The 58,675-nt window shown below is 39.9% G+C and overlaps 6 protein-coding genes across 6 annotated transcripts; 3 read left to right on the top strand and 3 right to left on the bottom strand.

Moving 5' to 3' along the window:
* Window positions 1-9,357: 9,357 nt before the first annotated feature.
* On the top strand, window positions 9,358-10,354 carry LOC125480532 (3-isopropylmalate dehydratase small subunit 1-like). The gene has a single exon (XM_048591463.1). It carries the CDS (start codon window positions 9,462-9,464, stop codon window positions 10,218-10,220), a length of 759 nt encoding a protein of 252 aa, XP_048447420.1. The 5' UTR covers window positions 9,358-9,461; the 3' UTR covers window positions 10,221-10,354.
* Window positions 10,355-12,280: 1,926 nt separating this feature from the next.
* On the bottom strand, window positions 12,281-14,454 carry LOC125480615 (60S ribosomal protein L15-1). The gene is made up of 4 exons (XM_048591624.1): window positions 14,300-14,454; window positions 13,615-13,781; window positions 12,801-12,998; window positions 12,281-12,686 (listed from the first exon to the last, which is right to left on the bottom strand). The coding sequence occupies exons 1-4, from the start codon at window positions 14,301-14,303 to the stop codon at window positions 12,441-12,443; spliced, it is 615 nt and encodes a 204-aa protein (XP_048447581.1). The 5' UTR covers window positions 14,304-14,454; the 3' UTR covers window positions 12,281-12,440.
* A 1,547-nt stretch (window positions 14,455-16,001) lies between these two features.
* Window positions 16,002-22,617, bottom strand: LOC125480552 (E3 ubiquitin ligase PARAQUAT TOLERANCE 3-like). Its single transcript, XM_048591506.1, has 15 exons — window positions 21,778-22,617; window positions 21,211-21,307; window positions 20,890-20,968; window positions 20,618-20,784; window positions 20,454-20,527; window positions 20,265-20,336; window positions 20,006-20,162; window positions 19,763-19,911; window positions 19,389-19,556; window positions 19,007-19,306; window positions 18,781-18,822; window positions 18,407-18,653; window positions 18,015-18,158; window positions 17,829-17,907; window positions 16,002-17,013 (listed from the first exon to the last, which is right to left on the bottom strand). Exons 1-15 carry the CDS (start codon window positions 21,941-21,943, stop codon window positions 16,264-16,266), a joined length of 2,691 nt encoding a protein of 896 aa, XP_048447463.1. The 5' UTR covers window positions 21,944-22,617; the 3' UTR covers window positions 16,002-16,263.
* A 1,027-nt stretch (window positions 22,618-23,644) lies between these two features.
* On the top strand, window positions 23,645-24,423 carry LOC103927337 (cyclin-dependent kinase F-3-like). The gene has a single exon (XM_009336255.3). It carries the CDS (start codon window positions 23,646-23,648, stop codon window positions 24,180-24,182), a length of 537 nt encoding a protein of 178 aa, XP_009334530.2. The 5' UTR covers window position 23,645; the 3' UTR covers window positions 24,183-24,423.
* A 3,514-nt stretch (window positions 24,424-27,937) lies between these two features.
* LOC103934112 (palmitoyl-protein thioesterase 1-like) lies at window positions 27,938-33,477 on the top strand. Its single transcript, XM_048591485.1, has 13 exons — window positions 27,938-28,324; window positions 29,526-29,610; window positions 29,959-30,010; window positions 30,099-30,119; window positions 30,204-30,257; window positions 30,934-30,984; window positions 31,398-31,460; window positions 32,099-32,164; window positions 32,283-32,321; window positions 32,472-32,594; window positions 32,700-32,792; window positions 32,901-33,090; window positions 33,136-33,477. Exons 1-13 carry the CDS (start codon window positions 28,243-28,245, stop codon window positions 33,273-33,275), a joined length of 1,059 nt encoding a protein of 352 aa, XP_048447442.1. The 5' UTR covers window positions 27,938-28,242; the 3' UTR covers window positions 33,276-33,477.
* Window positions 33,478-33,823: 346 nt separating this feature from the next.
* LOC103930872 (phosphatidylglycerophosphate phosphatase PTPMT1-like) lies at window positions 33,824-37,222 on the bottom strand. Its single transcript, XM_048591484.1, has 6 exons — window positions 36,528-37,222; window positions 35,992-36,114; window positions 35,525-35,618; window positions 34,885-34,967; window positions 34,687-34,776; window positions 33,824-34,429 (listed from the first exon to the last, which is right to left on the bottom strand). Exons 1-6 carry the CDS (start codon window positions 36,747-36,749, stop codon window positions 34,058-34,060), a joined length of 984 nt encoding a protein of 327 aa, XP_048447441.1. The 5' UTR covers window positions 36,750-37,222; the 3' UTR covers window positions 33,824-34,057.
* Between the last annotated feature and the right edge of the window lie 21,453 nt (window positions 37,223-58,675).

Here is a 58,675-nt window from a genome sequence, read left to right as displayed (position 1 = left end):
CTGAGAAAGGGAAATCTGCTTGCACCAGACAATTGTGAGAAATCCACCAAGTCTGAGGTTGGAGAGTTTCCTGAAGTTTGTGCGCTACTGAAGGCTGACCTACTTAAAGATGTCGATGCATGCACCAAGTTTGTTGACAATGTTGGGAAAGTTATCGTCCATTCAGACTCTTTTTCGAAGCGTCCTGCCTACTCGAGGAAGTCCTTCGTGATTACTACAATGCATAAGACTTTGATCCTGGTAGCTGAGTCTATGCTCGTTGATCAGTATGTTGTCAAGTGTGCTAAAGAGGCTGAAATGGCGTTGGTGGCTCAGCTTCGCTTGGTTGTTGAAAAGATTGAGAAACTCGAATCTAAACTCGCCATTTTAAAGGGGTCTGATGTCTCTGGCCTTACTTCTTTGCAGATGGAGATCGCTCATCATGAGGTCACCCATTTGAATGTTAGGTTTAGTGCGACTTAAGCAATGTTGGAAGCTGCAATTAATCTGCTTGATTTCTTGTTTGAGGTTGCCTTTGGTGGAGCAACTGAAAGTCAGGCAGTCCAAGTAGGGGCAGCTGAGGATGAGCTGATAGAAGCTTTAGCTGCTGGGAATGGCAAAGCTATTGAAGGCGCGGGAGTCGAGGAACCAATGGTTGCGTAAGCTACTATAGCTGTGAATCTTGGCTTTAGGTAGCTTCGTGAGCTTTAGCTTTCCCGGGGTATGTTGCGAGATATTTAACTTATAGAGCCATCAGCCAAACTAGTACTTCTCATAGGAAGCAGAGGAGGTAAGTATAGCTGCTATAGTCGTGACACTCGACTTTAGTGGCTTCTTAAGCTTCGACCCTGCCAAGGCGTGTTGCAAGATTTTTGACTTATAGAGCCATCGGCAAGAGTCTATAAAGTCGTCGGCCAGACTCGTGCCTCTCGTAGGAAGCAAAGGAGGTCTGCATAGCTACTATAGTCGTGACACTCGACTTTAGTGGCTTATTGAGCTTCGACCCTCCCAGGGTGTGTTACGAGATTTTTGACTTATAGAGCTACCCACCGGACTTGTTATTCTCGTAGGAAACAGATGAGGTCAGCGCTGCTGCTATAGTTGTGACACTCGACTTTAGTGGCTTCTTAAGCTTTGGCCTTCCCGAAGCATGTCACAAGATTTTTGACTTATAGAGCCGTCGACTTAACTCGTGCTTCTCGTAAGAAGCAGAGAATGTCCGCGTAGCTGCTATAGTCGTGACACTCGACTTTGTCCTAGCAAAACTTAAACCATAGACCGTCAACCAGAAATGTTGCTTGTAAATAAGCATACGAGTTCCCGTAGTTATAGCAGGCGTAAGTTTCAGCTTATGGGCTGCCTTGGGCCTTTAGCTGTCAGGTTGTCGGCCAGGTGTCTTACTTACAAAAGAAGATAACCCGCTTAACCACTTCAGGTGTCATCCCTGGCTCTCGAATGCGCTTTTTAGCTGAGGTGTAGGTGAAGTTATTGCTCAGAGGCCATATCTTTCAAAGTCGCAGCTTTGATCCCGCAGGTCGCTTAATTAGTATTGCAACACTTTAAAATCAAGCCACTTCATGAAGCTTTGCACGTCGAGGACAAACCATCTTGTCACGCGAACTCTTTTATGGGCAGGGGTCCTGCACTTATTATCTCTTCTGGTTAGAGACCCGGGATCCTGCGGAATTGAATCCTTTAGTTGGCTAAGTCTATTCCAGTAGAATGACTATTTTGGCCAATTATGGGAGTTGTCCAACTCAGGTAGTCGCTGACACTAGGGGAAACTGAGCACTCGTACCACCCATCCACGTCTGGATATTCTGAATACGCCATGTCTAAACGTGCAGATGGCGTCTTCTGTTTGTCACAAGGTGGTTATGCTATGTCTGCAGGGCAGTGGGCAACTTACACCATATCTACAGTGCAGCAGGCGTCTCACACCATGTCTGCCGGGCAGTGGGTGTCTTCTACTTATCGTAGGAGTTGGTCAATTTGTTTATGCATTTAGCCCAGGCTGGTGAATAATTCCTTCAATCTTCATTGAGAATAGAGGTTTTTATTATCTTTGCTCGTAGGCAGTAATGTCATAACAACTAATAATTCTCTGCATACGAGGTCTTGTGCGTCAAGCTGCTTAAGTCTTCAAACTTTTTCGCCTTAAACAGGGTTCAAGGAGCAGTGGGAGGTCACACATAGTACTTTCTTAGGTTGTAAGCATTCCACAGCTTGTCGATTTCTTTGTCGCTCATAGTGGTGAGGGTGTAGCTGCCCCTTCTGCCTACTTAGCTGATTTTGTATAGACCTTCCCAGATGAGAGCCATCTTTTTAGAGCCTTCCTGTCGAGCAGCGATGAAGGCTTTTCTGATGACTAAGTCTCATGGTTGGAACTGACGAATTTTTGCCATTTTGTTATAGCTGGAGCAAAAGATGCTGCTGATAGGCCGCAATGCGAGTAATAACCTTCTCACGCTCTTCCTTTGCCAAGTCTAAATTGGTGGCCATCTCCTTTTCGTTCTGCTCGAGGTTCAATAGTACAATGTTGATGCTTAGCACTACGACGTTAGGAAGAATGATCACCTTAGAACCGTATACTAGGGAGAATGGAGTTTCACCAGTTGCTCGTCTTTTGGTGGTGCGATATGCTCATAGAACACCAGGAAGCTCGTCCGACCACTTACCCTTCTTGTCTAAGAGGATCTTCTTAAGGCAGTAAAAAATGGTCTTGTTAGACGCCTTGGACTGCCCGTTGCCCCTGTGGATATCAGGGCGTGGACATGTGCTGCTTGATGCCATATTTTTTGAAGAACTTCGCCAAGTCTTTGCCGACAAACTGTGGACCATTGTTGATGATGATTGAGTGTGGGATGCCGAAGTGGCAAATGATGTTCTTTTATATGAAGCGCTTTATATCCATCTAGATAGTTGTGGTCATGGGTTCGGCATCGACCTATTTTGTGAAGTAGTCGGTCCCTACGATCATTATGCATCTGCCCTCAGTAATAAGCAGCATTGGTTCTACCAGGTCAATCGCCGACTACATAAATGGCCATAGGCTCGTCTGCAGGTGGATTTCGTTGCAGGTAATGCGGGCACGGGCTTGAAGCGCTGGCAGCTGTCGCACATTTGTACATACTCTTTAGTATCTTGATGCATGGTCGGCCAATAATAGCCAGCGTTGAGAGCTTTTTGCAACAAGAAACGACCTCCATAATGGTTTTCATAGACGCTTTCGTGGATTGAGCTAAGAATCTTCAGGTCGTTAGGAGGCGATAGGCAGCAAAGATGTAGTCCTGAAAAATATCTTCGAACGAGCATGTCATTCCACATGTAGTAACGTGCTGCCTTTATTTGGAGCTTTCTAGACTTCAGTCAATCTGCAGAGAGTGTTCCATTGACTATGTAGTCAATGATAATATCTTACCAACTCGGGCTTGTGCTGATCTGCGCCACCTCGACTGCTGGTTCCTCATCTATGCTTGGTTTTTCCAAGTACTCAACTGGGATGGAGCACCTGAGCTAATGGTCTAATGCAAAGCTTAGGCTTGCTAGTGCGTCTGCGTGAGCATTTTCTACTCATGGAACCTGAGTGAGTGTGTACACTTGGAATGTCACTAGCTGCTCTCGTACCTTCTGAGGTATCGGGCTATCTTTGGATGATTTACTGCATACTTCCTTGAGGTTTAGTTGGTGATCAGCTAGGAATCAGAATAAATCGCGAGCTTCTTCACTGCTAGGTCTTTTGCCAATTGAAGACCTGTTAGTAGGGCTTCATACTCCGCTTCATTATTTGATGCTTTAAAGCTCAGAGTGATCGCCTGCTCGAGCATCGACCCATTTGGGGTAGTGAGAACCAAGCCTGCTTCCAATCCTTGATGGTTGGATGATCCATCGACTTACAAACGCCAAAACTCTCCATCAGGTAGGGCAGGTACGGCTATAACTTGCTTGGCTGCCTCCGTGGTGCTTTAGCTGTGTTGCTACATCCTTTAGGCTTGGGATGAATTCTGCTATGAAGTCCGCCAATTCATGTTCTTTTATTGCCGTGCGGGGTTAGTATGCTAAGCCGTATTGACCAAGTTCCAACGCTCACTTCATCACTCATTGAGAAGCGTCTAGACTGTGCAAAATTGATCGCAGTAAGTACTGGGTCATGACGATGACCGGATGCCCTTGAAAGTAAGGTCTGAGCTTCCAAGCTACAACAACTAGTGCCAAAATTAGTTTTTCAATCTTCGAATATCTGGCTTTCGCATCGATGAGAGCTTTGGATATATAGAATACAAGCAGTTGGGCCCCCAACTCTTCTCGTATGAGGCTAGAGCTTACTGCTACTTCTGATACCGCCAGATAGATGTATAGGTTTTCCACTACTTTTGGTTTGGATAGTAGTGGAGGTGATGTCAAGTACTGCTTCAGGTCCTGAAATTGTTTATCGCATTCATTGTCTCACTTGTCCTTCTGCGTTTTTTTTTATTGCCTTGAAAAAGGGTTTGCATCGGTCGGTAGATCACAAAAGGAAACAATTGAGTGCAGCTGCTCGTCCGGCAGACTTTGGATCTCTTTCAGAATTATGGGTGATTTCATGTCCAGGATCGCTTTGATCTGCCTTGGATGAGCCTCGATTCCTTGTTGGGTTAAAGGGTACCCTAAGAATTAGCTTGAGGAGACGCCAAATGTGCACTTGGCTGGGTTGAGCTTCATGTTGTATTCTCGGATAATGCAACAATTTCTACCAAGTTGCGAGTGTGGTCTGACTGCTGCTTGCCTTTCACCATAATGTCGTCGACGTAGACTTCCATGGTGACCCTAATCTGCTTCTTAAACATCGTGTTTACAAGTCATTGGTAAGTTGCTTCTGCGTTCTTGAGGCCAAAGAGCATGACCTTTGTAGCAATATGTGCCTCACTCGATCACGAATGTGGGCTTTTCTTTGTTAGACTTGTGCATGGCAATCTGATTATAGCCTGAATACGTGTCCAAGAAGCTGAGCAGCTGGTTCCCAGATGTTGAGTCAACGAGTAAGTCAATTCAGGGAACCAGGTAGTTATCTTTAGGGCATGCCTTGTTGAGATCGGTGTAATCCATGCATACTCTCCATTTGCCCTTCTCTTTTTTCATCACTAGCATAACGTTGGCCAGCCACGCTGAGTGTGCCACTTCCTCAATGAATTCGGCCTCTAGTAACTTGTTGATTTCCGCCTCAATGATCGCTACTCACTCGAGTGCGAAATGTCACCTTTTCTGGATCACAGGTTTGGCAGCAGGATCGATGTGCAGCTTGTGACAAGCTATTATTGGATTAATGACGGGCATGTCAAAGGGTGACCATGTGAAAACGTCACGATTTTCCCTAAGGAAAACTGTAACCTCTTCCTTTTCTGCTAAGCTCAGAAGTGAGCCGATTCTAGCTGTCTTTTCCAGCTAGTGAGGGTCTCCTTGAGAACTTGTATAGTGCATCGCCTGGACATGGCCTGGTCGCCTTTGATCTCTCCGACTGCTCCTCCCGGGATGCAGAATCAAATTTTCTAATACTCAATTGATGTCACAGCTCCAATCTTCACTAGCCAGAGACGACCTAATATCCCGTTGTGAGAAGATAAGTTGTTGACGATCATGAAGGTCTGCGATGAGATAATCAGTAGGTTGGTTACGTCGAGTTTGATAGTGCCAATGGTAGTTGAGGTGAGTCCGTTGAATCCGGTCAATACCTCTGTTTTGTGTTTGATTGTGCTTTCCAAGCCCATCTTTTGGATGACTGAAATTGTAAGAGGTTTACTGAGCTGTCATTGTCCATCATGACTTTGTCAACGATGGCGTGGGCCAATTGTATAGAAATCACCAGGGCGTCGTCGTAGGGAAAATTTACTCCTTCAGCATGCTGTTCGGTGAAGCCAACGATTGGTCCAGGTACAATATCTACAGCTTGAACCTGATTAACCGATCTCATCTGCTGGATCTTCCTCTTCTTGGAGTTATTGGTGGCCCCCAAATGCTCGGATTCAGCAGAATTATGTCGATTTAGATTGTCTTGGTTGGGGTTTCGGCATCGGCATCTGCTTCTCGCCTTGGTCGGGCAACTAATCTGTCGACAAACTGGTCGCACTTGCCGTCCTTCACTAGCTGCTCAAGGTACCTTTTCCATGTGGTACAATCATTGGTTGTGTGCCCAGGACCTCTGTGGAATGCGCAGTATTTAGTCTGGTTCATCTTGAAGATGTCGCCCCTTAAAGGTGACGGCGGCTTAAACTATGGCTTGTCTTTGAGGTTCTGAAGGATTTGGCTGATTGGGACTAAGAACTTGGTGTGCGTCTTGGGCGTTGTGCCTCCCTTTGTTGGGGATCGGTCCTTGCATTTGTGTCCTGGCTTGCTTTTGTTGTTGAGCAGTTTATCGCTCACCTTCTTCTGAGTCAGTTCCGCATCTTTGCACGGTTTCTCAAATAGCTTCTAGGAGTGCTTTTCCTTATCCCAGAGGGAGTGCTTTTCTGCCAAAGCATAAGAGTTTGCCAGGGACATGTTCTTGCCCATAATCAACTCTCCAAAAAGCAGGTGATGTGCTGGAAGACCCTTTCAGAAAACTGAACATGAGATGCTGTCATCGCATCCGACAATCTTTTCTATCTCCTCCTTGAATCTTTTGACGTAAGTGCGGAGTAACTCCACCGGGTCCTTATGTTAAAGAGGTGGTCAGACTTCTTTTTGATCAAGCGATAGGACAAATATTCCTTAGTGAAAACCAAGGAAAGTTCGCTGAAGTTTCGGATTGAGCGTGGCGGGAGGGTTTGGAACCAATCTTATGGCTCGCCTTGGAGCATCATGGCAAAGATCTTGCAGATGTGAGTGTCATTGTTGGCGTAGAGTATCATGGCACTTCGGTAGTGCATCAAGTGCCTATCCGAACCTTCATCTCTCTTGAATAAGGTGAAATATGACGGGCTGAACTTCCGTGGTGGCTCCAACTGCTTAATCTCATCTGTAAAGGGTGACCTGCTCTCGATCTCATCTGTAAAGGGTGACCTGCTCAAATTGGCCACATCTCTACGAAGGGCATCGTCGGTAGTGTCAATGCGCTGGAATCCATGCAGATGCTCTACTACGAGTCTTTGTACTTCCTCCTAGATTTGTGCATGGTGTAGCAGTAGAGCCTCCAGTACCCCCGGTGTTGATATGCCGATCCACATTGCTCTTCACCATGTCTTGCTCGTCTAGGTTACGGTTGCAATGCACGTGGTTCATGATATGCTACTCACCGTCGCGCTTAGCGAGGGCTGCCAGTGGAACTCAAGCTGGACTGTTCTCGTGCTCTCTTCTGGGCGTCATGCGGCTGCCTACTCCATTGCCTCGTAGGAGGATCTCCTTGTGGGCCTAGTTTCATGTGGACGCTTCGCCTGGAATGTCTTGTGTGCTCGTTGGAGTGTGGACCCAACCTCGAATGCACACTGACTCGTGAGCCAAGTCAGGAATGAATGTTTATCTGTGCATTTAGGCAGGATAAGACGTTTCCCCTAAGGCCCAAACAAGAGTGCACACTACCCAAACGCACGATTCGTGGTTGGCTGAACGGCTCTTTGCGGGGACGCCGCTGGAATGAGCCAAGTTCTTCCGCCCTTATCCTACTTTGGGGCACTTCATCTGGGGCGCACTGCATCTCGATGCACTCGAGGAGTTGGTTCACCAAGGTAGTTTGCTACACGAGCACGTTCGTCCAATTGGCGACCTGCTAGGGCAGGTGACGCTTGCCATTTGGATTGGAAAAGCATGGAAAATGGGCGTTTCCAAGTGTGGTGGAAGTATAGTGGACTGTAGATACAAAGCTTGAGCCCAAAGCGGGCATTCTTGCAGAAAAGTGAGGTGTAAGTAACCCTGAATTGATTGTGGGACCTGTGGTAGGAATTTGGATCGCTGGAGGTGGCCTCAAAATGGATTAGGCCACGGGCTAGGTCGTCGGAGCGGGTCGCAGGGCTCATTAGACCGGTGCCTGCTCGTCTTTGGTCTGCATGGCCATAAGCCCTCTTGGTTGTTGGGCTGCCACATCATGGCCTGGGCCCGTTGAGCTGCCTGGCTGGCAGCAGCTACCGCATTCTGGGCTCGGTTTGGGCCTGCCATGGAACAAGACCTACTACTACAGTGGGCTGGGCTTCCTGCCCAGGGCTTGCTGTGGTAGCTGCTAAGTTTTAGGCCTTCTGCCCATGGGCTTGGAAGTGGACCTGGGTCTCCTACCTAGGGTTTGGTAGGGTGCAGCATTGCAAGGGTGGAGGTGGTGCCATGGCCTAGTAGGTCACAGTAATGGTGATAATGGCGCGGCTTTGCGGCGGTGGGGTTCCCCCTTCCACCTCATTAAGCCTTGAGGACCTCCGACGTGGGGCTATGTCCTCGTCTCCACTTTCCAGTCCAAATCCTTGAACGTACGGGGTTCTATTCGTCATAGTTTTTGAATTTCCTACCATTGTATCCTTTCTCCGTCGATTGATCAAGAAACTTTTCTAGGAAAAATTAATTGATACGACGTGTGAGAAATTCAACGTAACAAAAAATTCAAGAAACAAATGCGAGAGGCTTCTTCGAGTGTTTTGAATCAGCTCTCAATGAAAGCACCAATTTGTCGATGCAAATTTCCGTCATCTTCAGTCTTGACAAAAATGTACTTGCAAAACAATCAACACCTTTGATTAGAGACCTAAACCTCACGTGCCCACGAGTTTTTTTTTTGGGGGGTGGGGTAGGTCAACTAATCTTCGATGCCTAAGTTAGTTTCTTTAAGAGAGTAAAGTGTTTAGAACTTTTTTAGGGTTGCAAAAACCCTGAAAATTTGGTAGAATATGGGGTATTTATAGGGCTAGAGGCCGGCCATATAGTGTTTAATGGAGATATATTCTCTAAATATTCCCAAGATATATAATAAGAAATAATATCTTCAGACAATAGGGTAATTATCCCTAATTGATTTAATTTAGGATTACTTGATTAGAGTTAATCTTTAATAAGGAATGTATTAACGATAGGATTTGGGTAATTAATTCTTATATTTAATTCCTTGCCAAGGGCAGATGAGTTGTGGGACTGTATTCAGCTATTAAGGCCTCCAATGGTGTGAGCTGAGTGTGGAAGTATCTAAAAAGTTTGCCCATTTATTGAGGACAATCTTGTTTTTCATGAATAAAAGTTCATATGTCGTCTTTAGAACATTTGGAATTATTTTAGACTCTACAAAATATTCAAAAAAATTACTCTAAATTTAATCTTCTTAGTATTATTTCATAAATAAATAAATAAATAAAAACACTCAATCCAGCAAGACATGCCAAGAAAGATAAAAAAAAAAATAGTGAGCAATTCAACTCCCAATTTGCCCCTTCCCCACACCGAACGACAACAACTTGAGTATCGTTCAGCCACCCTTCACTACTTAAAAGTTGAAACACACAAAAAAGCACTTCATTTCCTCGTCTTCTTCATCTGTTTTTGAGCAAACTCCCAACCCGACAATGGCCGGCGCCACCACTCTGTCTCTCTCTCCAAACCCAAGCTTCACCACCTCCTCCTCCCACAAACCCTCTCTCTCTACCCCCAACTTTCTCAAATTCCCAACCCTATCCCCCACCCCCATCAAACCCCTCACCCACGCTCCCCAATCCCAACTCCCAATCTCACGTGCCACCTTCACCACGCGCGCAGCCGCCTCCACAACCCCATCTACCACATTCCACGGCCTCTGCTACGTCGTCGGCGACAACATCGACACCGACCAGATCATCCCCGCTGAGTACCTAACCCTGGTCCCCTCCAACCCCTCCGAGTACGAGAAGCTCGGGTCTTACGCGCTCTGCGGCCTCCCCGCCTCCTACTCCACGCGCTTCGTGGATCCGGGAGAGACAAAGTCCAAGTACTCGATCATAATCGGGGGCGCCAACTTTGGGTGTGGGTCGTCGCGGGAGCACGCGCCGGTGGCGCTGGGAGCGGCGGGAGTAGCGGCGGTGGTGGCGGAGTCGTACGCGCGGATCTTCTTCAGGAACTCGGTGGCGACGGGGGAGGTTTACCCGCTGGAATCGGAGGGTAGGGTTTGCGAGGAGTGCAAGACGGGGGATGTGGTGAGCATTGAGTTGAGCGAGAGCCGTCTGATCAATCACACGACGGGGAAGGAGTACACGTTGAAGCCGATCGGGGACGCGGGCCCCGTGATTAGGGCTGGTGGGATCTTTGCTTACGCTAGGGAGGCTGGGATGATTCCTACTTTGACTTCTTAGGTTTTGTGTGTTTGACTTTGATAATTTGGGGTTTTTAATTAATTTGGGTTTTGTTTTTTTGTGTATGGTGATTAAGCTTAATGTTGGTGTATTATGAATTTATGATCTTGAAATAAAAGGAGTTTGTTTTGTTAGCACAAAACCGACATTAAGAATTAGGCCGTTTGATAACTATTTGATTTTTCGGTTTTTAAAAGAAAATGATTGTCAAACAGACTTAAACAAGCAAGGCTCCTCAAGTTTACTGGTACACAGATGGTACTGATTTCTTTCTGGATCTGGCTTCTCTGCCCTTCCACTTTCATACACTCTCATCCCCGGACCTGGCTTCTTTGCCCTTCCATTTTCATACACTCTCATCCCCTCCTATTTAGGCGGTCACGATTAAGTTACGTTAATATTTTATATTGATTTTGACAAAAAATAATAATAATATAAAATATTGATGTGACTTAACTATGACCATACAAATAAGAGGAGATGAGAGTGTATGAGAGCAGCGAAGCCAGGTCCTTTCTTTCCAGTACGCAGACAAATTAACTGCACAAAACATGTTCTGAAGTGGTATCAATGGTTTGTTAATCTCAAGTTCTTAGGTTCAAGTGTTCCAAACGTGTTGTAGCAAAATTGGCTGGACGGGACCTAGAGTGGATGTACATTTTCTATACACCCGAATTTGAATCTCTTTCCTGTAATTTAGATTAGTTTGAAATAAACTGTCATTGCTCCGTATTAAAAGAGAAAAGAAGATGAAAACAGCATTCTTTTTCTAAATGTAACAATTAATCAAGGAATGATTGGGAAATAGTAACTCTAATACTAAAATAAAACAAGTAAATAACGAGACATCATTACGACATGCACATAGGTCAAGCTTCCCTGTAATCATACTATCTTCCAATCATCCTGCAACCATCCGAACAAGACAAACCAACGATCCTAGTTTCTTTTCTTTCGGTCTGGATTTGGCTGTTTGATTGTGTAAATCTCAGAAGCTAGTGCAGCTGGGTGCTCTGAATTTGGTTTTTTTTTTTTTTTTTTTAAACAAACGATATTATCTACTTTAAAGAAAGAGGTGAGCTTAACCTCACTAATAAGCTAGTAAAAATGTGGTTCAAATTCGTCTTTAGCGAGAATCAAACTTAAAAGGTTTTTGAGTGAAACATACAAGATTCTAACACTAACTGCTGGATAAATTTGATAAATCTAGAATACAAGGCACAACTCTTAATCAAAATGATTTATATGAAACAGATTTCGTAATACATACGGTCCTGATACACTAAACTATGACATATGTTGACAGACATATATCACTGCCTTATTTGAACGGAAATCCATAATAACAGTGATCCAGTTATATGCAAGTTGCTCTCTACATCTGGAATAACTTTGACAAACACGATTCTAACACTAACCAGTGGATAACTTTGATTAGTCTATCACTACTAACAAGTAAGATTTTCTCCCCTCTTGTTCTCATCTTCTTCACTTCCTTCCTTTCACATTTTGGTTTTTTTCTTTTTAACGTTATTAAAAATTCAATATAAAATATTAACGTAATTTAACTATAACCGTTTAAATAATAGGGAAAGAAAGAGAAGAGATTAAGATAACCGTTTAAATAAGAGGGAAAGAAAGAGAAGAGATTAAGAGTACAGACAATCCTCCTCCCGTTGTTGATCAAAGTTTCAGTCTAATGCCAGATCAAACATATATTAACATTCAAACAATGTATGCGTTTTCTTATCCTCCTGTCGAGTTCAAAAACCAAATAATAGAAATCAAGCTCGTACCGTAAACTCATTCGACCAAAACTTTCTCCGAGTCGATCAATATTAGCTCATATCATTTTTTTTGTCAAATGATAGATTTTATCAAATTTAATGTTAGATTAATTACCAACAGAATTTGAACCCACGTAGTCATGCAAAGACACACAACTTTCCACCACTGTAGTAAAAGGCCACCCGCGATATTAGCTCATATCACAAGACATGAAAATATTACCAAAACAATAACTATCTTAAAACACATCAAAAGAGTCGGGCACGGTAAAATAAGGGAAATATCGTCCCAAAAGACTTCCAAATAACACCGTAAATCATTCAAATTAAACACGATTGAAGTCTTCAACTGCCAAAATTTCAAACGCATAACATATATTGTCTTCCTGAAAGTACGCGGATAACAACCATACATAAGGTAACCTGACTGAAATCAACGGTAACGACGGAGTGAAAGGGTGGTGTTTCTCTTCCAGGTTGCTCTGCGAGAAGGTCTGTTCTTGTGGTACAGATGTCCCTTTCCACGAAGACCCCTGTATTTCTTTCCAGCAGAAGTAAGACCACGAAGCTCTCTGTGCTTATGAACAGGGTTGCAAAGCCAGTTGATTCTTGGGTCATTCCTGATGGCATTGTGGGCAACATCAACCAAGATAACTTCAAAGTACTTGTAGGTCGAGTCCTGCATCCAAATATTGCAGAGAAATTGTAAGCAAGACTGCAAAATCAAACTAACACCAAGCCCCAATCTAACTCACTCAAGTACATGAGTAAAAGTTGAAACTGAACCACGAACCTCATTGAGCCAGTATGAGTTGAGAACCCTGAGACCTCCCAACTTGCGCCCTGCACGCTCCTCAGCAACAGACCTCTTGCTACGCTGGAACTTGAGCTGTGTCACACCCTGGTTTGTGGGCTTTCCATATACAATACCCTTGGAAACAGGCCTCTTGCGGCCACCACGCCTCACACGGACACGGTAAACAACATAACCCTGAAACAAATTTTAATCAGAACCATCAGCCAAATCACTTGATTACTTCAAACATGGCTGGGGACCAGCAAACAAAAGGTGCATTCAAACAGATAACAAACTAGTGTTCATAAATTAAAAGACAAAAAACAAAAACAAAATCCAGGACACCGACTACAATAGTTCACTATATCGAATCGAGGCAAAAGCAAGAACCATAAATAGAACTCGCTCGGTCGAAGATTGATTATTTGGTTTAGTATAGCCAGTCTCAGGAAGCATTCGATGATTGAAAAAACAGCATTTATAGGCAAAATGCTTAGGAATCAGAATGCTACTTAACCAGTGGATACTCTGGATTAAATTAACTGATGCACAACAAAGGCAAAGCAATGTACTAGAGACGGCATGCATGCTCGCTAAAACAATGACATGAATCATTAAGCAAAGGTGTAAACCGAAACTGAAAGACCACTAAATATGCATCAGATAAAACAGTAACCTTCCAGACACAACCTTTATAATCATTTCATAGAGTCAAATATCAACATACATTATGCATCAGACAAATGCCTATTAAACTTAGACATTGACGTAGAAAATTTAATTTGACAATGGCTAATGAAATTATCACTACCTGCTTGGCCTTGTAACCTAAACGACGCGCCTTATCAGGGCGTGTGGGTCTTGTGACTCGGACAATCGAGGGATGTTGGCGATACTCCCAGCAGCGGACCCTCTGGAGGAATCTCATCACATCGGACTGCTTCTTCCTCCATATCTCGGATACGTACTTGTAAGCTCCTAAATGTCCCCAAAACGAAACAACATGTTATACAACTGAATTTGATAGAAATCATTAAACCCACCATTAACCATGTAATAATCAAAGTTCTGATTTCATTTAAACCGTGAAATGTGGTGCATTTCCTAGAAAAATGTAGGGAACAAGAGACAGACGAACTTGTCAGCTAACCGTCAAGCAAAAACCAAACCCAGTTCACAATAACTTGTAAATTTGCAAAAGTAAGCTTCCGTTCACTTATAAAACTATCAGTAAAAGTGAAATTATTACTAAACATATAAGCTCATTAGCCCGTACTAAGATTAAACAACAAAACAGACCCTAAACACAATGCTCCAAAAAGATTTACAGAAAATTACAACGTTAATATATTGGCAAAAATGAGTATTTCATAAACAATCGCATGCAAAACAGATTCAGCTGAAGTTTCAATGTCTATATAAACAAGCATGAATCTGCATACGAAAATGGAGATGAACCTAGAGAGAGAGAGAGAGAGAGAGAGAGAGAGGAGTACCCATGGTCGGATCAGAAACGAGCTGCGACGCGCAGGGTTCGGCAGACGGGGCTAGGGTTTTTCCAAACACAGAGTGAGGCTTTGCGGTGAAAACTCGACTTTATAGTGCTGGAAAGGATTGGGATTTCCAATCTGGGCCGTCCATTGTTTTTCTGAAACCCTAGAATGTCTTCAGAAATACGATGTGTCGTAGCTTGCTAAACGACATCATGTTTCTCGGTTTTTAACCGGATTTTCTTTATTTTAATGTGGCCCAGCAACTCAAGGGCTTTCCTCTATTGGACTTGGACTTTTGAAAGTGCTTTAAGAAATGTTTTTGGTAAACATATTTCCGAAACAATCCAATTACAATGCTTTTGAAATCCAAAAATATTTCATCTTTGAATTTATTTAGTCTAAATCTTCCTACAAGACATTTCTTCTCCTTCTTCTTCTTCTTCTTCTATTAGGGGATAAGAGAGTGAAAATCATTTCCTTAAGTGTATGTTTTATCTAAACGTTTTGTTGCCCGATAATCCTAGTTGGCCATTTGTTGTACTCATTTCAACTTTTATCTCTCTAACAACAATAATATTATAGGCCCTGCTAACGCAAGGTTGGCGAGCACCTATTCAAATAGTAGTTTTTGACCGCTTGAGGCAAGTTAGCAAACTGACAACTTTGTAACACGAAGCTCCATGGTCAAACTTATTCAAATGTCAACTCCAAGTCACGTGTTTGGCCATTAGTGATAGAGAAGCCTATGAAGAGACATAAAGGTTGTCAGAGCAAGCATTTGGGTAGGCGGTTCCTCAACTACTTAAGACTGAGGGAAGCGTACATGCTGGCCCAGAAAACCTTGCGCCTAGTTTTGAGAAAGTGCCACTCCATCTCTCTATGTCGACTAAATGAAGAGAAGTCGTCAGCGAGTTAAGTTTAAGTGTTAAGATTTTTTATGCCAGAGCGGTGGAATACTGGAGAACCTAGGGATTTTGGGACCCATTGAAGGCCTATATAAGGGAGGCACGAAAGGAAAAAAGGAGGACGATATAACCGAGCTCATCTTGTAACCTATACCTAATATATACAAAGCACTACAGCCGACGTAGCCCAAATTTTAAGGGTGCACTTAAACTTTGTTGTCAATTTCATATAGTCTTTATCCCAAGCCCACCAAAGGCCAACTATATTCATCTTTGTTGACCTCCAAATTTTAAGTATTAACTGGCACAAACTACTTTTATCACCAAAATGACTCCTCAAATTGTGTTAGTTGTTTTAATCAAATGAGATTGAAGGTTCGCATTTGAAAAAAATTCAAGAACTAGAATGAATCAGTCGACCACTTTAGGCTAACTGAAATAACAGCTCGGCTTGGTTGATTTGCTGATATTCAACGACATGAATATCCATTGGTGAAAATTTGGTTTGCGGGAGTGAGAAAAGCGTCATTTCCAAATCTTGAAAAATAAGTAAAAAAACATTGTTTGTGTTTTGAAATTTTTATTTTTTTTGTAAAGTTACACTTATCATATATTTGTACCATATTTTTAATTGAGATAGGCTCATCAACATATGTAAGTCTTATCAGAAATAGTACAAATATGTGATCAGTATATATTAGGTTTCTTTGTATTTCCATGTAAAGCAAATCACATCGAAAAATTGGCGAAATTAAAACATAATTCATAAAATAAAATAGAAAAAACCAAGAGGCAATCAGGAACTTCAAGACTGAGTAATTTTATTTATATTTGTAATTTTTGGGTTTTTAAGATACGCAAAAAACATCGGATACGAAATATCAAGCATCAACAAAAAACACGAAAACATACATTCGGCCCCCGAAACAACTCCCGATTGGGCTTCTTTACAAATACAGTACAACACCCAGCGCCTCAAAGGGCCCAACACCAATACGTTAAGTGAGTGGGGCCGAACGAGGTCGTTCTCGGAGAAAGCCAACTTCGGCGTTACCCAAAACACTATCTCTGCCTGCGATCCCGATCCCTGCCTCCTCTCGAGCGCCTGGAGGGCTCTTCCTGCTCGGCGGCCTGCGGCGGCGAAGCCTCGTACCTCGACGGCTTCCTCTTGAAGTGCCGATCGTCATCGCTCGACTCGTACTCCATGGAAGCAGCACTGATCATAGTCTTTCTGCTTCCAGTTCCGCTGCTCGCAGCCTTGGCCGTCGACGACGACTTGTACTCGTCGTAGAACCCATTCGCCAAGGACGACGACGACTCCTTGTGATGGTGATGCGCCGACGGTTTGGTATCCTCCGCCGCCGGAGAAGCAGTGGAGGATGAAGAGGCCTTCCGCTTCTTGCTCACTTCTCCCTCGGGAAAACTTATGCGAGAGAACACGCTTGCCTTGTGCTTCCGCTCCGCCGCGGCCGCCGCTTCTGCCGCAGCAGCTGATGCTGCAGAGGAGGCAGGTTTCGCCGATGCTGTCGTTTGGGCAGAAGGTTTGGCCGCGGACGACTCAGAACGGTGTCGTTTCTGGCGGGGATGATCCTCCTCATGGTCGTGCTCCCTCTCGCGTTCTCGATCTCGGTCCCGCTCGCGTTCCCTGTCGTGGTGGTGCTGCTCGGATTTTCTCTTTGGAGGACGTGGAGGCGGCTGTGGCTCCAGGTCACGTGGGTCACGTGAGGGCCTGCGTTCTGGAGATTGCCTCTCGTGTCGGTGACGGCGGTGCTGATTAGGATAGTCTGGGCTTGGTGATCGGGCCATTGACTTCTGCACCAACAAATAAGAATGAACCCAATAAGTCGACCATTGTAGTAATTTCCAACAAAATTTACCAAGCCGTTCCCATTTTACGTCCTTTTTTTGGGGTAATTATTACAGGTCCATCAAATTGCATTGCCCGGTTAAAATTCGGAGGATTTTATCTGACTTTCGTTAAACACGGCACTCTACTAAGAGACAAAGATGGGTTGTCAAGAACGCAAAGGAGGTAAAATGGGCAATTGGTCAAATCTAGAATGGATCGTACATTTTGGGGGTTTGCGAGGAGGAGAAGCATTACGAATTTTTACAAAATTTTAATAAAAAGTGACAACGAAGGGGTTTCCAACCAACAATGTCGGAAGTGATAGAATTTCCAGAAACGTTTTTGGTACCCCCGAATCAATGATCCTGCGAAAAATAATTTGGAAGCAACGGCATTCACAAGGCCGTAGGGTAACCCAGACCATAACAGAACTCCAAATTGACCGTTTCCCGGTCACCGTGACAAAGGCCAAACTAGAGTATATTCCCTCCACTTCATCTCCCCATGACCAAATAGAGCATGCGTTACCAAGAAAACAAATAATATAATGACGTAAAATTTAAAATTAAGAACCAAAGAAAAATAATTAAATGATAGGAAAACGAAAACCGGGGTAATAAAACATCCTAGACTCTTTGATCTTAACTGCAGCCACAATAGGTTTTCTATTGCCAACTTGGTGTCTGCTTGCCAAAATGCTGATAAAAACCATAAGCAGCTGCTGCAACACACAACAAATGATAACGAGAGAGGAAAATTGGCACGATAAAAGACGTACAGATTTGGATTTCATTGGAGGACCATCGCCACCGCTGCTAACTTCCCTTCTGTATTCCCTGTCTTTGGAGAACTCCCGGCTGATTAAAAAAAGATGAAACTCAATTAATTATTCAACCACGCTAAAATAGATACTTGCAGCTTTGGCGGAAACGCAACCAATTTCAATTTGAAATTCAATCTTTACCTTTGACCCTGTCTTTCATTTTCACGCTTCCTTCTCAAATCAGCTTTCCGAGCCTCAAATTCTTCTTTGCTCATGATGGGGGGTCCATTCATCCCATTCATCCCATTCATGCCATTCATGCCCATACCAAAGTCCGCAAGATCCCTGTATGAAGTTGAAGATTCAATACGAAACAAGGTTGTAGGGTCGACAGGAAGGCAAAAAAACATTGAATTGCAACTTGCAACCATAAAATGACACTTAAGGCAATGGTTCCACCTACAAACCTAAAAGATTGCGTAAAGGCTCCATAAGAAAAAACATTAACTTGCATATCCAATTTGAATAAAAAAATTCATAACACAAACACACCAACATATCATACCCGTTCACTATGAAATTCATGAGCATACCTCTGAGGCGGAACCATGGGCATCATATAACCTTGAGCACCAAATGGGTCCTGTGGACCAAGACCCCCAAATGGCATGTCAATGGGACCATAACCCATATACGGCATCGGACCACCATATGGTGTCATATATCCTTCCATGCCCATGCCAGGTTGCATGCCATTCCAGTATGGATTATAAGCAGCGGGGCCCATAGGCATCATATAGTTTTCGGCTGCAAGATCTTGAGGGTTTCTCCATTGCATGTCTGCGTTGAATGTAATCGTGTTATAAAATCTATAAAATCATGTATATAATTCAAACTTATAATTACTGCAGATAACTTGAATAGAAACCTCTATGTTTACAAAAACAAAATAAGAGAAAAGGCATACCATTCACAGGCACACGAATTTTCTTCTTTTTCCTTTTCTTTCCTGTTACAGAGATACAATGAAAAATAAATAAAAATAAGAGATCACTACAGATTCTTTTCAAGAAAAAATAATTTACTCAACACATCTATCCTCCACCTGCATGTCAAAAAAATAAGGTAACACAGAACTTGATTATGCACAAGGATAGAACCAGAGAACAATAATAACCAGACCACTACATTACCTGCCTCCCCAGAAGCCATCCTTTGCTGCACTTCCTCCTCAACCAGTGGAACACTACCTTGTGACGCTGGTTCCTTCACACTCATTGACTCACGCGTGGCTTCAGATGCATCAGCTACTTTTGTAGTTCTCACTCTCTCTAAAATCTGCTGCTGGGGAAGAACAGGCTTTACGTCATTTTCAGATTCAGGAAACTTTGGAGGTTCTTCATTCTGAGGTAACTGCTTTTCATCTCCTTTTGATGCAGCAGATACTGTAGGGGAAGGAATCTTGGGTTGTGGACAGCGAGCAGACTCCATATCTGAATGTTACAAATCATGAGTGTAATTATAAAAATGTTCTAGTCTAAATAGAAATAGAAGGCAGGTCACTGAAAAACAAACCTTGAACTTGGAAAGTACTCCCAGCATTGTCAGCACTACTGTTACCACCAGACTCCAAGATGCGATTGATTGTATCCCTCAGTGTCTTATTTGGCAGTAGATCATCTGCCAGTGTATTTGTAGCCCCACAGACACACACTGACTTGGACATAATGTAGTTCCTGATACCTGATTAACATATGAGCCATTGTAAACAAAGAAAATTGATATGGTAAATCATACTGGTACGACAATTCAGGATACACAATAAGATATCAAAAGGCCTCATCAAATTACCCAGATGAGGGTAAACCAAAAAGATCACAAGAGATCAAAGTTGAAATTCTTCCCTTAGAAGTCAAAATTTATACAATTAAACTTACATCATAACTTACACTTATCACAAAAGCTATTAAAGCAACACTTGCTCGTTAGCACAGCATCTTTCATCACTTCTTTGCACAACGGGCAGTGTAGCTCGGGCGGTAGATCACCAACAGAACGCGTAGATGGTAAACCTTCAATCTCTTTCTCAAAAGCAGCCCTATTTCCATATCAAAGGTAATCGTAAGTTTTTTATGAAACAAAAAAAAAATGGAAAATACGTCTATAAAATTTGTAACACCGGATTAGCTTACTCATTCGGCCTCAATACAGCTTTATCACCACTTGGCAACTTATATGAGCCATCCGGGTTTGCCATCAGCATGGACTTAGGAATTCCAGTGGGTGGCTTCACTCTTTTTATGTCAAAATTTGGATCACCATTCGTAGGGCAGTGCTGAATATAATGCCCTGAACACACATACAAATGCCAAATATCAGAATTTTCCTCATCTATTCACTTATCACAAAGCATCTGTTATCTTCTGAAAGGAGAAGGAAACTTGAACATACCAGGCACCTTACACCTGTGACAAATATAGCCCTGTGGAGGTGTTTTCCTCTCGAAGCCCCCTACTCCTCGACCTCAATCAAAGAAAAATTGATATCAGTTTCATTATGAAAATTTGAAAGAGAGGCAGAAATTCAATCAGCACTGATATGTTACGAAAAACAAAAATTATATAATCTAAAGAGACTCACCAATACCACGTCCATTCATCATTCTTCCACCCCTGCCAAAACCTCTACCAGGACCAAAGCCATCAGGACCTTGGCTGCAAAAACACAAAGATCATCCAACATTAGTGATAAGAAACCTATCATTATCATATCACAGTACACTAATGAAACTGAAAGCATCTTACTGTTGCCATTCCAAGGCTGGAGTGTCGATTAAAGCCTTAATCTTGCTATCTTCATCAGCTTTATCAGTTGGCTGCGCATCCATAGCCTGATAACTTGTCTGCACTGTCATCACTTCAGGAATTTCATACAAATCATCCCCATAATCATCCCAATCTGGATCACCAGGCTGCCAAGCCATAATAAACACAAGATCACTAAAACGTCTGGCACAAAGCAAAGCATAAACACACCAGTTAAAACCAAAGAAGATCAAGCGGCTGTTAAAACTTACATATTTCGTGGCAGATGATTCAGCCGCCGGAAAGCTAGTCCTTTCTGGTTCAGTGTCCACCTTATCTTCCACCTTTCGCCTACAACAAAAGAAATAAAAATAGCCTAACTTAACCAACCCTTGAAATCTGCCCTAGGGGTCATAAGAAACACAATCACCCTATCCAAGCACATGGCATAACTCCAACGAAGATGCAAAACAGGGACTACCCATGTCACAGATTCATTAAACACAAGAACAAAGTAATAATGCCAACTCTAAATTGATTATGGATTTTGCAACATAACTAAAGACGAGAAGTTAAAGGATCTGAGATAGTACTCTGAATCAGTAACAATAGGCATTGGAGGCCTTCCAGGTACACGGCGAATTAAAACTGACGTATTTTTTGGAATCAACATCGCTTCATCAAGATACTCTGAAATTACAAAACATAGCTCGTAAAGACTATAAAATATTGTAATGATATAATCCATGAAAGCAAGGATAAAAGCTACCAAAATTTGAATCCCAACATCACAACCCACAATTCCTAGGAAGTTTCTAGTCAGATTAACCATTCCTAAAGAACCCAGATTTCAACCTAACACAACCTGTCCCCACTCAGATTGACTCAATTCACCATAGAGAAATGTGGTGGTCGAATTTTTTTCATTCAATGACAAAAGTAAACCACCATACAAAGTCACTCTATTTTGAATTTCAAGGCAACCCCTAATCTTAATTATTCGAGAAAAACCCCAAAAGACAATTTTACAAATCCCCAAAACCATAGACCAACGATTTCGCCACTCAATCAGACAAACACACTCTCATACAACATGTTAGTACCCATATCCGTGATTAATTTCAACATGTTCAGAAGGTAATAACTAAATCAGAACCAACCTTCATTGGTCTGGGCATTGGTGACGACGAGGTCGTAATCAGTACCCCGCCCTAAGTGCTTGGATTCATATATTTTTTCTTTCAAAATACCAACTGCGATGAACGGGCCGTCCATAGGAATAGAATCATAATCTTTTGCACTCTTAAATTTATAATACACCGCCATGGTAAATATCTTTTTTTCTTTTCCTTCCAAAATATGAAATATGTATAACACCACAAACAAGAACAACAATCTCCCTGAAGAGAACGATATTCAAAGGCCGATAAAACTATACGGCCTTATATTCAAGGCCAAGAAAAAACTACTATCAAATCAAACAGTACAAAAAGTGCAAGCTCTTTTTTTTCTTCGATTATTCTACTGAGATCGAACAATCAAACCACCGCAAATGGAGAGACAGATTGACAGCTTTTCCGAAGCTTCTTCGCCGCCGCCAACCACAGCACCAATCTCAGCTCTTTCGATTCCAATCCTTCAGAAACCGATGTCGAACAGATGCGATGCTCGGAATTAAATTAGGTTCCTCCACCATCCGTCCGCCGCCGACCCAATCCTCCTCCGCCAACCGCCGCAATCAGAATCCAATTTCACAGATCTCGGTGAAATTAAAGAAAGCCCTCTCTCTGCGCTTATCAAAGCAAATAGTTCGAATTTCAGGACGAGTCTGAGAGAATCCGAAAACCTTGGTTGAAAACTCAATCGGATGTTTTGATTCGCCGATTGATTGATTGGATTGTGGCTTCGAAATCGCCGATTGATTGGGTTGCACGAACTCCAAGAAAGCTTCTGACACACCGAAATCGAGAAAATCAGAATCCGCCGGAGAGAATTCCCGTGAAATTGTGTAAGTGGCAGCGATCTACAAGATCTAGAGCGAGCTTTGTAGGCTGATGATCATGACGAACCGCCGGACTGCTAGGGTTTGCTTCTGGGAAATTTCAGAGCACCACAGAGACCGAGAGAGAGAGAGAAGAGAGCAATTGTAGTTGTAAGGGGGTTGGGTTTTTGTTATCTTCTCTCTCCTTTTCCGTTGCGGATAATCCTTGTGGGCCCAACGGCCCGTCGGACCGTTGACAGCTGTTGGCCCAGGTGAAAAACGCGTTTTACAAAATCGTGACCGTTGGAAAATCCTTGTGCCCAAAGTAAAACCGGATTGTGTGAATTGACGAAAAAGCCCATTTTCTTTTTCCACTGCGGTGAGGAGAGTAGTCATTGGAGTGAAGTGGGGAAACTGGGAGATTAAAGATTGCTTGCGTTCCACGAAACCAATTGAATGCTTCCGCCTTTCCTCATTCCATCAGGAAATAATGAAATTAATCAATCAATAAATTAAATTGGAACCCTAATTTCGCAATGCTCATACCACAATTAGAAACTTGCCCCTCTCTCGTTTTCTCAAAAGCTCTCAACTTTCATCTCTTCTGTTCTCAGAGATCAAAACCCTCATCACTGATCATACATTCGAGGAGGGGTTTGCCTCAGAGATTGTAAGTAGTTCTCTCAATTGGGTTCACGCTGAACTTGTTTTTCATCTTCGAAAAGGCGAAAACGCTCTGAATTTTGTCACAGATTTCTTTGGCTTTTGGGGTTCAGTTCCTTAAGAGTTAAGACCGGATCATGGACGAGTTTTTGGTTCTTGAGGAACTAGGCAGTGGATCTTTCGGGACGGTATTTAAGGCGTAGCACAAACCGACAGGTAAAATTGTTGCAATCAAGTATCTGAGGGTGAGATTCAGTTCCATTGAGCAGTGTCTAACACTACCGGAAGTTCAGTCCCTTTCCAAGCTCAAGCATCCCAACCTTGTCCAGTTGAAGAGTGTCTAACACTACCGGAAGTTCAGTCCCTTTCCTTGTCTTCGAGTATATGCAGAGCAGTCTCCTTGATCACATGGTCAAAAGGCAAACCAAATTCACCGAGGATGAAGTTCGAAGCATCTCCTTTCAGATGTTTCATGGCCTGGATTATATGCACAGAAATGGCTATTTCCACCGTGATTTGAAGCCCGCTAATGTCTTGGTTAACGATGGTTCCCATGTGGTCAAGATTGCAGATTTGGGTTCTGCTATGGAGATCGATTCACCCCCTCCCTATACAGACTACGTCACCACTCGCCCTTATCGAGCTCCTGAGGTGTTGCTTCAGTCAGGCCTCTACGGTCCTAAGGTCGATATGTGGGCAATGGGCGCCATCATCGCAGAGCTGTTTTCATTTCGGACTCTGTTTCCCGGTCAAAGTGCTGATGATCAGATGTTCAAGATTTGCAGCGTCATTGGCAGCCCAACTTGGGATACATGGCCAGAGGGACATATTCTTGCCCAAAACTTGAACTATGAGTTTCCACAATTTCGCAGTGTTGGTCTATCTGTGATGGTTCCTTCCGCAAGCAGATCTACCATCTAGCTGATTTCTTCCCTTTGTTCTTGGGACCCTTCCGCAAGGCCTACTGCTGCTGAAGCACTCGAGCATCCCTTCTTCGTTGGCAACCACAAGATTTCACGTGTCATCCCTTTGAGACAAAGCAATATTCTGCTTGCATCCAGTTCTCATATTTTCGTGTAGATTTGACAAGACTAATGGTAGTTAATTGCTATCGATTCATTAGCTTTCAAAAGCTACACATGTTGTTTTAACGACTAGTTTATTTGAATGTTCAAAGTTAAAGAGTGGCAGCAAGCCAAGTGCAAGTAATGTATGTATTATACAATTTTTGTAAGCTCTCATTAATCTGCAATAAATAGCTACCAATTCATTTCAATGAGTCACATTGGTGTGTTGAGATTTATCACAAAGGGCCTTGTAACAGTGTCACCGACATTGTCCTCCAAGTAATATTTTAGGAACTGCACCTATACAGTGTGGAAGTTTATCATAAAAGCCTTGGTGTAATTGAGAAGTAGAACCACGCAATATAAGACAACAATATATTTAGAGTGGAACTACATGTAAACATGAATGCACACCTCTCATAAGTTTCAACAATCTCAAACATAAGGAAAGAGTTTTTCTTTACATGGGATGATCAAAAGTGAAAACCAGCTACACCACATACACATAGGAGGAACTCTTTAGTCCAAACGCTTTTATATTAGCGCAAGACACAAGGGGGTGGGACCAAAAGAACGGGGGTAGGGCATTTTGTCATGTGGTCTGGTCGTTCGCACCCAAGAATTTGTCCATGTAATGCAGTAATTTGCAAGGAGGGGGTATTAATTAATAAATGCAGACACACTGGTAGGTAGGTTCAACGCCCTCCTCAACTGATATGATAACTTCATCCAAAAATGCCTGCAGCAACTGCATCAGGGAGGAGATTCTCCTTGTATTTCATTTATTTCCTCCCCGACTTTCCTTGTCTTTTTTCCTTTTTGTTCGTACTGAAACTCCGGATCTAATTCCCTCTTTACGGTGTTTTTCTCTGGACTTGTCAAATACAGTTGCTTCTGTTCGGACATACCTCAAGTTTATGTCTTGCGTTCTGGTGCACGGACTCCCTTGATTGAACTGATCATTTAGTTCCTGAATTTCCACTTCAACTCTTTCGTTTCGATTAGCCTTCCAACATTTCAGTAGGTGTCATCAAATACGTTTTCCCCTTCTTCTCAATCTTCTTGTCGACATACTTAAGCAAGTTCGTCTTTTGATGAGCCCACTGTGTCATCAATTACATTTTCCCCTTCTAATAAACTACAAACTTTACCACCAATGCCGGCGACGTCTATTTGGTTCAGTTTCAAGCGCAGTTCCTGCAAGTTCCATTTTACGAGAGCTGGTTTTTGTCCCTCCCTTCCATTGATTGCTTGTTTGAGGTTAGTTCTCGCAGACAACCAAACCTGTTAACATAAAAATAAAAGGTAAGTTATTATACGATAGCGTAGGTCAATTGCCGTTATAACAACGACACATCCAGGAACAAAATATGGCTTGCCCATCCTGGTCCGTTTTCACATTGCCTCGTGTAGAACGTCAGCCGCTGCTTCTGCCCACGAATATTTTGAATTTTTTTTCTGACGATCCTAGATAGAGACTTAAACCTATGTGGGGGTGGGGGCGGGGCGGATGTAGCCAAGTGGATCAAGGCAATGGACTATGAATCTACCACGCGATGGACCATTTGCTACAAAAACACCTAAAAAGACTTTTTTGGTATGGTATCCGATTGATGAAAACCAGGTTTAACTTTTGTGTTTTTTTTTTTTCAAAAACCTCGGCGATACGAGATAAATTTATTGATATGAACAAAAAAAAAAAGTTACACCTAATTAGGGGGTACACAAACCTTACCTTTATAAAGTAAGAAAAAACAAAAACAAGAAAAAAAGAAAGAAAGAGGGGTACATACACCTTACCCCTCTTGAAAAATAGCATACAAGAAAAAAGAGGGGGACATAAACCTTACCTCCCTTGAGAAAGAAAATACAAGAAAAAGAGGGGTGGATAAGGGACCAAACCCTTCTAAAATAAAACCTTAAATGTAGGAACCTGTAAGACAAGCTGCAAAACAAAAAAGGAAAATCCAAAAAGATTAGGTAAAAAAGAAAATCACACATTAAGAAGGGGAGGCAAACCTATAGCCCATCATGCCCAAGAAATCTGAATGCAGAAAAGGAAAAATCTCTATAAGAGGATCTGCGTGCCAAACAAGTGAAGACGAGAGAAGCTCTAAATTGGCTAATTTGTCAATAACTGCCTTTCCTTCTCGAAATGTATAAGAGCAATGGAATATCATGTTCTGTAATCGACAAATACAATTTTTCCAACAGGTCTGGAGTGACCAAGGAGGAGAAAAATAACCAAAAGCAAAATAAGATATCACACTAGAAGAGTCACTTTCAAGCCATAAAATTTTCCAACCCCGATCGTGAGCCTACTCCACATCAAGGATGACAGCATGAGGCTTCACATAGAAAGAAGTACAATGCCCTAAGCTTAGGAAAAACCACAAAGAAAATAACCTGCAAAATCTCGGAAAAGCCCACCACAAGCCGTGGGAACGAGATTACCTTTAGCAAGGCCATCAGTATTCACTTTGACCCAAGAAAATGGAAGGAGATGCCAAAGAACATGGACTATAGAAGGAGCTTTATAGGACCCTGTTGAGATTCCAAGAGAGACTAAAAGTTGTTTATCCAAAATACTACGTACATGCCCAGGAGTGAAAACTCCAACGTACCTAATCCACGCCAAAGTGGAATGACAAAGGTGTGAAAAGGAATGAGGCTTACTTTCAAACTTCACTTTATTACACATCTTCCAAATAGCCATTAATAAGAAAAACCATGATGCTAGCCAAACATTGCGAAGTTGTGGAGAAACCACTTTTACACAAAAGCAAGCCATAAATCCAAGAAGGAACCCATAAGTAGAAGAATAGTGGCAAATTGAATTGCAAGCCAACACCAAGTACATTGTGCAAATCCACAACTAAAAAATAAGTGCTAAATAGATTCAGAATTCTTGTAATGTAGTTAGCATATTGGAACCAGAGGTATACTTCGTTGCTGAAGTTGATCCTTTATTGAGAGCTTTTTGAAAAGAATCCTCCAAACTAAAATAGAGTAGCGAGGTGGAATGAAAGGACACCAAATAATAGAAGCCCAACTCTTAACATGAAATCGAGGACAAATCATATAAGAACTAAAAAACTCCAAATGTAGAAGCTTTCCAAATTAACATGTCCTTATCCTCATCAATTGGAAGATGCATCTCTAAAATCTTTGTAGCCAAGTCTAGAAAAGTAGTAGAAAAAAATAGAAGAAAAACCATTTTCCCATACGAATAATATTTTGAGTAAGAGATAGAGAAGGAACAAGCTCAATAGCACCAACGACCCTGATGAACGCTAACCCAACCTAAGTTCGAATTGTGAATGTCAGGTTAGGCCGAGTTCCATCCTTAGCGAAAAGAACAATTTACATGAAATGAATTCACCACCATTATAGTGTTCTGATCCAATAATATCATATCATAAGAAGAAGAAAAATTACACATGACATGACATTATTAAATTCAAACGTCACTCATTCCTTGGAAGATAGGGGACGAAATCTAATTTCCTCTAATATATTATGGCATTTGTAAAATTTGTTGACATGTCTAGAGACCATATAACAATAAGCAAAAACCGTACCTCCCACTCGTAGGGACCGACAGTCTGATTACGCAAATCACCAATTGGCGACTTTAATCCTATTTAATCTCTGGTTTTTTGGCAGATCATCAATCGGTGACTTCAAGAAGCAAACTAGATAATCGTCAATAAATTCAGGCGAGCAAAAGCCAACCGCTGCCGCCGCTCTTCCCATTTGTGCCTCCATGTATTAAGCTTCTTTATCCACCAATCACACACCACCAACCTCCATAACTGTTACCCTAGACAAATATTAAGATATTTAATATTTGATCTATAAAAATAAAAATAAAAAAGAAGAAAGAATTTTCAGACTGCAATCCAGAAGAGAAGATGATGGAGTTGGTCGTCGTCTTCATCGTGGCTTTGATATCCATCCCAACTTCACTTTCCGTACCCTTCATAGTCCTCCATGGTAATTTCCTGCTCTTTCTGTTTCATACTTGTCAATTTTCCTTTTAAAGAAATTATTCATATTTTGTTTGATAAATCTGTTTTTGTATCTGGGTTTTGCTTTATTTTTATGGGTTTTTGATATTATTGTTATTTTATGTACAAAAGTTGATTAATTGATGCTAAATAATGTTGGGTTGCTGTAATTTGCTTTATTAGAGATGGGTTTTGAGAACTAATTAGGAACTTGATTATGACCATTTTACCGAAGATGTTCAATTAGATACTAATATCCAAATGCCATCGGATGCAATGCATGGATTCATGGACTGAATCTATATGTGGAAGAAATCTTCTCAAAGTTCTATTTTCTGCATTTTTCTGTGTGGTAAAAAATCTTACATATAAAATAACTGTTACAAACGGCTGAGGAACATAATTGAACACGGAGATACAAACGGCTGTTACTTTTTCTTTCTGTAGCATGAACCAAATAGATTCTTTTTGAAGTTAATCACCAAGGCTGAGAAAATTACAAAACAAAATAACACGTTGAGCCAAAAAAGATAATAAAAACTGCTGCTGGATGGTTACCACTATATCTGTTGCTTGCCTGGGCATGCCACATCTAACTGCAGCAGAATAATTCGAATTACGAGGAAGATTTGGCATGTAAACAAGCCTCTAAAATTATGATTCAAGTGGTAAGTAGTCTCTCAAGAGAGAGTTAGTCTGTCTGAGTTTGAAAATGAACCCAATGTGCTTTTGTGAAGCATAGGTAGTATGATATATTTTTCATTTGATGATTGTCTCAGAACCTCCATGTTAGCCAATTAACTAGTGCATTCAATAAACTCTGCATAATCTAATGTACTGATTCAATCTTGACCCATGAGAATGACCTCACAAAGAAAATTTTGGAGTAGTGCAAGTGTTCTGTGTTGTATGTTTGAAAAGAAGTTTGACATTTATAGCGATACCTAGTTTCCTTTGAATTTGGTCAATCTAATATTACTTGTCAAGTGTTTTTGGTTGGATTATGAACATCATCCATTTTAGTTCTTCTTTTAGTCTCCCGGCCTTTATATATTTGAGTGGTTCTTTCCTGGATTTTGTTAACTTTGTAGATCATTGAAACTAAGAATTCGTTTCTTCTCTTACCATTATTTACTATTGCATTCTTACGCTATTTCTGCATTCTAATGCTTCATTCATCATGACAGGCATTGGAGATCAGTGCTCTAATAAAGGAGTTAAACAGTTTACCGAGCAACTGAGCAACTTTTCTGGTACTGAAGGATATTGCATGTATGGTCCATTATTTTCTTCTCAAGCCTGCTTACTTTTTCCCATTGCTATATGTTATCCTTCTAGAGCTGATTGCTCATAGTTTATTCATCACATTGTTTTTAACAACTTTTATATATGTTCATGTCAAGTTCTGATCCTGAGATTTATTTAACATATGGTTTTGCCTTCTTGATTTATAGAACAGTATGATAAGATACAACCTGATTTAAATACTCTTGGTGATGCGTAAATGGGAAGTCCACCCTTATGGTCTCTTACACGTTTTTTTTTTTTCAATTCTTGGGGGACATATGTAGTATGTAGTGTATTTTTCCATTAATATTGCTTGGATTTACCTTCCTGCAGAGAAGTTGGGGATGGAACGTGGGATTCCTGGTTTTTACCCCTTGACGAACAGGTAAAAACTAAAAAAATCAAGGCTTGTCATTTTATTGATGGTTCTTGATTTCCACTTGTAATCTGACTTTTGTTCTACATATTTGCAGACCAGAATCGTTTGTGATAAGGTGGTGAAGTTTTCCTGTTACCGTATAATGTTGGTCTGGCTTTTGAAGTTTCTGTGACTTTTGACTTTGTTACTACAACTACAGGTTAAAGAAAAGGAAGAACTGAGACAAGGTTACAACATTGTTGGTCTCTCCCAGGTATTATTATGATTGGATCTTTCTGTTTCTCACATATATTTACAGTAAATTAGATTTTTTATCAACTCAACTCAACTCCACAAATTAAGTTACCATGGCCGGAATAACATATTGACGTCCTTCCTCACCATTTCTCTTAGTAAATACATGTCATCACGTCCTTTCTTCCTCATCCACCTAACTGGTCCTTATTTATGTATTTTGTATTTGAATCAAATCACTCCTTGAGGTGATATCATCCGCCATCTTCACCCTAATGATTCTTGGCGTCTATGACTGTATTTTAGAACATTTGTCATTGTTCTGGCCATCAGTTAAGCTGTCGTTACGTTTCAATGTTGTCCTTATTAGATTCTATTTTATTCCCAAGTTTAGCAACTGGCTCATGGCTTTGTTGCTATATGTGGAATTATCTGGCATTACATTTTATTTTCTATCGTTTTCCATTTTTATGTTCTGATGGAGGTAGATTTCATTGTGGATATGCAATTATTTTATATTATGTAGCTGTCGTTGTCGTTTGATCTATGACAATTTTTTCACCATGTTTGATTGTTTTTTCAATACCTCAATGCTTATGAGTAAATGAATTGTATCTTATAATTTTGAGTTTTGATGCTCATGTAACTCTGCTCAATCGGTTCTTTCTCATAACTTTTTCTTTTTAATTTGACAGGGCAATTTGATAGGCCGAGGTGTGGTAGAATTTTGCGTCGATGGACCGCCTGTAAGATTCAATTTAACTAACTCTGCTAATTTCAAGTTTTCTCCACTGCTTTTCAAGTGACTACATGTATTGTTATAATAACAAAAATTGAATTCAGTTATCATACATGCAGTGAGCTACATGTATCCAACTCTTTAAAAATGCATAAGGAATGGTGTTATAAGTTCTTTAGGATTTTCGTATATTATTTTGGTGTGACGTAATAGCTCTTAGGATTATTTCTGGTCTCAGAGAAATTTTTAGTCGTATTTTTCTGTGGTGTGGTTTATAGGCAAATGCTTTATTAGGTTTATTGATCTTTCTTCCGTATCATTGTTTCTTTGGTTTAATGCTCGCACAGGATGATGTTTCAGTTCCTAAAATAAGCAGAGTTGACAATATGAAAATTTTTGTTTTTTCCATTATTGAAACAGGTCAAGAACTTTATCTCTTTAGGAGGACCTCATGCGGGTACTGCTTCTGTGCCTCTCTGCGGTGTAAGTATCATACTATCATCGTGGAATTTTAATCCCTCCCTATCCAAATGCTTTCTTCTTGCTGACATAGCTTCTGGTGAAGAATGTACATATATATAAATTACAATTGAACTTGCATAGTCGGATATTGCTTACAAAGTACCATCCTAGTAAGCTTGATGTTTCATCTTCCCAATTGTAGTAGTATGGTACCGGCCTGCTTCTCGCCCAAAAGAACTATATATTTATGTATAGGGGAAAGTTTATGCTATTATACAAGAGAGGATTAGCACTTTCTACAGTACTTTGTCGCAAATGGTTGCAGCAAACAGTATTTCCTACATCATTCTTTCAATTACATAAGATGAGAATATTTGAAAGCATTTTGTATGAAGTACATCTAAGAGTGAAATCTTCAATACAAAGATCCCACTGATATTCTGGTCATTTACTTAACTGTACTTTGCTGATTTCGCGGCGTATTTATATATTTGTGAGATTTTTGCAGAACTTTAATGTTTATATCAAAATATGTCTCAAATTAAGAGTTGTAAGGTATATAACTATCGAGGAACACTTCAAACTTGGTTGGAAATACTCTGTGACCTATTTGAGATGTGTTGATAATGCTAAGGGGCTTTGTTTTTGTGCCTCTGCAGTCTGGTATATTTTGCATCATTGTGAATAAGCTACTCAAATCAGAGATCTACACTGACTATATTCAAGTACGCATCTAATTCTGCCGATTCTTTCTTCTTGTCTCTATTACGGTTTCAACTTTCGTTCTCCTAGGTATATTTCTGATGGGGCCTCACCATCTTGATTGTGATTCTGAAAATGCAGGAACACTTGGCTCCCAGCGGTTATCTTAAATTACCAAATGTGAGTAGTGGCTAGAAATGAAACATTCGATACATTTAATGAGGTGTTTTTACTTCGTATACCTATGTTATAAATATATCAAGTAACCTTGCAATCGTAAATTCAATGGAATCAGCTGTCTGCTCATCCTGATCAACAGTTTCTTTCCAGGCAATGTCTGATTATTTAGGGAAATGCAAGTTTCTTCCGAAGCTCAACAACGAACTCCCTGGTGAGAAAAACTCGACCTACAAGGAAAGGTTTAGTAGCTTACAGAACCTGGTGCTTATCATGGTAAGTTGGAAAAATATATATCTTTGGTAACATTTCTTAGATCCTCAGAATAATTAGCCAAGTAAGCATGTACATTATTTCCATGTTAATTTCGTATTTCTGCAGTTTGAGCATGACACTGTTTTGATACCGAAGGAGACCGCGTGGTTTGGATATTACGAAGATGATAGCTTCAAATCAATTTTAAGTCCACAACAGGTAACAGAAGTGCAATAATACTAATACTAGTGTTAGAGACTTGATGCATTAGAAGATTTGCATTTACAATTAAGCATATGCATCTTCTTTGCTTTCACTTTTATGCAGACCGATCTGTTTACTGAGGACTGGATCGGTTTAAGAAACTTGGATGAAGCTGGGAGGGTCAAGTACATTAGCGTTGCAGGAGGTCATCTCGGAATCTCCACCAGCGACATGAAGAAGCACGTGGTGCCCTACTTGCAAGATTCAGCGTCGACGATGGATGGAAACAAGAAAGCTAGTTATACCAGGGCAAGTGGAGTTGAACATGGATTTGTGGAAAGCAATGAGAAGATGCAAGTAATGCCTGATTTTGATGAGAGAGCATCAACTGAAGATGTACCGGAAGGGTCGCTGTCGTACAGGTGGCCCTTACCAGTCAAGAATTTGTTCAGTGAACTTCTTGGACTCACAGAGGACAAGTCACTCCCTCGGCCTTGATGAACCTTAATTACGAAGTAACTCAAACTACTAAATCAAGAATTACACTGGGGTTTGTGGGTGGGGATGATTTATTTGTACAATAATTGCAATTTATTCCATGCCTATGTGACTGAAACCCTGCTAATATGTGGTTTAAGTTATTCTGTACAAAATTATGCAAAGGACAGATCTTGGTAAATAAAATTGCGTTCGGCATAAACACGCGCTTGATATTCCGCATGCATACGCCTTACACCTTACTGGAATCGCTCTAAACCACTTGAATTACAAACCGTACGTGTTTGTGTGCTACTTAATTTGGTTACCAAATAAATGTTCGAGGCAGCATTTGTTTGCATGAATTCGGGGAGAGATGATATATTCTGTATCTCCAATAGAATACAAGACGGATCACTTTCTAGTGAATTTTATGCATCATTATATAATTGAACCTTACGGGACAGAGGTTCAGGACCTAAGGAATACAGAAAGGCCTAGGAAGACTTTTGAAGAGACTCTTAAAAAAAGACTAGAAGTACTTAGATCTAACGGAAAACATGACACAAAACCAAGCACAATGGTATTTTTGGATTTATATAACTGACCCCACTTTGGGAAAAAGCTTTGTTGTTGTTGATGTACCATATAATTGAACCAAAATGCACAACTTTCCTTCATTTCGATTCAAGGTAGAAGTAGCGACTCAATTTTACTCAATTATTCCCACTTTCTGTACGATAAAGTATAAAGAAAAATAAAAGCTTAGCAAACAACTTGTATGCATTTTCTAAGGCTTCGCCTCAGTAGACTTGTATATCCACACTAATGCCGCTCAGACGATCAGCCCTCCTGCCCGAATTCTCTCCTGATATCTTCTGGTGGGCACCGAAGCGGAGCCACATACATGAGATTCTTGCAAGAGCTGCCTGACCGGCTACTCGCACCCGATAAACCACACTTAAGTCCGCCCAAATCTCACTTCCCACGGCGCCAGACTGGAAACTTGCATCATATCCTTCAAGATCTGATTCTGTTACCACTACCACAGAGCGTTCATCAAATGCAACTAGATTGTGTGAGGAAGCAGACTGAAGCGGTGCCATCATCAGATCTGGCAGGTGACTGTAAACAAAAGCTTTCTTCACCATTAAGTAGTAGTATTCCTGGACAGCCTGAAAAAAGGAACCATCAAATAGGAGATCAGGAAAAGTCAAATTCAAGGGTAGAATTAGATCATGCCACAGATCAGGTGTAAATTTAGTATTACAAGCAAATTGTTTGCACACTGATATTGATTTAACAACAAAAATGTAAATACAATGTTTCTCACTACACCAGGGGGACCAACAGAACGAAAAGGCATGAAACAGCAGTGAGACATATCAGCCCCCAATGCGAGTGCAAATCACAGATAAGTTGTACAAGTTACCTGCCACTGAGCAGAGGCTAAAAGCACCCTCGGCCGAATTGACTTTAGATAATCATAAGCAGATTCAGGTGTCATCTGCTTGTGATGGACCTATATAAAAAAATAAAATAAAAAAAAATAAAAAAACAGAAAAAAGAAAAAGATCAGTAAAGTTGGCAATCCTCGGAGTTATTGGTAATTTCAGAGCCTAGTACTAACCAGGTAACAGATTACAATGGTCGTACTACGCCCCCGTCCAGCTTTACAGTGAACATATGTTGTCTGTCCACTTAATGCATTTTCTTCTCGACAAAAACCAAAATGACAAAGAAATATATCAGATAAAGACTTCTTAGGAGAAAAAACAAAATCTTATCCTAGACTACTATCAACCATTTACACGAAAATGACAAGTTTGATCCCAGGATATATATAATGACTTAACACTAAACCTCCTAGTCCTTAATGAAAATTAAACAAATACAGATGAAATAAATCAAATAATTTTTTTATATTTACCCTTAAAGAGTAAATTTCAACAACAAACACCACTAAGCAGCTTAAAAATGACCAAAAGAAAAAGAGTCAATGAAAATCATCTCTTTTAAGTTTCTAAAATTTTGACTGATAAAACACGAGGCAGGTTAGATGGTCTATAATATTCAACGACCACCACCATACATCATAACTTATTTACACTGGAAAAATATAGGACAGCCTCACAATTGCACTGCGCCCTTGCATATTAGACTTATACTGGATGATTGTATTCAGCTTTAAAAGTTTCCTAACATGTCAACCGTATCTAGCCAATAACAGGCCTTCCAAGATGATCAAATCAGGTTCCAAGAATGCTTACCATGAATGAAGTCTACAGCACGACATGCATCACTGAGTGATGGTGCAAAGCAGTAGTCTCTTGTAGGAATCACCAGATGGTTAATGCCATGAGACTGCCACAAATTTAATAGAAACGCATAAAAATATGGTAACATAAACTACTGGGAAATACGGTAGACCACAAACATAAAGTATAAGAAAAACATAAAACAAATCCCCAAGTTTTGGTCCAGTACAGACATGAACCAAGTCAATTTTAATCCACATAATTCATAATTAATACATAACAATATTACAGAAAACACCAGTTAATCTGTCAGGTATTAAATATGTCATACAAAAAAAATAGACATCCTCACAAACAGCAACACCATTTCATGTGAGAGAAAAATGCATCAACTAATCTCCAAAAGCAAGTGAACTCTCACAATACAAATCTCAAGAATGATTCTGTGGTGTAACATGACTACAAGGAAAACCACTAACATGATAAAGAGATGTTGGAACCAGAGTCTCGTATGGCTCATTAAGTGTTATGACTCCACCAACTCCGACATCCTTTAAGCGAGGTACGTCAGTAGGGAATGGAACTGCACCTAACAATACAAACTGGAAACAAAATTATTAGAATTCAGACAGAGGAAAAAAAAAAAAAAATCAACAATAGATCTTATAAACACACGCAGAAGAAAAAGCCACATGTTTACATAAGCAAAATTTTTTGTTTGAAGATAATTTACTGGGTCTACATTATTACATAAACTATCAGCTAAGAAAAGAATTCCAAGCTCACATCACCGCACACAAAGAATCACATAAACCCCATTCATGAATTACATTAATAAGAGATAAGTTCAGTCATATAGTACTCGTAAGAGCTATCAAATCGAACTCAGAATCTAAATCAAACCCAACACCTAAACGTATATACTATATGGCAAGCGAAACCAATCTGTACACATTATAAAATACACATGACAAATACATAAATACAAAAATAGAACAATAAAATGAATTTGTACCTCATCAACCTTATCCCACCACCGAAACTCAGCCTGCAGCTTATTCCTAATGACATTGTAAAGCAGAGTCGGGTAAAACAACGCACGAGCTCCTGCACCGATCAAAACCCGCTTCGCATCCGACCGTGTGATACTCCTGCTATCAAAATCTCTATTTCCAGGGGACAAATTCCCCTTTTCCCCACTTCCAAATTCTCCTCCTTTCAATTCCTCAATATACATAGCCTCAGATTCAAACCCAACACAATCAATCACAATTACACACAAATTCAACAGAGAACCCTAAATTTTTCCCAAGTATTTACATACAAACAACCATTTACACAAAAAGCCCCATTAAAACCCTAAAATTTTCTTTTTTGTACCAAAAAAAAAAAAATCACAGGATCATACGAGAAAACCTATAATTTCTGCAACAGTGAGAGGAACAAAGGATCGGGAGCGAATTCGATTTGATAACGGAGAGACTGGAAACCATGGAAAAGCTCGCGACCATAATTTACGAAAAGGGAGACGATCGGAGAGAAAGGGAGAGACGATGAATACGATGAGGGATGCGATCAAGGATCGATGAAAGTTGGGGGGATCAAATGGGAATTAGTGAGATCTGGGGGAAACCCTAACCCTAAAAAATAAGAAATTGCTTGAAGGTGGGATAGGCTGAGGTTCTACTCCACCTTTCGCTCAACAAACTCTGAAAGCGGACGAACGAGAGAGAGATAAATTAATAAGAAGAGCGTAGAAAGAAGGAGATGGAGGGAAGGGATAGAGTCACGGGGGTGATTAAGGAGGGAGTTTGAAAAACGTGAGTAGGGGACACGTGGTGCGATTTGAGGGAATCAGGAGCATTTAGGAGGGTGGTGAGAAATTTTTTTAATTGTGACGGAAATACGAATGATACACTACGTATTTTTATGTAAGTGATAGAAAATTTTATTTTTTAAGTTATTAAATTTTTAAAACACATATCTCATCATTAGAATAGTGACACGTAGTGTACCACCTTGTATGCCCACATCACGTGTGCCGATCATACTGAAAAATCTCTCGTTGGTCGACAAGATATAGAGGATAATTGAAATTATGATGTGACTATTTTTCTATTTTTGTCGGTGTTTTTTAATTTCGTGGGTGTCAGCAAACAAACTACCCTACACCGCACACTTGTTAAACTTATGAGCTCAGCTCATTTTCTTACGTTGGCTAAATTGGGTTAACAGTTGCTGTTATAATAGTGTACTCGAAAGATAGTATTTATGGTAAAAGAATTAGGGTTTAAATTTTTATGGTGAAGGCTGTTAACAAATTTAACCTAAAAATAAAATTTTTATTCAATGTCCATTAAATGCAGGAATAAATATGTAAATATGTATTTTTGTAAAATTCAAATGAAATTTTCAAACAATTTCTAAACAATTCAATTGAAATTTCTAAAAAATTTTTGCATCAGGTTTTAATTTCCAAACAATTCAAAGTGCATTGAGTATCTTGGAGGCAATGAAAAATGGATGCAGCATCAAGTTTAGAAATGCACTTTGAATTGCCTCCAAGGTGCGTAACTGCACTTTGAATTGTCTAGAAGTTGAACCTGATGCATAAAGGTTTTGGAAATTTGAATTGAATTGTTTAGATTATTTTTGATAATTTGAATTGAATTTTGCAAAAATACATATTTAAATATTTATCCCTGCCATTAACGGGCATTAGATGAAAATCTCACTTTTAAGTTAAATTTGTTAACTGTCTTCACCATGAGGTTTAAATTCTAATTTTTTATTTTATTTTATCACATGAGCTATCTTCTAAATAACCTATCACCACAGAGACGAGTGAGTTGGGTTTTGGGTTGACCTCATAACTTTGATTTCTGACAAAAGGATGCAAGAGAGAGGTGAGAAGAGTGAGCTGGGTTTTGTACCATATTTTTTGTTTTTGCCAGAAAGTTCCATTTTTTCGGGCGACTTAAGCTTCGGCAAGCATAGTAAGGTAGGGTGTTTAGTTCCAAGTTCCTTCATCATTGATTTATGAAATAAATGGGTTGTTTGTAAGATGAATTGATACTTTGACGTTAATTTAGGATTTGTGTTTCATGTTGGGGTCTATGGGTTGTGGAACAAACTTTACTTTTTGATGTGCTACAAAACTAGAATGTAACGACCTGTCCCAAAAAACTACGGGTTTTATAATTTTAAAGGGAGGTTTAACAAAACATTCCCGGTACTATTCACTTTTAATGAAAAACCACATTTATACCTTTCCCTAGTATTATTCACTATACCTTTAAAAAGGGCTTTTCATTAAAAGGGAAGTTTTTTTTTACTTTTCATTAGTTTTCCTAATTTTAAAATGTGAAATTTTGAAAATGACCTTTGAGGTAAATGCATTGACTTTTGTTGACCGCCTTGTCGAGTCACGTAACATCCATTTTCTTGGCGTATCCTAGTAGCACTCATCGCTACGAACGCGTGGGCGTAAACGGAATGTAATTTGGAGTTATAATGAAGGAGTTATTAACGAATGAAGTTGAGGGCAAGATTGTAAATTTATTATTTTATGGAATGCTCCAGATTTTTGGAGCAAAATCTGGAAAGCCACGTGTGTGGGCCAGATTAAATGAAAGAAAAGATTGGCGGTGGAGATGGAAGATAAAAGAGAGAAAGGAGGGGGAACCGGACCAATTAGGAAATGGAGAAAATGAGAGAACCAATGGGGCAGAAGAAAAAGGAAGGGAAAGGAGAAAGTTGAGGAGGTAGCCGATCGGACCCCGACCCGTTTCCATGTAGTGATCTGGTCTCCGACCCGGTGTTCCCCGACTTTTCCGATGCTTTTCATGGCGTTTTCCTAGCTTTTCATGGCCAACCATCACCTGTAAACATCACTACGACATCCTCGCTATGAATTCCACCCCAAACTCGATGAGATTTGGTTTCATTCCATGGAGAATAGCACCGGTGGGTGCGACCGGTCTTACGACGGCGATCCGCCATTCTTGAAGCAAAATCAGCCAACCACCACCACCACCAATAGACTCTCCTCAACCTCAGGAACATAGCCCATGCATTGGTTGGGGCGTCGGAGCTTGTTTGGAGTCGAATCAAGACCACCTATTTCTAGCGTTTCCGACGGGTTCGTGGAGCTTTGAGGCTTTTTCTGGTCAAATTGGACTTGGCCATAGGTATGAAACTTGCTCTACTCATTGAGATCTTCATTTTCGTGACATCTAAGAATTTTTAGAAATAATTGATTTTTCCTGCGAGTCGGGGAGCCCAACAGCCATGTGTGGCGGCACGTGGCGGCAACACATGGGCCGAGACCCCACCTGACCTTCCTATGCTAAGTCTGATACTCCAATTACATAGGTGAAGTCTGATAAACGAAATTCCATTGTTTGGGTACAATTTCGCTAAGGTTTGCCACTTGATCTTTATTTGAATCGACGATCCAACCGTTGGATCGTCACCAAAATTTAGTAGGTTATTATTCAAATATTTAAGGGCAATAGGAACTAATGGATCGGGAATCCGACATGCGGATCTTCACGAATTGGATTCCTAAGTTCGTAAAATAAAATGTTGACCGCCACTTAAATTTACAATTGGCAAGATCCGACCGTTGGATCGTAATGAAACTTTAGTATGATGTTTTAGAAGCATAATGTGAATCTTTGGAAGTCACAGATTCGAAAGCTGTGATGTGGATCTTTCAGATCGGGTTATGTAGGGTTATGAAACCTATCGTTGATCTATGACCGACGGTTGACTTTTGGTCAATGGGTCTCAAATCATTCTAGAACGTCCTTGGGGATGTGTTTTATGTAAGTTACGTGTTCTATCGATAAGAATTATGAGACGTGATTGAATATTTGTTCTAGGCAACGATTGTGTGTGTGTGTATATACACACATATAAACTTTACGGTTTCTAGAAACATTTTTTTATATGGAACTATGCTTTGCTTGCCATGTCGTAAATAAGTTACATTTTAAATATTGCATTGTTACACTTGTGAATTGTATTGTGTGATGCTACGGAGACTCAGGTAAGCTTCAGGTGAGTATTATATGATTGAATGGGTTGTATTGCATTGGTATGCACACATTTATTTAGAGCTCATCATGGCTGCACCCCGATATTAATGCTCCCGCCCGGGGCTAGGGCCAGCCTTCACGTGATTGTTCACTTCCCACATTGCACACTCACATTGGATCTAAGTCTGGTGCCAGCCTGTCGTACAGACCACAATAGGTGATTTCGACTCATAGGTGACCCGCAAATTATCGCACAGCCTTCACGTGATCGTAGCACTTGAGCGTACATATTTATACCTAGCCTGTTGATACAGGTCACACTAGGTGACTCCGACTTGTGTGCTAGCCTAGATTGATGAGCTACAGGTCTAGTCATACAGGTCACGTTAGGTGACTCCGATTGGCATAATATTTTATATTGGTTTCACACCTGGCTTACATTTATTATTACTGAGATATTATGACATGACATACTTCAATTTTCGCTGCTCTTGTGTATTGGTTTTGATACCTACATAGTAGACTTATTTTCTGGAAACTATACGGGTTTTACGGGGAGGGGTTATAAATCTTTCAAAAGGTTTTTATTAAAACTTTATTTTTAGGCCCACTCACCCTTATTTTTCACTCCTCCAGGTATTAGTAGCAGAGTTTTCATACCAACGAGGATTAATGGCAAATCTTAGTGTAGGTGATTGTCATTGATGGTATAATTCTCACCCTATTTTACTGTACTTTTGATAGGAGCATATTCATGCTACTTAAATGGCTAGTTCTCGTGCATTTACGTTATGTTTCTTTAGTTATTTTAGTCCTTTATGCTTCTTTTGTGTGTTTTCAGGTTCTAAGAGGCTTAGGGAGCAAGAAAGTGCATTTTGAGGCTATTTGGAGCATTTTTGGGCATGGATTGGATAGCTTAATCATGGAGCAAAGAAGATGGACAAAATTGAAGCCTTGCATGCTCTTTAGGACATAAAACAAAGGGCCTAGCCCAATCAAACAATCCTTTGAGCCATGCAAAACCCCTAGCCCAATCAAACAATCCATCAATTCACATGCAAAACCACCATTCACACACATGCACCCAAACACTTCCTTGTTGCCGTGCCTTTCCCTTCCACTTTCCAACCTTTCCAAATGCAATTTCATCAACACATGCATTATTTATTCACTCTTCATCATTGCACTCATCACCAAAGAACTCCCCACCATTGCCGTGCATTCCCCCTAATTCCATCCATCCTCCACACCTTTCCAACCTAGCCACATCCTTTAATCATTCCCCCCTTTAAGTTATGATTTTATTTCCTAACCCTACATGCATTATTTATTAACTCTTCATCATGCATTCACATTTTAAATCATCAAAAACTTCACCCTTTGCTGTGGCCTTCATTCCCATTTCAGCATTCACATGTTTTTCCAACTCATCCACAAGCCTTTGTCGTGGCCTTCATTCCTAGCATTTCCAGCTTTTCCCTTTACATTTCACATGCATTCACACACACTTCACACAAACAACATTCACATGCAAACACAAGCTTTAACCAACAAACAAAACAGCCAACACATGCACCAAAACACCCATGCCGTGCACTTCACATTGAAATTCCAGCATCTTCACATGCAATTCCAGCTTTCACATGTTGTCCTAGCTATTTTTCCATCATTCCTCCACACAAACACCTTAAACAAACAGCCATATACACCTCCACTCCTCCTATAAATACCCTTGCATTCCCATTACCTAAAGACATCTCATTTTCATACACAACACACAACACAAAATCCTCCATTCTTGTCGTGCATCTCCCTTCATTTTCTGCATATTTTCTCTTCATTCCAATCACTCCAACCACTCCTCATCCCCCCAAAACTCACCTTAGACCTTGTGCTTTAACAACGAGGAAGAGAAGAGTGCCTAAACATTCATACAATTCAAGTTTGAGTTGTTGGAATGTTTAGGTGTTTCTTTGATTTCAATGTTTAAATTCAATTCTCTTTGTTTTGTAATGGAAGAGAAGAGTGCCTAAACGTTCATACAATTCAAGTTTGAGTTGTTGGAATGTTTAGGTGTTTCTTTGATTTCAAAGTTATGAGGAACTAAACCCCCTTTAGCTAGGGGGTGATTCGAAACTATGTTTATGCTTGCAATATGAATTGATTACCTTTGGTTGGAATTTCATAAGTTGTGAATTCAATTTGTTTAACCGTTTGATTGATAACTTATTTATGTATGTTTATTGAGAATGCGCGCTTAATTTTCATGCATGAATATGACGCTAGAATATAAGTGAGTTTCACCTAATCGTTATGAACTTATATTCACAAGTAGTGGAGGTTGCTTATAAACAATCGCGTTGAATGAATTCTTGGCACGAGTTTCATGCTCATCATAGTAACGAATGCCTCGTCAACACTTATAGTTTTCATAATACTTAATGATCTTTGATTGTATCTTTATTGTGATTTTCACGTAAAGGACTTTTGGAGAATGTTGTGAATTGCGTTGCGCAAACCCATCCAATTCATTAACTTAAGGAAAACTTGACGGTTAATTTAAGCGGACCTAATTAACCCGGAGTGTTGAGTTTCATAATTTATCGAAAGACCAACTGAGAATCAATTTATGCAAGTGTAACATGTGTGGAGAAGAACCCCTTGGCTATTCCATCATCCATATTTCCATCACATTCATATTTACGTTTTGCCCTTAATTATAATCTTTCCATTTAATTTAATCTCGCCCAAACACATTTCCACCATATTTCGTTGAGTCTTAATCATTCATATTTGTTTTATTTTTGTGTTTTTAAGTATTTGAAGTCGTGTGTACTTGTTTTGCGTTTTTGTTAAGAAAGTTTAGTGTTTTAAAAGTTAGTTTCATTTATTTGAGTCAAGTGTTTAGCACCCCTAGTTAATCCCCGGTTAGAACGATCCCTACTTACATCATTACTACAATTGTCACAAATAGGGTTTAATTTGTGTGCGTATAATTCTCGCATCAACTGTACTAATACTTTGTCATCACATGTGAATCGAGTTCATTCCCACTCACAGCGCACTCTTGTATTTAGGCACTTTTAGGTTTAAATTTATTCATATTTTCCACATCACTACACTTTATGGCTTTGTCACCTTCCTGGTGTCGGCTAACACAGCTTGATTCAGAGTCCTAATTGACATTCCAGGTTGGGGTGTGTCATGGGATGGAACAATTTATGGTTCAAGTATTCAATTGCAGAAATTTGTAAATTTTTTTTTTCGTAATGTGCATGTGTTGTGCATGGCTACAACTTAATATGAGAAGCGGTACTGTCTACTAGTTATGATGCATGTACATAGAGCCTTAGAGTTTAGTGAGTATGACCACAACCTAATTGGCCGAGCCGAAAAATAAAATTAAGAAAAAGCTTAGAGGACATCAAAGGTCATGTGTGTCCATAAAGTAACGACAACAAGTATCATGTTTTCCACGTGCACGGTTAAGCGGTGGTTGATATACGTAACAAGACATTTCAAACTGCCACTGTAACCTTATACACGTAACAATTAAGTTTTAATTGTATTCACTATACCAATAGGTTACTGTTATAGTTTCTTATTAATGCGAAAAATAGCTTGTTGCTCGATCTCCAGCTCTGTGCATATCATGTGCATGTACTGTATATATGATGTGCATGTGGTGTGCATATTGTAATACCCTGAAAAATTTAAAATATATGATTATGTGGAATTTTTTTTTCGGAAAGTGAAATGACCAAAATGTTCACCGTTGACTAAATGTAATTATACAAGGATGTATTTTATCCTCATATATTTTATCATCTTTCTTGGCATCTTTGGATTGAGCTCAATCTCATGAGCTTGTAGGCGAAAACCGTTCATGAAACGGAGTTATAACGAAAGAGTTATTAACGTTTAAAGTTAAAGACATTTTTTGAAATTTTGGCTTGATTTGGATGGCTCTAGATCTCTAAAGCCGTTATCTATGATGACACGTGGACGGTTGGGATGAGAAGGAGAGAAGAGAAAGGAGAGAAAGGAGGAATGGCACCGGCCAATAAAGGAAAAAGGAAAGGAGGGAAAGAAGGGAAGAGAGAAGGAGAGAACCGGCCAACTCGGTTTCTCCACCCGACCCGACAACTTGACTCGCTCATATCTCCTCCATATGAACTCCGTTTAGGGTGCTCTTGGTGTCCATGGAAATCCCTTGACGAGCCCTACATCTCTGCAGTGTTAGATTTCCAAATTTTTTTCCCATTTTCTAGTTTGAAGCCACAAAGCCCATGACTTTGGAGGATGCTTTAATATTTTTCCGGTGGCTCCGGCGAGCTTCACCGTCGATGACCACCACCAAAAGACTCCTCTCAACCCTAGGAGCAAGGCCTAAGCCTTTGATGAGGTGACGAAGTTTGTTTTGGTGACGAATCGACAACTACTCAAATCAATGGTTTCCAGCAGGTTTGAGTAAAATTGGAGCCTTTTCCGGCCAAATTGGACTTGGCCATAGGTATAAAGTTTGCTCTACTCTTTGAGATCTTCTATTATATAAAATTTGAGAATTTTTGGAAATAGTTGAAGTTTTCCGGCAAGTCGGGACAGCTGACCACCACCCACGGCGACGTGTGGCCAGAGGGCCGTCGATGCTATTTTTAGGCTAAATTAGATGCCTTGATTTCAGTTTTGATATTCGTATGACGTAGGTTGATCATTTGAACCTAAATTCACTACGATATCTTACTTGATCAATTTGTGAATCGGTGATCTGACCGTTAGATCTTCACCAAACTTTGAGAGCTTATCATATGTAATATTTGAAGACCTTAGGAACTTACGGATCGGGAATCCAATGTACAGATCTTCCCGAATTGGATTTGCAAGTGTGTAAAATAAAACGTTGACTGCCACTTGATTTCGTGATTGGCGGATATCCGACTATTGGATCAGAATGAAATTTTAGTATGTTGTTCTAGAACCGTAAGGTGAACTATGAATGGCTTGATCCCCTCGTTTAGGGTACGTAGGCAGTCTAACCAAGATGTTAGATGCAGCCATAAATTAAACAAAATGATTATTTCTTTTAGTGCGGTTAATTAGAATTATAATTAACCATTATTTTATTGTGGCCTACCTGTGTGTTTGGCTTCCGAATTAGAAATTTTGGGTCATTACATAGTGGTATTAGAGTGAACAATCCTACTTCCTAATTTGTTATATTCTTGAATTCTTATTGCTGTGAAATATGATATGCAATGTGAATGCATTATTTCATAAATTTTGTGAACAATATGCTATGTGAATTATGATTTGCATTGATTTTGCATTATTCATACTTTCTATGATTAATGTGGCATTAATATGAGATATATATGTGTTATGAATCTCGCACTGGTAAGAAAGGGAAAAAAAATATATATATATATATATATTCTTGTGTTTGATGATGTGAAATATGATTGCAGTGATATTGCAATATTTCATCAGTTTTATGCATCATAAGGCACTTATGTGAATTGCATGTTCATTGTGAATGCATTATCTCAAATTTTTGGTGAATGAAGTGGGTTTCATGTGATATGCATGGTGAATGCATTATTTCACAATTTTAGTGAATGAGTTGGCATTCATATGATATATATATATATATATATATATGGTGCGACTCCATTGTGATTATGGAGTTCAATTGGTGGAAATTATAAGAGAGGGAATATATATATATATTCTCGTGTTTGATGATGTGAAATATGATTGCAGTGATATTGCAATATTTCATTAGTTTTATGCATCATAAGGCACTTATGTGAATCACATGTTCTTGTGAATGCATTATCTCAAATGTTTTGTGAATGAAGTGGGTTTCATGTGATATGCATGGTGAATGCTTTATTTCACAATTTTTGTGAATGAGTTGGCATTCATGTGATATATATATGGTGCGACTCCATTGTGATTATGGAGTTCAATTTGTGGAAATTATGATTGCATTGTGGTTGCATATTTCATAATTTCTATGAATATGTGAGTTACATATATGTATTATGGATTGCTCACGTGTGTTGTTCCGAGCACAGGTTCCTGTGGATTGTAAATGCAGGTTCCCAGGATCATTTTGATGACCTGAGAGTGAAAGGGACTGCAAGGTTCCCATGGGTTTCGATCCCCTAAACCTTCAGAGGGTGTTATACGGTCGAGCTACTCTTGCGGGATAGTCTATGTGGTATGGCCCTTGGAAATGGACACTTCTAGATTGAGAGTTACTAGGAGTGAGGGGCACCGCGCGCTGCCTTGGGTTTCGATCCCTTAAACCTCTGGAGGTCTACATGGTCAGACTTGCACTTGTGGGGAGGGTACTTGGTTCTGAGGTGTAGGATTAAAAGGACACTCTCATTACCTTACTTCGTGTTGTTGTGGTCAGATTAAAGTGAGGGTAATCGGCCATGGGACTAGTCATCAAGTTGGATTATGTTGGCACACGAGTTTGAAAGTGAATCGTGGTGACAACTGTGTATAGCCAATAATGGTAAGTGATTTTATCAGGGATTTTGATTTGAAATTCCCATGATTTGGTTGGATTTTCTTATATTTGAATTGCCAATTTAAATGGTTTGGCTTGAAATTTTGATAATTATTCGGCCAATGATGGTTTGGCTGCAATTTATGATATTTGTTTTGTCGAGGATGAATATGGAAATATTTTCTGATGTTTGATGTTGCCAGTGATTGTGACTAGAAATTTTGAGGAAGAATCGTGGTAACGGCTTCATATAGCCAATGATGGTAAGTGGGTTTACCAATAATTGTGATTGGAAATTCCAATGATTTTGGTTGGAATTTCTAATATTTGATTTGCCAATTCTAATGGTTTGGCTTGAAATTGTGATATTTATTTAGCCACTGATGATTATGGCTTGAAATTTTGATATTTATTTGGCCGATGATGGTTACGGTTGGGAATTTATGATAATTGTTTTGCCAATGATGAATATGGCTATGATGGAAAGTAGTTTACCAATGGTTGTGATTATGATGCTAGTATTTATCTAACCAACGGTAGATGTGGTTGATAATCTAGTATTTATTTAGGCCATGAGGATTATGGCTTGATATTTGGTATTATGTTTGCCAATGTGTATGGCTAAAATTTTCGATATTTATTCTACCAATGAGCGTGGTAGGAAACCTTAGTATAAATGATTACTTTGTGGAAGTATTTATTTTTGGGGCCTGAATAAAATCGTAGACTTAGGTTATGATTTTATTCACTAAAAATGGAATGGTGGAACTAGCGCTAATTCCTTTTTCGTTATTCGAGGGTAGAAATCTCGAGGACGAGATTTATTTTAATGAGGGTCGAATGTAATACCCTGAAAAATTTTAAATATATGATTATGTGGAATTTTTTTTCGGAAGCTGAAATGACGAAGATGTCCCTCGTTGACTAAATGTAATTATACGAGGATGTATTTTATCCTCATATATTTTATCTTATTTCTTGGCATATTTGGATTGAGCTTAATCTCATGAGCTCATAGGCGAAAACCGTTCGTGAAACGGAGTTATAACGAAAGAGTTATTAACATTTAAAGTTAGGGACATTTTTTGTAATTTTGGCTTGATCTGGATGGCTCCAGATGTCTGAAGCCATTATTTGTGATGACACGTGGACGGCTGGAATGAGAAGGAAAAGGAGAGAAAGGAGGAATGGCACCGGCCAATAAGGGAAAAAGGAAAGGAGGGAAAGAAGGGAAGGGAGAAGGAGAGAACCAGCCAACCCAGTTTCTCCACCCGACCCGCCAACTTGACCCGCTCATATCTCCTCCATACGAACTCCGTTTTGGGTGATCTTGGTGTCCATAGAAATCCCTTGACGAGCCCTACATCTTTGTAGTGTTAGATTTCCCAATTTCTTTCCCATTTTTCTAGTTCAAATCCACAAAGCCCACGACTTTTGTGGCGGTTTTAATCTTTTTTCGGTGGCTCCGGCGAGCTTCACCATCGATGACCACCACCAAAAGATTCCTCTCAATCCCAGGAGCAAGGTCCAAGCCCTTGATGAGGCGACGAAGTTCGTTATGGTAACGAATCAACAACTACCCAAATCAAGGGTTTTCGGCGGGTTCGAGTAAATTTGGAGCCTTTTCTGACCAAATTGGACTTGGCCACAGGTATAAAGTTTGCTCTACTCTTTGAGATCTTCATTTATATAAAATTTGAGAATTTTTGGAAATAGTTGAAATTTTCTGGCGAGTCGAGGCGGCGGACCGCCACTCATAGCAGCGCATGGCCAGAGGGTCGTCGATGCTATTTTTAGGCTAAATTAGATGCCTTGATTTTAGTTTTGATATTCATATGGCTAGGTTGATCGTTTGAACCTAAATTCACTATGATACCTTACTTGATCAATTTGTGAATCAACGATCGGACCGTTGGATTGTCACCAAACTTTGAGACCTTATCGTGCGTAATATTTGAGGACCTTAGGAACTTACGTGTTGGGAATCTGACATATGGATCTTTCCAAATTGGATTTGCAACTTTGTAAAGTAAAACGTTGACCGCCACTTGATTTCGTGATTGGCGGAGATCCGATCATTGGATCAGAATGAAATTTTAGTATGTTGTTCTAGAAGCGTAAGGTGAACTATAAATGGCTTGATCCCTTCATTTAGAGTACATAGGCAGTTTAACCAGGATGTTAGATGCAGCCATAAATTAAACAAAATGATTATTTCTTTTAGTGTGGTTAGTTGGAATTATAATTAACCATTATTTTATTGTGGCTTACCTGTGTGTTTGGCTTCCGAATTAGAAATTTCGGGTTACACATATAGTGTATATGGTGGTGACGTCATAGGTGTGTGAACACGAAAGTTTCCTTGAAACAAGAAACCAGAATAACGTGTACAAAATAATATTTTTGTGTTTATGATTTTGGGGTTACGATCTCTCTCAAATTTGGTCCTCTGATTCTATCTTCGTAGGGTGTAGGTTTGTGGATGAGTTGTTGATCCAAAGGGCCGTCGGGGCTTGATCTAAGGATGAACAGTTGATGAACGGATCTTCAAGGGGCGTTGGGCTTGATCTTGAAGAATGGGTGTATAGATTTCTTCAAGGGGCTTTTGGGCTTGATCTTGAAGGTTGATGGATGAGCAGATCTTCAAGGGCTTTTGTGCTTAGTCTTGAAGAACGATTGGATGTGTGGATTTGTTTGTGCTGTTAATCCAAGGGGCCGTTGGGGCTTGATCTTAGGATGAACGATGAACACTTTCTTCAAGGGCCGTCGGGGCTTGATCTTGAATAATGGTTGTGTGGATTTCTTCAAGGGCTTTTGGGCTTGATCTTGAAGGTTGATGGATGAGCGGATCTTCAAGGGCTTTTGGGCTTAATCTTGAAGAACGATTGGATGTGTGGATTTGTTTGTGCTGTTGATCCAAGGGGCCGTTGGGGCTTGATCTTAGGATGAACGATGAACACTTTCTTCAAGGGCCGTCGGGGCTTGATCTTGAATAATGGTTGTGTGGATTTCTTCAAGGGCTTTTGGGCTTGATCTTGAAGGTTGATGGATGAGCGGATCTTCAAGGGCTTTTGGGCTTAGTCTTGAAGAACGATTGGATGTGTGGATTTGTTGAGGTTGTTGATCCAAAGGGCCGTTGGGGGCTTATGCTTAGGATGAACGGATGAACACTTTCTTTAAGGGCCGTCGGGGCTTGATCTTGAAAGAGGATTTAACGAAGAACGAAGAGAGCTTTCTTGATCCTTCGGAATTCTTGGGAATTTGGATGGTTGGAAGCTTTGGAGTTTCAAAGCTTCAAGGATTTGGGGAATTCTCTTCTAATTTTGGAGTAAAGAAATGTATTTATGAATTCCTTGATGCTTGATACCTTGATGGAGAAGCCTATTTATAGGCTTTGAGAATGAATCACCACCACAAAATATTTTTTTCCTTTCCAAGCACCATTGCCTAATTTTCCCACTTAATGCAATATTGAAATTGAAGTGGTGTAACTTATGGCCTAATTTCCCACTTAATATCATTTTAAACTTGAAGTGGTCTAACTTATGGCCTAATTTCCCACTTAATACCATTTTAAACTTGAAGTGGTCTAACTTATGGCCTAATTTCCCACTTAACACCATTTTAAACTTGAAATGTGTATGCTTTGTCATTGCCCAACATGAGAAAAACTTGCTTTGATCCGTAATGGATTGAAGTGTGCTTGCCTTGTCATTGCCCAACATGAGAAGAAAAACTTGTTTTGATCCTCAATGGATTGAAATGTACTTGCCTTGTCATTGCCCAAAATGAGAAGAAAAACTTGTTTAATCCTTCAAGGGTATTTCTTCCTATTTTGTTGAGTCACACGCCATGTGTACAATTTGTACAACACGTGACGTATGCCATGTATGCCTTGACACGTCAAAACTTTAATGCATTGGTGAACATTTGTTTTACTGAAATTTCGATGTCTACAAGGTGATTTCGTCATTTTTCTAATTTCAAAGAGAGAGCTATGAGCTTTGGGTTTTTGGATTGGCTCAGATCTGTGAGCATATCACGTGCATGTCGTGTACATACACTGATCATATCCTAAAAAATTCATCCAACAAAACACAAATTTTTTGCCAAGTTTTAGTAAACACCATCACAACATTCAAACAAGGTAGGGAATCCCATGATATAGAAGAGGTTGAAATTGATTAAATTTTGTTTCACTATTACTTCATACAGCTTATGGGTTTATTCTTTCATTCCCCAAATATGAAAATGCTCACTTCTTCAATCTCACCAATCTACAACTATTGGAAGGAAGAGAGCAAACAACAAATGGATTTTCTTATTTTTGGTCAACAACAAATGAGTTTTCTTGTTTTGGTGGTGTTAACCCCTCCTGCCCATGATGTTCGTGGAGAGAGAAAGAGAGAGAGTGAGTTTTTTTTCCCAGCAGACACTGTGTGTACACCAGCAGTTAATGACTAGGCTTTGTTCCCACCGTCAATGTGAGTCCAGTGGTGGTGATCTCGAGTCTCAATTGTTTGTCGTGTTGTCAGAAAATGGCCAAAAAACTCTCGACCTGCTTGAGTTTCAATCCCAACAATTGGGGATGAGATTCATGACAAGGGTAGGTGTTTTGGACTCGTGAGTATAAGATGACATTGGTGGTGGCTTTGTTTTGGTTGGTGTTGATCGGGACGATTGTGCATCATGTGTGCATAATGAGAACAGGAGAGAGAGAGTGCATGAGGGAGAAAGTGAGAGAAGAGAGGGGAAGGGGAGAGAGAGAGAGAGAGAGAGTAGGTAGAAAGAGAAATTAGAAAATAGGAGGAAATGGCCCATTTATATACGAGGGTAATTAAGTCATTTTAAGATGTAAGAAAAATCCTATTTATGTTCTATACTTGTGCATGGTGTATGCATGCCTGTGCATATTCGAGAAAATTCTATTTCTGTTCCAAGGTTAAGAAAATGTCTTATTTATGGGTATTTCCCTTGATGATTTGTGGGTGATGGAAAAAAAAGAAAAAGCAGCAAAAAGTATTTATGCAAAATTATATAAGATCAACTTCAATGGTTGGGTTAAAACCGACTATGAGGGCAAATGTCAGCCACTTGCATAAGCCCAACCTTTTTGTGATCCAAGGGCTAGAATTAATGGACCGTTAGTTGATCCAAGGTTCTAGATTCAATTTTTTTTTAAATATAATTTTAAAATTCATCAAATCCACAACTAAGATTAAATATGATTAAATCTAACGATAAAAAAAAGATCCAAAGCTAAAACTGTTAAAAAAATTATTTCAATCAAAATTCACTCAAAACTTCTATAAATGCCAATTTATTTATTTAAAAACCACACAAAATTCACTTTTCTTATTTAATTCTTCCATTTTTTTCTTTCTACACACTTCCAAAACTATTTCTTCCCATTTCCAAAATTTTCAAGATAGCTAGAGATCATATTAGAGGATGTATTTGGTCCAATGATGAAGATGTTGCTTTGTGCTTGGCATGAGTTTGTAATAGCAAAGATGATGCCATTGGCGCGAATCAAAATAAAAAGGTTTTGTTGGCTAAAATTGTAGAGAAGTTCAATTCCAACTTCAACACCAACCGAATGGAAGTTGGTAGTGTTTACAATAAGTGGGAGATTATCAACAATGCGTTACTTTATGGAAGGGAAGCTTGGAGAGAGTCGTGGTTGACAATGACATGGCTAATGGAAAGAGCGCCCAAGAAGTCATGAGTGTCTCCCTTCATAGTTTATTTTTCATGTACACAATCTTATTTTGCAACTAATTGGTCTTTATGTATTCCTTGCATCGGGTGACAAAGCAATGACAATTTACAAGACAAGAACTATGCCTAAAAACCAAACTTTTAAGTTGCATCATGCTTGGGACGTCTTCAAGGATTGTCCGAGGTGGGGAATCGATGTGAACCAAAAATGGAAATAAAAATTATTTACTAATGAAGCTTCAAGCATTAATGTTGGCAATCAAGGCAAGGTTTCGGTGACCCCATCTTCTTCTATTTCAAGGCCTCTGAGAAGAGAGATAAGTAAAAGGAAGCAAAGAGAAAAGGAAAGATGCAAGATCCGTTTGGTGCAACGCTTTGTTCCGGAGTTGAAAAGTTTGTTAAATGCCATGTGAGACCAAGGAAGAAATTGTCCGAATGTGCTGGCTCTTTGAGAAACAATCAGAAAAGGAAGATGTAAGAGACCATTTAGAGCAAGAAAGGTTCATTTTGATGTAATGGAGGAGGACCTCAACAAATACACTCCAAATAGTAGGAAGTTCTTTAGTGACAAGCAAAAATAAATTATGCAAAGGAATGCTACAAGGAACATCTTTGAGGACGATGATCCTAAGTCCACCACAAAATCCACCGCCAAGTCAAATTGCAAGTCAAACAAATGATGATGAATATTATTACGATTAGTAATTGTTGTAATTTTTATGTAGTATTTTAATCATCATTTATTAATTTTTATTAAGTGTTTTTAATTATCGTTTGTATTAGTAGTTGTTGTAAGATTAAAACATATTTAATGATTTTTCATTATTTATTGGAATCTAAATAAATCTAGGTTAAATGATACACCTCGACCTGGAATGTCCACCTGAACTCCGAATCAAGCTGTGCTGGTTGGGACTAGGAGAGTGACGAAGCCATAAAGTGTAGTAACGTGAAAAATGTGAGTAAATTTACGAAAGCTCTGCTACTAAAAAAACCTGGAGGGGCGAAAAATAAGGGTGAGTGGGCCTAAAAATAAAGTTTTGTAAAAATCTTTTCGAAAACATAACAACCCCTTGCCGTAAAACAAGTATAGTTTCCACATGTAACATACTACGTATAGTAAGAAAATACTTACTATAGCTTGCAATATCTCAAGAATTCAATACGTCACCATATTTCGTAAATAAAAACCCAACGTTCGGTAATCGCATAATCTTGCATAAATAAACATATCATATCGAGTGCTCATCGACATATGCTGACACACGAGTTCATATAGATGTATTCTAACATGAACAAGACTAGGTCTAATAATGATTTACGCTTAGTACTACAATAACGTGAAGATTGGTGCTATGCGCATCACATATGAGTCCTAATTGCTTATAGCAATCTAGGACATGACTGGCACCTACAATGGATTCAAAGTGAGCGTATGGTGCAATGTGAACATACACATGAAAGACTGGCCCCGGCCCCCGACAAGTATTAACACCAGTGTAGCATGTATGATGAGCAGTAATATAAATATGATCATACTATGGAAATTTCACAACAATAAAATAATGGGAGGTTTATCAAAACACTCTCAGTACTGTTCACTTTTAACGAAAAACCACATTTATACCTTTCTCTGGTACAACTATACCTTTAAAAAGGGCTTTTCATTAAAAGAGAAATTTTCTTTAGACTGTTCGTTAGTTTTCCTTAAAATAATAGGGTAAATTACACAAAACTACCTCAACTATGAGTTGGACCACAATCTCATACCTCATATTTTAAACATTGCAATGTCATACCTCAACTTATTCGTTGCAATGTCATACCTCCGTTAAATTTTCTGTCAGTTTCGCCGTTAGTGATGACTTGGCAAGCACGGGCTCACCACTTTGCCAACTAAAGTAAAAAAATTAATTAATTAATAATTTTTTATTTAAAAATTAAATAAAACATTAATTATATATTAATAAGTTAAGGTTTTTAATCTGAAAATCCAGAAAATAAAATCATACAACATTCCCGTATCATCTATCCCATCCAAACCCAAAAAACAAAATCATCCTCTTAGAGCAGCTTCAGCGGGAGCAACTGCTTGAGGGACTGGCTGCGGAATAGGTCCTGATTGCCTGAGGGAGGAAGTCCAGTGTTGGCTGGAAAGCGAGCCCGAGCTCCAGGCCGGTGGATTCGTGCCTACCCGAGTGCCCGAAGGCTGTCTGACGTGGGCTGACGTCAGACGCCTACTGAGTGAATCGGAGGGCCACCAAACGACTGTACGACCTCCTCAACATCGTCGTCGTTGTCTTCTTCGCCCTCATCCGCGTCATCATCCTCGTCGGCGTCCTCCTCCTCTTCGTCTACGCTATCGTTGGATTCGGAATCGGACTCGGACTGCGACTCGTACATCTCCAATTGCTCGGCAGTCAAAGGCTTAACTTCGTTTTCCTCCACAACTTCCTCCATAGCCTTCATCCTCTCAAAGCTCACACAAATTTGTAGAGAAAATCTCCTCTTTGTATTCTTGAGAAAACGAATTGGGATCGGATTTGGGAGAGTGAATGAGATAGAGGGAGGGAGGGACGAGAGAGGAGCTGCCAATTGGGATTAGATTACAAATAAAATTATTTTATAAATAAATGTAATACTAATATTTTATTACCAATTGCCAGGGTTATTCAAGTGCAACGGTGGAGATGCAAAAGACGATTATTGTTTATTAATGGCAAAAACTGTTCATTAAGTGAATTAAATAGTGAATAGTTGGGGGGAGGGCTCCCACGCTGGAAGTGCTCTTATCATCCATCCCATTCCAAACCTAGAAAATAAAATCACCACCATATCTTTCATCTCATCCCAAACCCAGAAAATAAAATCATACAATATCCTCACCCTCCCCCGTCCCCTCCACCTATTCACTCCGCCAATTCCGCCATCCTCACCTCACTTTCTTAGTCCCAAATCTGATCGGATTCTCATGGTCATTACTATTGAAATTGGCTTCTGTCGATTTTTCAATCAGAACAGCAACTGAAGCTAAGCAATCACTTGGAAATGTGATGAACTCCAGCGGCATGCTCGGAGTGTGACGGGCTAGAACATAAAGGTTAGGGACGACCATATCGTCGTCGTTTTCATCTCCAGATCTGACGAGAATCGACCCAAAATATGGTTTCCTCGGCGTCGGTGGAACATCACCGGTCAACGGTGAGACTGCTTCTAGCGCGTCTGTGGGCGACCAAGAATACGAGGAAAATGGAGGATGCTAAATGGCGTCTAGGTGGCACAAATTTGAGATAAAATGTTGTTGATGGGGTTGGGAGCACGAAGAGAGAGAAGAAAAGGGGCTAGAGTGGTCAGATTTAGGTGTAGATGCAATTTGGATGGAATATGTGATCGGATTTGGGAAGCTGACGGCGGAGTAGACGAGGGAGAGAAGGGGGATGGAGACGGGAGGAGAGAGATGACATTTATTAATATATTTTTTTTCAAATTAAAAAACTTAACTTATTAATATTTAATTGTTAAATTAAAAATTAATAACTATTATTATTTAATTAATTTTTTTTATTTTAGTTAGTAAAGTAGTGCACCCCCACCTGCCATGTCATCACTTAACAGTGAAATTGATAGAAAAGTTAACAGAGGTACGACATTGTAATAAGTTAAGGTATGACATTGCAATGTTTAAAACATGAGATATGAGATTATGGTTCGACTCATAGTTGAGGCAGTTTTATGTAATTTACCCAAAATAATAATATCTGTAACCATAACTTTATTTATGGAATCACTTCAAAATATGCATAATCGTGCTTCCTGTAGAATTTATGAGAAATTCATAAATTCCGTCAATACGCTAATTCTTATAAACGCTAATCTAATCTAGGCATAACGTAGAAAATTCGTTATCAAATATATAAATGGAAACTAAATAAATATATAACATTTAAAAGCAAAGACCCACCCATAAATTATGTCGCCAGGTCGAAGTCGCCTCGTGGGTATTGAAGGTCCTTGAAATGCGTTTCGCCTAGAAACAAAATCAGTTATGTAAATATATATATAGTGAACTAACGTAAATCTGCATTTTCGTACAAAGTACGGCTAATAAAGAAACTATTTTAAAACGATCGAATTTCAGAAAACGGACAGCAGATTTGGGTTCGGCAAGTCGAGAAACCTAAGAAGGGACATCGGGTTCCTCCACGTGCTGTCACAAGGTGGCTGCACAGGCAGCCATGCGCTAACCACCATGCTTGCCATGCATCGACCACCATGCACGCCATATATCTTCGCGATTTCCAGATTTTTGCAGATTTTTTCTCCAACTTTCAAAGCTTCGTTTGAGCTCATTTCTCAGCCAAAATCAGCGATTCAAAAACCAAACAAAAACAAGGAATGTGAAGAACAGAATACTAATTAAAGGCTGAGGCAAGGTGGACGTTGATCGGAAAAATGGCATGAATGTGGCCTGATGGCCATGGTTCTCGTCGAAAATATGGGTAGCTTATTTTCCCAAATCGTTTTTTCAGTGCCAAACTCTACCAAGTCACATTTATCCACTTAAATCTCGTTCAAAACATTATAAATGAGCCATTTAGGGTCGTTGGAGCCTTACCTCGATCGTCATCGACGAGGGTTTGTTGGAGAAGATGATGAACAGTGGCCAAAAGTTGTTGTGCAGCCACACCTCATACCAGAGTTTCCTGAACTGGCTAGATGACGGTGATAGTGACCTCACAATGAGTTAGTGGTCTAGTTTTCAATGGGTTTCAGCAGAAGACGATGGGGCTCCATCATGGTAGCATCTACGTAACTGCAGCGATGAAACAAGCGAAAGAGAGAGACGAGGGATGAAGGAGAGAAAGTCATGGCAGTCGGCGGTGGTTCACATGGAGTTCGCTCGGCCCTCTTATGTGTGCAGAGGAAAGAGAGAGTATTGAGAGGTAGATAGCTCAAAGGAGAGGTAAAAGAGTGTGAAATGAAATGTTAGATTAAAAGAGAGAGAGATGAGAGTGTCTAAAAAAAAAAATAATGGAACAAAGAGGGAGACATGGAGATAAGGGAGAAGAATAGGGTCTAGGCCCCACTGGCTCACAAAACAAGCCCACAAAAAGAAAAATAGAAAATATCTCCTGTGTAATGTAAATTACCAAATCGCCCTTCACATTCGTAGTTTCATAAAATTTTTGTCGTAACTCCGATTTAAATTCCGCTTGTGCCTACGCGTTCGAACTATTGAGTACATTGAGAATACGGTAAACTAATAGTTCATACATGTCATGAAACAACGGTCAACGAAGGTAAAAAAATCTCGTCCCTAGAGGCATTTTCATCAATTCACTACTTTAAAATTAATAAAATCGTAAAATTAGGGACGGGTTGTTACAATCTACCCACCTTAAAAAAATTTTGTCACCGAAATTTGAAATAAGTTGCTAAACAAAAATAGTGAAAAGATAGCAGAAAAATATATATAAAGACGATATCAAGTTAGAGCGTTGCATAAAAGAACATGTCATTCTGTCGTGATTGGATTGCAATGATTCCTTTTTATGCCTCCAAAATCAACTTTCCTTCTCCTTCATTACAATACTATGATATAATACCTCTATAAAAACATAAAGTCAAAAATATTTACATATGTATAATAAAATCACGTCAAAAATATATATATAATGATGTAAAGTTAAAATAATTGTACTAAAAATAGAAAATTTTCACCTCATCACTTGCAATGCCACATACTCTGAGGATATGTATGTAGTACTTTGGGTCAAGCCCAAACAATAAATAAATACACTAACGTGGACGAGCCTACTTGCCCACTTACTTAATGAACCCAACGAATAAGTTATCGATATTACGGTCTGCAACCCTTAA

This window comes from the organism of the source record quoted next, unplaced genomic scaffold (genome assembly GCF_019419815.1).
Source record: "Pyrus x bretschneideri cultivar Hongxiangsu unplaced genomic scaffold, Pyrus_bretschneideri_v1 Contig34, whole genome shotgun sequence".
In the NCBI taxonomy this organism is placed as follows: domain Eukaryota; kingdom Viridiplantae; phylum Streptophyta; class Magnoliopsida; order Rosales; family Rosaceae; genus Pyrus; species Pyrus x bretschneideri.
This window is presented reverse-complemented; position numbering and strand designations above follow the sequence as displayed.

Coding starts and splice junctions, on each gene's coding strand:
- LOC103930872 (XM_048591484.1), bottom strand. CDS start 36,749: ATGTATATTGAGGAATTGAAAGGAGGAGAATTTGGAAGTGGGGAAAAG. Junction 34,968..35,524: donor TGCTGTAGACTTCATTCATG/GTAAGCATTCTT, acceptor TTTGTCGAGAAG/AAAATGCATTAAGTGGACAG. Junction 34,430..34,686: donor TAGCCTCTGCTCAGTGGCAG/GTAACTTGTACA, acceptor TCCTTTTTTCAG/GCTGTCCAGGAATACTACTA.
- LOC125480615 (XM_048591624.1), bottom strand. Junction 12,999..13,614: donor TAGGTTACAAGGCCAAGCAG/GTAGTGATAATT, acceptor AATTTGTTTCAG/GGTTATGTTGTTTACCGTGT. Junction 12,687..12,800: donor ACTCATACTGGCTCAATGAG/GTTCGTGGTTCA, acceptor ATTTGGATGCAG/GACTCGACCTACAAGTACTT.
- LOC103927337 (XM_009336255.3), top strand. CDS start 23,646: ATGCAGAGCAGTCTCCTTGATCACATGGTCAAAAGGCAAACCAAATTC.
- LOC125480552 (XM_048591506.1), bottom strand. CDS start 21,943: ATGGCGGTGTATTATAAATTTAAGAGTGCAAAAGATTATGATTCTATT. Junction 20,785..20,889: donor AATCATCTGCCACGAAATAT/GTAAGTTTTAAC, acceptor ATGGCTTGGCAG/CCTGGTGATCCAGATTGGGA. Junction 18,159..18,406: donor CCCATGGTTCCGCCTCAGAG/GTATGCTCATGA, acceptor AACTTCATACAG/GGATCTTGCGGACTTTGGTA.
- LOC103934112 (XM_048591485.1), top strand. CDS start 28,243: ATGATGGAGTTGGTCGTCGTCTTCATCGTGGCTTTGATATCCATCCCA. Junction 29,611..29,958: donor GGTACTGAAGGATATTGCAT/GTATGGTCCATT, acceptor ACCTTCCTGCAG/AGAAGTTGGGGATGGAACGT. Junction 30,985..31,397: donor TTTGCGTCGATGGACCGCCT/GTAAGATTCAAT, acceptor TTATTGAAACAG/GTCAAGAACTTTATCTCTTT.
- LOC125480532 (XM_048591463.1), top strand. CDS start 9,462: ATGGCCGGCGCCACCACTCTGTCTCTCTCTCCAAACCCAAGCTTCACC.